This window comes from Sinohyriopsis cumingii, chromosome 11 (assembly GCF_028554795.1).
Source record: "Sinohyriopsis cumingii isolate HCF-2022 chromosome 11, ASM2855479v2, whole genome shotgun sequence".
Classification (NCBI taxonomy): domain Eukaryota; kingdom Metazoa; phylum Mollusca; class Bivalvia; order Unionida; family Unionidae; genus Sinohyriopsis; species Sinohyriopsis cumingii.
The window spans coordinates 94,510,253-94,582,341 of record NC_142971.1 but is presented as its reverse complement, the minus strand read 5'-3'; the positions used below and the strand labels follow the sequence as shown (position 1 = coordinate 94,582,341).

Sequence of the window (72,089 nt, the reverse complement as noted above, 5' to 3'; positions counted from 1 at the left end):
AGATTTATCTCCATCATTAACTTTTACACAATTGTGGCAGAGTTATCTGTATCTAACACCAATGGAATATAAGAGAACGAAATCCAGTTTCCAAACCGGTATGAAAATGATGATTTCGTTCTCTTATCTGTAACATATTTTACCATACGCGAGTTAATATCAAAATATCTCGCAGCCGCGTTCATTGACTGAAATATCATCTCGTCGCCGGTCTCTACATTGACAGATTTAATCGCTCTCTTTGCAACTGTTTTTTCATATTTACCTCTCCCCGTGCAGAGTTCTCGCTTTGTATGATAGCCTGAAGATTAGATAAATTATTATTAAGTTTGATTCCGTTAATATGATCGATCACAAGACCGTCTTTAATCACCCCAAAAGAAACATTCGAATACGAAACGATGACAATAATATATTTTATTCCCAGCATTAAACTGGAGATAACCAGTATTACTAATAACACCAACTGGTCTCTTCAACCTGCAATTTCTGATCATACCATTACGATTTGATTCGTATTTCGTTATTATAGGATGCTTCACAAACTCGTTCATATTTTGTTCCATTTATATAATAATAGTATTTGTTTAAATCATAATTTGTCTGAGAATTTATTTAAATAATCCTCTTCACGTTTTATAATTCTATCACTGTCATTATTTTTTTTATCATAATATCTTTTAAGTTCCCTGTATCTCTTACCACCACAACACGCACATAACTGTGTCTTCCCCCGGACTCCGACACCATATCGCAGACACGGTATTGGTCCTAAACTACCATTACGAACACATTGTGAATGTTGTCCGCAAAATTCGTTTTTACAGGATTTATTACAGCGAGTCAATGAACCGATCATCAACCATTTGTATCGAGACATTATATATACTATTTTTCATTTAAATACTTGTTTGAAATATAATACGAACGAGTTCGATAGATTGTCCCGAATCAAGCCCTGGAGTGCACATAAATTTAATCTCGACAGAATATCTCCCGACCTACCGATGCGAGATCTGGTTGATCCGAAAAATAAAAGCTTGATTAACAAAATTCACGGCGCCAAGAAAGAATTTCACACAGATGGTGCATCTCATGTATGGTCAACGTTCAAGATTATACGCAACGGTGTCATCGACGCTACGATGAATGACGAACGAGCAGCAACTATCATTAACTACATTGATAATCGTAAATATCTTTTCAGAATAAAATTTGTCGTGCTAACAGAAACAGGTAATTGGATTATCCGTGAAAAATATGATCCTGTACACAAGGGTGAAAAAACTGTCGTACTAAGTAAAGTTTCCAAACCAGGTCTATTGACTGGGATTGACAAACCGTATTATGAGCGAGCGTATCATGTGACCGCGGTTATTTATGGAATCTATGTGATAAATGAAAAACCCAACGTTGATAAACTGGCGCCGATGAAATTTTCAAAAATAAACTGTGTGGCTGAACATTTTACAGTTTCGACTCGTGGAAACGGCTTAACGGATAAAAGACGCAAAATAATAAACACGTGGGGAGAAATGGTTAAAGGTACCGGGGCGTCAATCAAAGATGTGGCTGAGTTAGGAAAAAAACTAAAGTTCCCAATTACCGTAGCGACGAAAACAGGAGAAATATTGTTTGAATCAAAATATAAATCAAAAGGTGTTTCGATCGTAATTATTGATCATAACGCACACGCAGGGACTAGCACAGTAACAGTGTTTCCACGAAATCGAACTGTTAAAATTTACCGCGGAGACATGTTTGATTTTATTAACGAAATAAGTAAAGACGATCCTGTGTCAGTATGGTTATTTCAGAGTTCTAACGACGAATCATGTGTGGAAGAAAAAAATAAATTTGATCAGTTTGTACGACCTAATGGCGTTATTTATCGAAAAGATCTTCTCCATGAGAAAATGAAAAATCTTGCACTGCAATATACTGATGATACTGACGAACTATTGAGCAACTGTTTTACTGTTCCGTCAGTAGCGGCTCAATTTGCTAGAAAGAAAACTTCGTGGAAACCAACTAGATTTGATTTTCTCAATGACATAATATCTAGTTGTGTCGAATACGGACACGGTGGATTATGGAATACTAAATACGATCACAGAGATGTTATTTCGGTTGATATGGTCGCGTGTTATCCCGGAAGTTTTCTCGGGTACGGAGATTGTTCTGTGTACTTTGAGCGATTCGGTCATCCGACGCACGAGATGACACGAGTATCAATAAATGGACCATTACCGGATTTTGACCTGACTGGATTCGCTCGTATCGAGTCATTCGAGTTTGCTATGGGTCTTCATCCAATTTGTTATGTTTGGTTTGGAAAACATTTTTCAGATAAAATGTGGGTCCCAATAGTACTGTTACGATATATGCTTGATTGTGCGATGTTAATATCGTTGACGATCAGCGAAGCAATTATATCATATCGGAAACAAACCGAAGTTTGCTTACCACAATAAAAACAGTATTCTGATGATGAAAACCCAGATAAAACAGATTACGAGAATAAATTTACGAAAGATCTTGGCAGAAAAATAATTGGCAAGTTCACTCAAGGAGGATCATACGATCATAAACGACATTGTACAAGATTGATCATGGACGATGCTGAGTTAGATTTTATAATCGCTGATACAACGAAGAAAAACACGTTTATAAGTCGAGAAATAGCTTTTTTGTCAAATGGAACTAAACTAGGCACAATCGCGAGCTACATGGACGGTGAGTCACCTCAGTATACTCATTTAAGATCATCGATGCTCGCATATGTTTCGATAAATCTGTTATCGATGATAAATAAGGTTTCTAAGTTTGCTGTCAGAGTTGCTACGGACTCGTTTTATATCAATAAGGAATATTCAGGATTGTTAGAACAACTACATATCGATACTTGTGCACAGTGGGGTTCGTGGAGAATAAAAAAAGAAAACATACTCGATTATTCCGAATCCGCTGATGTTACAATTAAAGATATTTATTGTAAAAAAATATCAAACATTAAAGCTATCTTCTGCACCATCGGTGTACGATCCAATAACCAGAAATAAAACGGTTTATCTGAACGGACCGGGAGGGTCTGGTAAGACGACTCGAGCAATCGAATTATTTCAGAATTCAGATATGATTGTTTTAACTCCTACACATAGACTCGCGCGAGAGATGAAACAACGAGGAGTACAATCGTGTACTTATCACAGCTTCTTCCGATGGAAGGGTGATGCATGGACTTCTTCAAGGATGGGTGAAAAATATATTCCGAAGATTATCGTTTGGGATGAAATATGTACAGTACCGTTAGAAACATTAAAAACGTTTCTAGGTTATTAACAAGAAATACTGCTGTGATAATGTGTGGCGATCACGGTCAACCACCACCTTTTGCTGGACCATCTCCACATGATTGGCTGAAAGATTTTGTTGACCACTTCGAAGAAGTGACTGATGATCATAGAGTACTTGATCCAGAATTAAGGGAGTTTAAAAAATTAATCAGACTTCGACCAAATTAAATTCATTGTGAAGTAATGCGTGAGGCGATTTCAGAAACACCCATGAACGACTTTTTGCGAGCGTGCAGACCAAACGATTTGATAGTTGCAAGTAGAAAGATAGTCAGAGACACACTTCAGCAGCGGTTGTTTCAGTTACAACGAGAAAAGTTTCCAGCGTTGCCAGTTCCGTTATGTTATCGACCAGCAGACACGCGACGACAAAATATTGATGTTGATATACGAGGACAGACCGAGAAACATAATTTAGTGTTGAATGATATTGTCGCAGTCGATGTCAATGTTGTTGAAGATGCGCTAAAAACAAATAAATCGCCGTGGACGCTAGGATACGCGATGACGATTCATTCATCTCAAGGATTAACTATCTCTGATACAGTTGTTTGGATCGTCGATGATCGTATCGAGTGGTCAGATTTGGTTTATCTCGCAGTATCTAGAGTCAGAAGAATATCTCAACTACGAAGGATTATCCTGGACGAGTCAGTGATCAATGATGATGTTGACGGTGACATAATAAGAAAAAAATTAGCTGGTTATAAACAATGTGATAAAAAAAAATAAACGCGACTTTGATCTTGACATTGAATTTATTAATACGCTGAAACAGCAGCAGAATAATCACTGTGCGAGTTGTAATCGTATAATGTTATGGCGGTATCTGAAAAATGATCCAAGACAATTTACCGTAGATAGGAAAGATAACCATCTTGGCCATACACGCGAAAACACAATGCTCACCTGTCTTGAATGTAATCGACGTAGGGGTGCTAGTTAAGTGATTGCGGTGGTAATTGAGTGTCCTTGGGAATTATTTGTAGTTGTTCACGTACAAATCCACGTTGAGGAGCAGTTGAATCTAGTCTGTAGATTGCTGGTCTACCAGTGGATCTTGTTATATTAGATATCTTGTGTGTCGTAATACTCCAAATAGGATCAGTCGCTCTTTTTTTACCACCTTCAAGTTCACCTCGTTCATATAAATATCATACGGTCACATTACCTAATACTGGCTGTGTTGAAAAATCACGTCGTTGTACAGGTATATTTTTTTTTTGGTAATTGCGTTGATAGGTTTCATGTTGGTCGTTCGAGTATTCTCATTATTTAACGCGGCTATCACACTTGGTAATCTTGCAACCCATTCGCGAGATCTTTTATCTTGAATGAATTCCTTCGCGTATTGATATCCAAATAACCGCTCAGCAAGTGTTCGATTAAATCGTTCAACAATTGCCTGATCACGATGAATTGCAGTGTGTCCTCGTCTGATTTTGACATTGTGTTGTTTCATCAACGATGATACTGGACCAAGAAATTCTTTGCCAGGATCAACCTCTAGCAGCTGTGGCCATCGTAATGGTCCTCGTTGATAAATTCGTTCAAACGCATCGGCTACTTTAGATGATGTTTTCGTTGATAATGGTTCTGCCTCTTTATATCTACTTGCAACGTCAATGACAGTTAACGCGTATTTGTATGTTATTTGACGTCTACGTACTTTAATCGTATCATAAGGTAAAAACAGAATATCTGCTTGATGAACTTCATTAGGAACACTAACATCGAAATACGCGTACTGAATTCGTTTCGGTGATGGTAGGTAAATTCGCCATATTGCTTGTTTGGATAACCAAGCTTTAGCAGTAGAATGTTTGACTTTTGCTGCATCAGCGAGTTTACTAATTGCTGCTTTACCCCTCCAATATTCCCTTGGACTATAATAAATTGATTCCATTTATAATTAATTACCAGCCCCTAATACGAGTTTACCTTTCATCGCAGATTTTACTAACCAATTAGCTAATGATTCTCTGATATTTTTATTTTTTATGGAATCTAGCGAATGAATCAACTTCACATCTGCAATATGCCTATGTTGTAGATCTTTATTTTTATAAGCCACATCATGAACGTGACATACTTTATCAATATCATTTATGGGATACTCATTTGGTTTTGGTTGATCCTGATTGTCAAGCCTGATATCAAGTCGAGTACCAGGACCACACTAATTATATCCTGGTAGATGTTTTTCTCCAGGGTATTTAGCCCATGGGGTTCCTGAGAAATTTGACATTAATTTAGCAATATCACCACCATCTATTCTGGGTAAAAAGAAAACTTTTTTCTGTTATATACTGCACATCTTCCACCATACGCTATTCTCGCATTTTTTGTTTTAACCGTAGATAGATCATTAGTTGGAGTTTTAACTCTACAACGTAAACAATATAGATTCATATTATTTATATATGGATATGATTGATTTCTCAGCGACACGAAAACAAGAGCCAGTTAAACACCATCCTGCATTGCCCAATTCGATCAGAATGATAATAATAGGTCCATCTGGATCGGGTAAGACGCAATTATTACTTAATCTGATAATGAGATGGCTAAAATGGGATAAGTTATATTTAGTAGCACCATCAGTTGATGATCAACGATGTTATGATGTACTTAAAGATTTCAATGAAAACGCAAGATTACTGGACGAAGATAATGATGTTATAGACTTTATAACCGATATTGATGAAGCGCCGAGCGTTGATGTTTTAGACGGATTTATTAATAATTTAGCTGTATACGATGATGTGATGCTGGACAAGCAATCAAATCCTGCCAGAATTTTTTCACGTGGCAGACATAAAAACACTGATGTGATTTATGTTACTCAGCGATACACACAAATACCAAAAGTGATCAGAGATAACTGTAATATTTTAGTTATGTTTAATGGAGTCGATACGCACACGTTGCGAAATATTCATCAAACTTGGTGCAGCGGTGACATGGATATAATTAAATTCAGAAATTTCTTTTCACAAGCACAATCAACCCAGCACGGGTTTATAACAGTAAATTTACATGATCCTAGAACAAGATATCGTATTGGACTTGATAAAATTTTTGGATAAATTGATAGCAGCAGAGGGGGCGGGGACCTCTGGTATGTAAACACAACTCTTGGTCAGGTTAATAGTGACCTTATTTTTTTATTTCGGAAGAAGCTTATATTTTAAGCAAATTAGGTTTCAGACAAGTGGTCTGTTCGCCCCCTCTGCTGCTTAACGTTAAGCTTGACAGTTGTATTTTGAACAGGGTTTGAGTTTCAAAGATTGTCATCGCTTGTTATCCTGGTTATTTAGATAAAAGAGGACTTTTATATTTAAGATATTATTAAAATAACTTTTAATTCCCTTTATTTTGGTGTATGATTAATGTATGTAATTTGGGTTATAGAATAATCACTTGGTCTTGGTTCAAATGTGTCCAGTCCAATAACTACCAGCTCCGCTTGGTCATTCTTACCTCCTGGACTTCAAAAGTAAATTGAAGAAAAAAATAGCCGATAACTTAGCCTACTTTTTAAAAAGTATATTTTATAGCTCATTTAATTGTACGTTCAGAAACTGGTATCGTCTTTTGTGTCAAAACTAGTATTTCCTGATTTAATAACTGCTGAATTAAGTTGTTGTTGTCGTAGTGTTTAACGCCACTTTTCAGATAGGATATGGCGGCCAGTATTAATGGTGGAGGAAGAACCCGGGAAAACTCCAGAAAGAATCACCGACCCACGAGAAGCTACTGGCAAGCTTTCTCACATACCCACATTAGCCGAATCCGAGACTCGAACCCACGCAGACAGAGGTGAGATGGCAGTGATCCGTAACGGAGAGTGCTTTAGACCACTCGGCCACTCGGGGCCCCGCTGAATTGGACATAGAACACAATTAATTTTACTATATGTTCTCTACATTTGTTTCTCAGTACCGACCTTTCCACTGTGTGACACTCAATACAGATCATATGTTAATCTAAAATACCTTCAAAGATGACTTCACGGTGAAGTTCTCGTCAAAGGTTGACCTGCTCTTTTTTGAGATGCTGGACTGTCAACATAGCAGCATGTAAACAGAACACAGATTTCACTTCCGGATCATCACCAAGGCTTTATTACTCACTGTGCACTGTCGCCTAAATACACACAGACCACATCACCCTGAGCTCATATTCTCAAGAATAAACAATTACCTTTAAATCCCTACCAAAAAAGCATAAATAAAACTCTTCTATCACCACTAAAATGAGAGAGGGAAAAATGTTCTAAAAATAGACTAGAACTACATTCGTGGGTACTGAACTGGAAGTATTAATTGTGACTCGATTCCAATTAAGTGTGCTTCGAACTAATTTTTCGAGCAAATGGCAGCAGTCATTTGGATCCGGTGTCTGCCACAGACAGTGCTTAGATTCCATAATTATCACATGTAAAAAAAAAAATCAAACACAGTACATGAATTCACCATAAATGTATGCCAATTTGCTTTCCACTGTGCATGTTGCCAATGTAAAAAGAAAATTAAAAAAATTATATAAAAAAATATTAATAATCCAGTCACTAATTCAGTATTAAGGAATACCTGTACAGCGTAACCCACTACCTTCGACGAAAGAGGATGTAACTCTTCTATTAACTTTAATTCCCTTTATTTTGGTGTACGATCGACGGATGTAATTTAGGTTATAGAGTACACAGTTTGGCCTTACTTCAGATGTGTAGCTATTAAAAAAAAAAAATAATAAACGCTAGCTCCGCGTGGTCACTTGCACTTATGGGACTTCAAAGTATATTGTAAAAAAAAGAAACAATACTTTTTGGGTTAGATGTGTCCTTAAATCATAGATAATTTCCACAAGTATTATGTTAAAAAAAAAATTTTTGTCACAGTACATGAAAGCAGCATAGATGTTTGCCGACATCGACTTCTTTAAGCGTGTTGCGGGTGCAAACAGCTTCACCTTACACGTCACTTTGTCAGACGTAAGTACTATTTGTAAGCGCCCCTAAAGCAAAACTTCTTTTATATAGTACAAATAATGTTTTAAAAAAATAAAAACCTGGTACACCACCGCACCCCACACCCGAAATATGGCGTCCATTTACTTAACATTAAAATTATACTATATTTAAATCATAATAGACTTATTCTGAGTCTAAATATGCAATAACCAATCCCCAAAACTCGATGTATGGTTCATAATATGTCGACTTAGGTTATGATGTCATAATGACGTTATAAAATTTAGACCATCAGTCATTACACTATAGTTATGACATACGATTTTACACGTCTCAAAAATTTACTCCCAGTCATAGCGCCGCGCCATCTTTTATATTTAATTGTATAGATCGACGATTAAGAATAGTCAACTGACGGTCTAACGATAATGGTGGAGAATTCAGAAGCGCCAGCTTCAGGCGTCCACTTCAACTTCTAGTCGTTTAAATACATTATACATTAGGGTAATAACCGATTGCATTCGAATGACCGATGGACATGTCATTTAAATGCAAAATAGACAGTGTGTGTGTGTGACTTGGATTTTTAATGTAACGTTAACAATTTTTCAGTCGTATCGCTACCATGTCTGCAGTGTGACAGTTTATAGTGATGTCCAGCACTGGGGCATCATGTCGCAGATGTAACGCGATGACGTCACGACATCTGTTCATAAAGCGCCCTAAGGCCTGGTGGGCTCTCCTGGATGTTGTAAATGGAGGAAGGAGTGGCTGTAAATCAAGCCAGACTCGAGACGGAAAGGGAGCGGGTTACAATCCTGCACCACACCAGGACAGTAATGACTCTGGCAAGTTGCTCAAACCCAATAATGATAATCGACTGGGGATGGGAACGGAAACCAAAACCCTAGACATGTGTCCAGGGGAAAGGGAGTACGATCATAAGTTTTATGCTTGTGAGGTTCAAGGTCAAGAAAACACTCACAATCTCTAGTGAGATGCAAGTATTGACCTAAGAATAGAAACCGACCTGCTTACCGGGCGGGGAGGGAGTACATCTCAGAACCAGCATGCAGGGACAACTCAACAATATGATGATACGAAACCAAGATCAACCCTGAAAAAATTACTGTACCTAAATCTTCAAAACAAAAGCAAAAATTCTTACCTCTACACACAAAACTTATAACTGGGAGGACAGGGATACATAAACACAAACCATAACCTTTAGAACACGAAAAACAGGGCGACACCTCCAACTCTTTACCAGCGTATGCTAGAACGGAGTCATGGGGTGCCACCATAACGGGTTATAATCCTGTAATCATACTAAACGGGGTCGACTATTACAGTCTACCAAGGGTAAGGCACTTTGCTTAGATAGTTTCGGAACTTAGTACCGTACATGAGTTGATGTCCCATACAAAACCAAATCGTACGCCTCTCCCTCACCGACCTGATACACAGAATGGTGTGAAATGTAAAAAAAAAAAAAAAATAAAAAAAAAAGACTTCAACTCTTTGTGGTTTAAATTTTGACTATGCTACATTACAAAGTCCCACTCACCACAACAAATCTATTTAATCATTGAATTGACAGTATAAATGGTACACCACTGTTCTCTTTGAGGACATTCTATTTATTTTGCGGTACTTCAATTTTGTACTACGCTGTGAATTCTTGGATTTTTAATGAAGAAAAATAATTTCGAAAATTCAATGGAGTTGAATACAGAGAATTTTTCTTTTTATATCCCTGTCCCATCCATATTCATCAATCACATTATTTGTGCTATATTTTATATGCTTGCGTGGTCGAGTGGTAAGTATCTCAGACTCGAGACGGAAAGGGTGCAGATTACAATACTACAGGGTCGGCTACTATGTTGTTGTTTCTTTAAGAGTAAGTAGTGTATTATTTTAATTTGATTTGGAAAGGATAATTATATTTCCAATGATACTTTCATTGCGAATATCCACAAACCACAGCAGAACGGGAACTGCGGACCGCCAAATACAGTAAGATAACTAATCTTTACATATATTATTGCTTGCTATAAGTGGCAAATAAATATAATTCATCTCCCGTGTCTTCACAACTCAATGAAATATATCCTTTATTCACTCGCTTCAAGCAATTATCCTCTCTATATCTGATGACCTCAAGGAAAATATAATTTATTTTATTAATGATAAGAAGGAAACACCCATTTTCTTTTTATAACAGATTGTTTCAAAACCTTGAAATGGACATACAATCAGATCAATGGCAGCAATGGTGATAACGAAGAAAGAATAAATGTTGTCTGCATGAAACACTGTGTTCGTGTTTTTATTTTTTATTTTTTAATGTAGCTTTTACAGAGTCATATCGTTACGATGTCTGCAATGTGGCAGTTTATAGTGATGCCTAGCACTGGGGCATCATGCCGCAGACATGTAGCATGATGTCCCACCCAGTCACATTATCCTGACACCTGGCCGACGCGTTCTAACACTAATCCCTTAATGCTGAGCGTCAAGTGAGACAGCTGCAAGTACCTTTTTTTAATAAGCCTTTGTTATGATTCAGCCGAGGTTCGAACCCGCTACCAACAGAATCCGAAGCAGATGCTCTAATCACTTAGGTCACCGGAACAGTCTTGCTTGAAACAAAACTCAAAAGTTAAAATCTCTCTGAATAACAATTATATGATGTACGTACGTAACCATAAAAGTTAAATTTTTATGATTGATTTACCTGAAATCTGTAATGTTATCTGCCGAGTCTGACACAGGTTTGGGGTTTCAAAGCCCAAAAATTGACACATTGATCTTGATCAGATCCATAGACCCAGAGAAATTCTCTAATGCTTTTCATTTGTGTTTACTAAAGTCTTTGTCTGTGTGTGTTTAACTACGTGTTTAAGTGTTTTGTTTACAGAGACTTTGTTTCAGACAATATGGATAGCCATTACAAGCAATTACATCAAGATACTATAAATAGATTGAATGTCAGTATAAAAGATAAAGATAGAAAATGACTTTCGTGGTATGCCTATAGCATGTTTCCATGTAAAGTAAATAGATTAAGACGACATTAATTGCAATATCTCTTTGATGCCCTAACGAATGAACTTGCCTTCGGACGTCGAAACAAACTTAGAGGAGAGTGAGGTTCCTCAAACAATTATAACGGATATAGACCAGAACAAGAAACGTTTCAGCAATCTAGTAGATCCATGAACATATATTTAATGCAGTTTGTACGAGAACGAATTGATGTTTAAATTCCACACACATTCTAGAATAACAATTTTTAAAAGAAAATATAACTATTTGGAGGGAACAAATGGACCGGCAACGAAATAGTTAACAAAACTGTAGATCTGCAGAAAACTACAGTTAAGAACAAACCACTTTTTTTAGACGCCCATGAATTGTCCAGACCGGGATTATGTACTGTAGTTATAGCCCTACAAGCTCTGGAATAATTAACGAAAAGCACACCCAAGTACCCAACATTTGACAATATTTAAACCCGATGGGTAGGGGGGATGCAGTGAGATGGATGCTTTGGGATTTATAAGAAAATCAACACATCACCATGACTATGACTATATAAATCTACAATCTCGGCTGAAACAATTACAAAAAAAGACTTGAATAAGGAAATCCAAAAAGTCACCAACAATTTTAAAAAAGTGTTTGATTTAAGCACACATTCACTCACTCATATACACCTACACACACATACCAACGACAATATAAAAAAAAATTTGGGGGGGGGACACCAGACAGATGCCCCACCCCACCCCACCCAGTCTCAAAAAAAGAAAAGGTGTTTTATGTGTATATGTATCCCCGAAAGGTGTGTTGTTTTTTCATTTAAAAAAAGGATTTTGAACAAAATTTTAGAATTTTTGTTGGGGTATTTTAAAATTCCCTAGTGTAGTCTATAGGGTTGTTCATCCGAGCTAGGTTTTAAACACCTTACTCATAATTCCTTCCCTAGTTTTGTAGTTGACCCTTGGTAGGGGTCGCCCATGTTCCATGTGTGCTATGTGTATATGCTATAATGTGTGTATGCAATATCGTTTTTGTATGGGGTCAGCATCCTGAAATCAAATTTAAACACCCAGTTGGCCTGTTATATATCCATTGGGTATAACCTCCAATGATGTTTGATTTGAAAATTTTTATTTTTATTTTCAATTTTGAATTTTTGCGAGTAAACGGTGTGATAATTTGTATAAAAAATAAAATTCCAAGTGTTCCATGTGTGTGATCATTGGTGTCGTTTCTCGCACTAGTTAAGAATGAGACCAGCTGTGCTCGAACCAGGGTCTGTACTTTATTTATTTGTTGTACTTCTCCCAGTTTGAGCAAGCCGTCTCAAATTTAATTAAATAATCAAAGTTTGCAAAACCTTTCTTTTTTAATTTTTGTTTTATTTCCCGTAGGGGGAAGTAGAAACTATACAGTGCGGGAGCTGTATAGTTGAGAAGGAAGAAAGACATTTGGAGTATGAGATAACACTATGCCCTATATTCTTAACCCCTGTCTGTATGCTAAGTCGTCTATATGGGGTGTTTTTCCAAGCTCTTCTATGGGCCTGTCCACTTCGCGTAGAGCCTTGTGACGTAGCCCCATGACGTCATTGTCTCGTACTTTCCCCATACAGGTCCCCTGCCCCTCCCCTCTAATTTACAAATTTTAAAGTCAAGTAATCCTAATATAAGTTTATTTAGAGTATGTATTTGGAATTGGGATCTGACTGATCGCTATAGGTTCCAGGCAGGGGGGTGTGGTGTGAGTATGATGGCCATGGACCGCTTGCGGTTATCTACCCTTTGTGGGTGATATTCCAGGGCCCTCCTCTTCTCCCTCTTCTCTTCACCTACAGTACTCAGTTCCTTCCAATCACAATGATTTGGCCACATGCTATCATTGTATATACTATATACTCACTGATCTGGTATAGCGTTTTCTTTTCAAAGTTGCCATCTAGATACAAAATGTTCTGCTTTTTATATTTGTCTTTGTTGCTTATTTCAGCTATAATTTTTAATCTTGCCTTCCTTTTTTCACATTGAATCATTGTGTGAATTTTGCTAAAAATGGCATTCTTACACAGTGGACATTTTGGCGGTATTCTGACCATACGCCGTCTCATTGCTACCTCTCCTGTCAACCACGCATCATGCGTGTATTTGAAGCAGAGGCTTTGCATTTTGAGGGAGCCTAGTTTCACCCAGTGCCCCCATGCTCTATCCCAGTTTACATAGATATGGTCTTGCTCCACCTTACTTTTAATTTTGCTAATTACTACCTCCCTTATCCATTTATAAGTAAGTTTTTCGTTCACATTCCACAATTCTTTATAATCCCTATATTTTTGTAAAAATCTTTAATGCTCCTAAACTTTCTGGGGACTTCTAAGTGTTTTAGTTAATTTGTTGTTTTGGTATATTTTATTATGGTTTCCTTATCTACGACAATTTAACTGCTAACGCCAATACCGTGTCAGAGCTGCATGAAGAGAATGAAAGACGTAAATACCTAAGTCAATATTTTTGGAAGCACGGCTTGATCAACAAAAACGTGTTACTATTGATCTAATACAGATTTGACAATGAAAAAGCCTATTACATTCGCTGAATTTTGCAGCAAATTACATACTGAGGATGAACAGCCAAAACTAATACAAGGAGCGCGTTGATTGAAAAGCGGTTGATAATGTTGTTCTGGGCAGCAGTATTGACGAAACAGACAAGATGATACGTCTCATGAAAGATTTATCAGATTTGAAACCCGGGTTTACAACTGAGTTAGATGTTTTCAAAATCTAATGTTTGATTAAAATACTCTAACATTAAGCGCTAATACAGTTAGGCAAAACCACCACCACCTCGACCCACCCCCGCAGGCAAACATAATAGAGACAGTATAAACTAACTTGAATGCGGAAACTGGTGTAAGTAATATGGCGAAATATATTAAAACCATAACACTAAAAGTAATAGATAGATACATTATGGAGTTTGGGGAAAATATTAAACTAATGACTTTGATGGATGTTGCTTTATGATTGTCTCATTATTCCGATTCAGGAGTATCCACATGGGATAAAATCACATGTGAATTTAAGAGATCAAATTTCAGTTGTCAGGAGATACAAATATCCCAGTGTAGTGTTAATAATGACTACATCGAATAAAAAAATGGAATCAGACGTTATGTGTACAACTACACCAGAGGCATGATTTAATTAAGGAATCGACTATTTCCGACATGCTTTGCTCAATACAAGTTATACATAACGTAGTAGATAGATTGGAGATACTATGTATGGTGATCTCAACATGAGTAAAAATACAATTATTAATGTGAGAGAACCAAAATCAGATGATGATGTGGTAACAAAAAGATACGTAGACAGCAACAACAACACGATCAGAACTGAGATTAATGATCGCTTAATTACCGCAGGTGATACAATGACTAGTTCTCTCAATGTGACTTACAATATAATTACTGGTCTTGGAGAACCAGAATCAAGCGATGATGCTGCAACGAAGAAATACGTCGATGATAGCAACATTCCGATGATAAACTCGTTAATGACAATCAATGATGGAATGACCACATTTGGATCTGAACATTCTATTCAAGTATAAACGTTTTTAAGTTTTCGTAGAAACATAAATAAAACCATTATTGAATATTTTGGGACGCCATCAGTCATCGACATTAAGCTCTCTGACATAAAAACGTACCGACAGTGTAGTATATACGGTAGCATCTGGATCAACATTATGATCACCACTCAATAAATCCATTAAACATCCAGCTGAGGTTACTGGGTTATACAGGTTCTCAGTACTCGGCGTTACAACATTTACGATATCCACCACAATACCACAGCGTTATCCAATTTACGAGTTTACTGGATGTGTGATAGTTATGCTGGATGAAAACGACGAGGGAACATTCGTGGTGGGACCTGAAGAAAAAGGTAGCCCCGTGTTAGATTATTGGTGCCTTGAATTAGTCGCTAAGCTACCACCTACTGAAAATATAATGAGCTCCTCAACCAAGGTTCAACATTAAAGATACAATCAAGTATGTGAGTGGCAAACCAAACTGAAAATATCTTTGACGAGTATACAGTAAAAGTAAAACAATATCACAGACGTGTAGTTGTCGTTTACATAATTATCGCTGATATCGCTGGAACCGGTGTATTGCTATCAACAATAACTATGACATCACCAACAGTTATAACAATTTGTGTTTTAACTGCACCAACAATTACTGGTATTCGTAATATCATCGCCAAAAAGTATCTAAAGTAGCGAAAATAAACTACATAGTATACAATAAAAATGCATAGAGCGACGCTAGCATACTCCAAATTATCTTCGCTGATATCATCAGGCCTTAGCGATGGAATAATATCAGATACTGAGTTCACATAAATGATTAAGATTTACAACGATGCAATGACTTTGTCAGAATCTACGTCAGATTTAGAAAATCGAGATTTAAAATCCTGATTTAAAATGAGGGTTTATAAGTAATGTCGTCATTGCAAGAATTACTGCAACAGATCGACGCTAATACAACTCCGTCAAAAACCACGATGATATCAGCAGGCTCGACCAATCCGGAATTCAGCATCAACTTTCCAACTGCAATTGCAGCAAAAGAAATAGCACTGACACATTTACGAGTATATCATGGTTGGCCAAATACTAGATCAATGTCATTCAGTGGGTTGCAAGCAAATAATTCACTGGTAATTGCGTATAAAAATAAACCCGATGGACTCCCAGACTGGAATGTTGTGAGTATACCTACAGGCAGTTATCAGACTGAACAAATCAATGATGAATTCCAACCCAGAATTAAATCAATTGTGGAAAAAGAATCCAAAATCGATATCACTGTTCACGAACCAACATTATCAGATGTGATAGAAACACACTCTATAGAGTATGCTGTAGATTTATATTCTTCATCAATCAGAACCGTATTAGGATGGCCCGAGGTTCCGCCGGTTTGTCAAGGACCACCAGAACCTCAACGGGTCCAATTCTACACGGACCGGAGAACATTTCTGAAACTTCCAGAATATCGAAAATTAAACCATGGACTCCTGGTGAATCCACTTTTATTACGTCTGATGGTACAAAGCTTCATACAATAGAACTCGGATTTTATTGGAATAAAAACACTAATAAAGGAGAATACTTTAAACTAAATAATGATAAATATTTCAGCAACATCAAGTTAGAATATAAATGGGTGTTCGATCAACTACAAAATCCATTTTCAAGCGCCACGCAGATTTACAGTGATGATATAAAACAACAGATCATCGTAACGATACAACATTTCAACCAGGTTGTATCCGATCGTAAGTTCGTCAATATACTGGTAAATCAAAAGTTATAAATGTTTTTGGTAGCATATTTAATTACAAAAAAGTTATTGCCAACATTTATAATGCCAGAATTTAACGCTGATGAGTTACAAAAATCACTCAACGACGTCACCGATAAATTTTTCCTAAAATTCAAATATTCTCAAACATAAGAATGATCCATACGGTGGAGGTCATCATATTTTGCCAGGTGTTGTTAATATCACGTAAACGATCGCAGTCAGTCTTGTATGTGATGCAAGTGATAGGAATCATCAAGTAGATCTTGACAAATCCAGTCAGGCTCAGCAGGGATATATATATATATATATATATATATATATATATATATATATATATATATATATATATATATATATATATATATATATATATATATATATATATATTTACTTTTACACCTCAAGTACCTCCTAGATATTTGATCGTATAAGAACTCATTAATCCGGTTTATCTGCGACGTCATAATCCGCTCTACTCAAGAATACATTTCAAACTTACTGACCAGACCGGACGCCTTCTTGATTTGCGATATAAAGTTTTGAATATAAATCTGTATGTACGATCATAGATCCTTTTGTGGATCTTCACGCTCGTGACCGAGTCAACGAAAGTAAAAACAAATATGTTTCTGAGTCGAAGTTGGCGTTTTGCAAATTTTATTTCTTGATTTAATCAAAGGGCTATTATATATGTATCAATACGAGTTTTTATATACAACAAAGAGATAATTGAAATTGCCGTCAGAACAATATGACACTATCCAGAAAAAAATAGTTTAATATAATTATTGATGAATATGGTGATGAAGAATTTTTGTTAACGGAGGAACAAACGAGCTGCAGCGAGAATATATTACTATCATTATGTGCGATAGAGACCAGAGTCTGAATTATGCACATTATTGCATTGAATTGTATCAGCTTAATTTTTTATTATCTGCTGCTGAATAAATATTATGAGAATAAAAATAAATATCAACCATGCAATCATTGCATCTGATTCAGATTATCAAACAATTTCATTAAATTGATTGGTATATTACCCATAATTATTCAGATTATCAAAAAATTTCATTAACGATTTTATATTCAATGCATTTAGAATGATTTTATCGTTATAAATATGATTTCACATTGATGGTTAATTTCACAGATTTAACAGATATATCGTCCATAATTTTTAAGATTATCAAATAATTTCATCAAATTGATGGGGTAAATGAGACTCATAATAATAAAAATCTCATCGAAGACAGAAGGAAAAAAATACACAATAATAACAATAATCAGAATAGATATTACACGCAATATTATTGGTGTTACCATTTTCATTTTCACAATCCGTTAATAGTTTCACATTGTTTAGCTGTTACTGACAGTGCTTTCACAATCACTACGTTCACTGGTGACAGCGCTTTCATTTTCACTTTCACCAGTAACAGAGTTACTTACAGACAGAATCCTTATCAATCTTCTTACACGTGTATTAATAATCTTTCTTGTTTCGTATTCGTGATATAATTATGAACTGATGTTTTCAATTGCGCGTGCGAAAGAGACGAATTGTCCAACTTCTATATCTTTGACTGTTGCAAAGGTTGCAACACATAGATTGCTGAATCAGTTTAATAAATCTGTCTTCTTCTGGTAGTGTATGTCTATATTCACATTTTAGCTGTTGTAATAATTCAAGATCACAATAATTTTCTCAGGATCAGAAATTTTTATACCATTTTAATGTAATTTTTTAATTTCAGAAAAATGGCATTACTATTTTCGTAATTCATTATATAATAAATATCTGTTTAAAGAGCAAATATTTACGCAAAACATATTAGCATATTTGCAGCATTATATCAAGCTCTTTACAGCAATATCTTAACTATAGTAGCATATTTACAGCATTATATACAATCTTGATTCTAAGGACGGCACACCATATATCAAACTATTTACAACATCATGTACAATCTTAGATTTATGACGCTACAACTCCCATGTGAAACTCTAGATTGCCAAACGACATTCTAGTAAATCCAGAGGGAACATATATATATATATCCTTAATTCTAAGGACGGCACAACATACAATCTTAACTATAGTAGCATATTTACAGCATTATATGATATCAAGCTATTTACAGCATTATATACAATCTTAATTCTAATGACGGCACAACATTAACTTAATTAACTTACTTCTATGGATGACACAACACAAACGGGGGGCCTTCTCTACGTTCAAAAGACTTCACACCTTCCCCCGCCCCACAAAATCAACCCCGGGAGAGTGCAAAAGGCATCTACCACGTGGTGACATGGAGGGAAGGTGTACTTGTTTGTTGAAATTCGAGCATGCCCCCCCCCCCATCTATTAACATAAAAATTGCGATTTTCGCACACCATCGACAAATTTTGTCAGCCACGGGATTAGAACGACAGACCTCGAGTATTAGATTCCAGTACGTTAGCACGGCACCACGAACCCATTTTTGCAGATATATGTTTCGGAAATTATTATGAAGTTACCTATGCTGGATTCCTACAAATGATCATTATACTGAGTAAATCATAAGTGCTGTAAACTGCAGTGTGGATTTATTTTCATTTCCAAACACACCTTATAAAATAATCGCACATATATTTCTGCCGAGTTATGTCTGTATAAAGCTATTTACCTAGAGATCTAAAAATAACATTGATGTAAACTGTGCGTGACTGATTTACTGTTTTTCTGCCTTGACTTTGACGATGACGAAGTTTAAAGGTGTAAATATCCTTCTACTAATCTGAACTATTACAAATTACGCTATTCAATTGACAGCTAATTACCACATAGGTAGTTATTACTGTATAATAGATGACAAAAACAAAATAAAATAAAGCTGAGGTCATTACGCAGTAACAAGCTGGGTAACTATTTAATTACTCTACCAGAGATATCTTTGCTTGACAGAGTTATCTCCCTTCATCCGGAGCGTTTATATCTATACTGAAATGTTATTTTTTGTTTTTATTTCTTCTAAGACGCCGATTTGTATATTTTGTCCGCGATATGTTGTACCGTAGGCATGCAAATATCAAACTATTTGCCAGCTGCATTCGTTGATTGAAATATTATTGAAACAATGACAGAATAATCATTGTGCGAGCTGCAACAGTAATGTTGTGTCAGTATTCAAATAATAATCCAAGCCAGTTTACCGTAGATAGAATTAATAGTAGTCTTGGTGACACACGCGAAAATGTGATGCTGACCTGTCTTGAATGTAATTGACGTCGAGGCGTTAGTTCACAAATGTGAATGCAGTGGTGATTGTGTGTCGTCAGGAATTACTTGTAATTGTTCACGTACAAATCTACGCTGAGGAGCAGTTGAATCTAATCTGTAGATTGCAGGTCTACCCGTGGATCTTACCACGCTGAAAATTGTATGTGTCGTCACACTCCAAATAGGATCAGTTGCTCTTTTATTACCCCCTTCAAGTTCACCAGGTTCATATAAATATCTTACAGTCACATTACCTAGTACTGGTTGTTTTGAGAAGGAGTCATGTCGTTATATTGGCATATGTTGTTTTTTTTGTGATAGCATTAATGGGTTTGATAGAAACTTTATGAGTAATTTCATTATTTAACGCATCTATTATACTTGGTAGTCTTGCAACAATTTCATGAGATCTAATATCTTTCTGAATTATTCCTTCGCATACTGATATCCAAACAATCTCTCGGCAAGTGTTCGATTAAATCGTTCAACAATTGCCTGATGAATTGCAGTATGTCCTCTTCTGATTTTGACGTTATGTTTTTTCATCAGAGATGATACTGTACCAAGAAATTCCTTGCCATGATCACCCAGTAGCAACTGTGGCCATCGTAGACCACCTTGTGTCCGGATCCTTGTTGATAAATTCGTTTAAACATAGATGCAACTTCAGTTGCTGCTTTAGTTGATAGTGGTCTTGCTTCTTTATATCTACTTGCAACATCAACGATAGTCAACGCGTATTTGTATGTGCGTGATTGACGTCTATCAGTTTTAACAGTATAGTGTGGTAAAAACAAAATATATGCTGGATGAACTTCATTGGGAGTGCTGACATCAAAATGTGCGTACTGAATGTGTTTAGGTGATGGTACATAAATCGGCCATATTGCCCGTCGTGCTAACCATTTTGCAAGAACAGAACGTGTGACATTTGCTCTATCAGCAAGTTTTCTAATCGCTGCTCTACCCTTCCAATATCCTCTTGGGCTATAATAAATCGATTCTATTATAATAATGATAATTGGTTGATTAATTACCGGCCCCTAGCACTAGTTTGCCTTTCGTCGGAGATTTTACTAGGAAGCTGGCAATTTTTTTCTCTGAGAGATTTAATTTTTTTTATGGAATTTAACGAGTGAATCAACTTCACATCTGCAATATGTCGTTGTTGTAAATCTTTATTTTTATACGGCACATCATGAACGTGACATGCTTGATCCATAGCATTTATTGGATACTCTCCAGATTTTAGTTGATCTAGCTCGTCAAGTCGGATATCAAGTCGGGTTCCAGTACCACAGTAATTATATCCAGGAAGAAGTTTTTCTCCTGAATACTTAACCAATGGAGTTCCTGGTAATTTTCCTAGTGAAGCAGCAATATTATAACCAGACACGTTGTGTCCTGACTGTGTCAGGGAGATAAATTTGTATTTGTTTGTACCACATTTCACACAGTTACCTGTAAGGGCACGCTTTTTATTTTTTGTTATTATTGTTGTTAATCCACTTGTGGTGGTGGATGCTCTGCATCTAACACAATATAAATCCATATTATTTATTATATTTTTACAACATGGATATCATTGATTTTTCAGCGACACGAAATCAAGAGCCAGTCAAACATAATCCAGCGCTACCAAATTCTATCAGAGCAATTATCATAGGTCCATCTTGGTCTGGAAAGAGGCAACTATTACTTAATCTGATAATGAGATGGCTCAAGTGGGATAAATTATACTTAATGACACCATCCGTAGATGATAAACGATGCAACTATGTGCTCAAAGATTTTAATGAAAACGCAAAATTGTTGGACCTGGACGGCAATGATATTATTGATTTTATCACCGATATTGATGAAGCCCCATCTGTAGATGACCTCGATGGATTTATTAATAATCTCGTAGTATACGACCATGTGATGCTGGAAAAACAATCAAATCCAGCTCGAGTATTTTCTCGAGGCAGACACAAAAACACAGACGCGATTTATATTACTCAGCGATATACACAAATACCCAAAGTGATCAGAGATAACTGTAATATTTTAGTTGTGTTTAATGGAGTCGATACACGTAATATTTGGTTAAGAAACAGCAGCAGGGAGAGTGACGTCCAACAATGAGTGTTCGGTTGTGTAAACAAACACACATGCAAATTTGAAAACACGAATAACAAAGATAAAGTAGCAAAATGAGCTAACCCAATTAGAGAAAATCTCGGTCTGTTAGAGGCTTCTGTTTGTTTGACGTTATTGAGCTTGTATTTCATTTTTTTCGTGTGAAATTTTATTTTCAAAGAAGACTTGCTCCAAAAGTTTGTCCACCCTCCCTGCTGCTACTGCGCAAAAAAGAAGCCAAAACAAACGATTCCAAGCATCGTCTAGTTTGGGGAACCAGCAAAATTACCCAAACGTGCCTGGCAGATGCAATTTCAAAAGACACAAAAATCGCTGGGTTCCAAGATCCTGATAAATAAAATCCAAAAACGACAGAAACTGTGTCACAAATTCATGTGTGTGTGTGTGTGTGTGTGTGTGTGTTTAAAGCACTTTTAAGACAGAGCAAGACCTTAGCATTATTCTTATTATTATCAAGCGGATATATATAGATATACTTCCTCTTTTAGACTCGACACCGGTTATTGATAAATGCATTAGACAAGCACCGTAATTTAGGCTCCTAGAGTAGAAAATGTAAGTCTTTTTAAAGAACTGTAATATTTTAAGAATCCGATTACATATTTTAACTTTCTTCCCAGTAAAAAAATAATTATAGATCGACTCCGCATAGAAAAGTAATAGTCACATGAGTAGGAATTAGATTAATTACAGGTCTGAGAAAAACCACTCCCATTTTCGATTCAGGCCTCTCTGTAGTGTATAGTCCTACATGTAAGACATAGCACATTTTGATTTTGTTTAGACCTGACGCCCACAACATAAATATCAGCGTCAGGTCTTACAGGTAGGACTAGGTAGTGTATAGACTCTGACGTATGCCAAAATTCGTCACACTATATACAACTACTACAGTACGTCAATGGCATTTGACTTCTGCTCACTATCGTAAATTGTTAAGCTAAATATAAAACAATGTCTATTATTAACCCAAGGGTTTGCGAAATATCTGATCTGATGCACAAACAAAACAGTAGTAACCATACACATCAGCGACCACAGATGTCTACCGAGTAGTATAAATAACCAGTTTCGTGTTTAATCTTCCTTGACACACAACTTCCCATATACATATAGCGCTGTGTTTTCATATTGCAAACTTAATTGGAGCGACGAACAGACAAGGTAAAACGTTTGTTGACATGGTTTTCTCAATTCTATGACATATTGAACATTTTGGATCGTTTCATTTTATGTGCAATTAATTTGTTAATAATATTTAGCTCATTGCTTTCAAACAACAAAACAGCTGAACACAACAATAACAAAAAATCCTTCACTCTGGATAGTGTGTTTGTTTAGTTTTGTCTATTACTATTTATTTAGGTTCTGAATTACTATCTTGTTCAAAGCTCATGGATGGCAGACAAATTGTTTTCTGCCACCTATTATTTTCTTGCTTTACTAGCTGCACTGGAAAACTTTACAGTGATCACTTCAGCGGTAGATGGTGTGCACACATGCTCTGGCTGTTTGTTATGGAGTTTAGTAGCAGCAGAAGGGTTTCTTATTGAACTTGCGATTGCAACATTTCATACTAATTTTCTTTTTGTGTATGCCTATGATAATCCACCATAATTGCTCACGCACTTATCTGTTGTCTGACTGCCAGTGCATGACCCTTGATGCAGGTTTTATCTTTACACTGACATAGTCATGTGATCAGCCAGCGATGATGGAGTTTACTGACTGTGTGATATATATATAATCAGTCATTATAACAACCAGCTCAACAATGGCATATATAATATTGCTTTTTTGGGTGAATCAGATTCTTAATGGTCATGCTGAAAGATGAGTATACCACCTTAAAATAATCCCCGTAAAAATTACCCAGCTCTTGGCTGGCCCCATGTTGGTCTGGTTATAAAAATCAGATTAGTCTCACCAATATTAATTTCAATTCAGACATTAGAATTTCCCAAAAGAAGGAGCATAGTAAATAAAGGACAGGCGTCAACACTGAATGGGTGGAAATTACTCGCATGGATTTTAAGTTTTCTGTATTGCTAAATTTTGGTTCACAGCCATATGGCTACAAATGTGTGAGTAGGTGGGTGGGAGGTGTGGTTATTGGGGTGCTAATGTTTGAATTTCACTTTTGTGACAAACCAAGTAAGAAAAGGATCAATTTCATCTTTCATGATATAATTTACTTAAATTGAAAGAATAATTAGTTTTGACATTAAATTATGTTATCAGTTAAACATGAAAAATAATGTTATATTTCTTTTATATAACATATTTCTCTTATTTGATGATATTGTGCTTTTGTAAAAACATTTTATGATGTTATTGCTCACTTAACCAGATGCTGTCAAAATTTCTGGAGATATCACAGGTGTGGACAGACTTTAGCATTAAGAATGTGTGTATGTGTTTAGTAAGCCTTAAAAAAATGTAGTTATTTATTCATAGGAAAGAACTTACATGGATCAGAGTCACAATTATAGTTTTAATTTGTTCATGCATATTATGCTGAAAAATAATCACACTATGAGCTGCGAAAAACTTTTGAGAAAACCGTCATCGTCTGATATCCAGGATTGTATGTCAACATATTATTGCCATACAAGAAGGAATAATTTTTGAATTTTTTCATATTTTTTTATAAATTCCAAGAGATTTTTGAAATAACAAAGGTACATAATTTATTACTCACGACAATATGCCACTGTACAATGTTTTATGTAGATTTAGCTTTATCTAAGATAATGAAAATACCTCAGTCATCTAGTTGTCTGCCCTAAGTAACCTTGTACACAGGTCTACCTTGTAAAGGAATTTGCTGATTCACTATAGTGTATATTAACTTAACATTGAGTTGATAAGGAATGGTTGCTTCTTAATATTCTTTTTGATGTTTTTGACGGCTCAGAAGCCTTGTATTTATTCCATATAGCACACTATTCATTCCTGCTTAAGTCTTTCTTGATTCGGTTTACTTAGGGATGAAGTTTACTGAGATCCATGAGCATCCTCCATCTACCTTGCACGTTTTGTTTTATGTGGCACAATGGATAAGACATGATTCATTTGTGTTGATAACTATTGACCTTAATTATTTTATTCCAGAAGTTAAGTTGCTGGAATACCAACAGAGATATCAAGACACCCATATTGTTGTTGTTGTTGTTGGGTTTAATGCCATTTTTCAGCACACGATAGGCTATACATGGCGGCCAGTATTAATGGTGGAGGAAGAACCCGGAAAGAATCACCAGCCCACAACGAGAAGCTACTGGCAAGCTTTCTCACATACCCACATCAGCCGAATCCCAGACCACCCATATTGTTATCTACAGGCTAATATCCACGGTTTCAGTTATGCACAAAGGGACTGAGACAAAACATTTGAAAAATAATAAATGGAGAAATAAAGAAATATTATTTTATATTTTTGCACAGTAATTATAAAAATGTTTTCTTTAAAATTGTTTTGTTGGGTATGCATAAGTATTGCTTTGATTAAAATCAGTTTTTCAGCAGTGTAGCACATTTCAAAAGACTCAGTATGTATATAGAATACAGATAAATTTCAGGACATTAATATTTGATTGGAAAATGTGATAGCAATGGCATTCAGTTTTAGGTATTGAAAACAATATTTTTGTGTTGACAATAGCAGTGACCACATTTAAGGATATATAGAATCAATAAATGTGTATTATTGATAGCAAATTACATTTAAACTAACAGGTTTTCATTAATGCACATCCTTGTGTAATATACACCTGGTTTCTTGTCCAGTACATCCAGAGCTCTTCTTATGGATTGTATAGAGACTTCCCTTTTATTCATTTAAGTGCCCAAAAAATAAAAACCCCATCCTGTCCTCAGAATTCCAGAATGCAGATTATTGCTACTACCAGAATCAGTTAAAGTGTAATTTTGCCTAATTATTGATTTACATTACCTAATAAAGAAAGCAGCGCTGACTTGTCTTTTTCTGCTTACTGATTGTGAAGATGTGTATACCTTGTGTAGGCACTAGTATGGGAATGACTGAGTTTGCGATGGTAGTCATTGAGTGAGGATTATCTTAGCAAATTGTGTGTTAAAATTATTGTTCCAGCCATCTATCTACTGCATAACTATAGATAAACAGAGTACATGTATTGAGAATTGTACACTTGGGTACTAAAAACTCATTAGGTTTTTAAAATTTTATTCATTTAAACTTTATCAACATTTTGCTCCAGCTGTAAGCAGAGTGCATGTTTTATGATAGGGTGTTTAATGAGTATAAACTATGCTAGAGGGGATGTTTTGTTCATGTTTCGGTGTTTGATCATCATGAGAACAATCATTAAGACATATTACTGTGAGTCATTTAATCGAATACACCATGAACACTGACCTGCCAACCCTTATGATTTGGCCGTAAGTCTTATGGAAATGACCATTAAAATACGGACTTGCAGAATAAAAGTACAAGTGAAGGAACTGCAATTGTCTGTGGTAAAATCTGTATACTGGCAAGTCTCTGTTTGATTTGGATCTGGGTTTCTTATTAAATGTAGTGGAATTGGTCAGGGAAACTGACTAACTTTATGCAAGTACCTTAGGCACTTTAAACTGCATAAATTTTGTGATGCAAAACATCTGCATGATCAAGATTTGTTTATTGTTTTTAAAGTGGTATCCAACAAGCGACATGTCAGAACAAAATGGACATTGAAACTCATAAAAGGTTTTAATAGTACAGAAAAATAAAAGGGAATGTTCAGAGTCTTAGGGAAAAGTCAGGAAGGGCAACAATTACATTTAAAGAACATAATGTATTGTTTTGAGTATGTCACATGGCAGGAAAGGTGATTGCCATTGCCACAGTGCATATGAATATTTTTTTAAGAATTACATAAGCTGAGAGATATCAGACTTTGTAGAGAACTTGAAGTAAGAAGGAAGCCTATTGATTTTGGGATCAACAGGTTAAAGGTCACAGTCACACTGACTGAACAGAAAAATGTCTTTTGCCTAAAAATTTCAGTTCTCATTTTTGTGCTGTCATTAAAATTTGTGGATGACTTGCATGTTGAATTTAGGTTCATATGGTCAAAGGTCAAGCTCCTGTGACCGACGAAAATGTGTTTATTATCCATAACTTTAGTTGTAGGCAACATACCTTGACCAGTGTTTGTGGATTCCTTGCACTTATTAGGGAATGCTAGAGGTCATCTGATTTTTTTATTTAGAAGGTCTAGGTCATCATGGCAGAATGTAAAATAAATTTTCTTGAATAACATTTGTGGTAGAGTAAGTTCCTTGTCCAGAATTTGTGGATGGTTTGTACTTACGGTAATTAAGAAACTGATTTATTCTGGGCTGTAAAAGGCTAAGGTCATTATAATGGCAAGTTTAAAAAGAAAATAATGCATTTTTCAATAACTTGAGTTCATACCTTGGCCAAAGGCTAAGATTAATGAGACCTGTTGGTCAACCATACTCTATTAGTGCCTGCATGGAGGATTATTAATTACAGGTCAGATGTTTATTATGCCATTCATGGTACTCTAGTTCAGTCTATGACAAAGGTGTTTTGTATGACTCAGGACTGAACAAGGTCCTTTAGGTTAACATCACCATGTCAAATTCATTGCACAGTTCCACTTGTCTAAAAAATTGATTGCATCATTGTTGAAGACAGATACTGCCACACAGGAGAACAGAAAGTGTGCTTGTTAATTATTTAATTTTCAGGCATTCAAAAACTGAATTTATAATGATAATGGTATTGTCATCCTCATAATAACAATTACAGATTTTATTGATCTGATTGCTTATAATTCCTAGGTCCAGAGAGAAGCTTTCAGATGTTACTAATTAATTGGTGCTGGTCAGTATTGGGAGAAGTTTCATAGATACAGTATATATATGTATTAATAGGGAAGGGGGAGGGGGCTGAGTAAGATGATTTCATTTCTTATTTCAGAAAAAGCTTAGAGATATACAAAAATAATTGTTAAAAATTAAGTAGGTCATGATGGTAACAGAACCCAAAACAGCTTGGCAGGCACAGTTTGAGTATGCTAAGCTACCATTGTCACAGTTGATTGTGTCTTTGAGAAGCATATATAAAAAAGTTGTCTATCCATATCTTTTCAGGTGTGTTATCATCATCAGCCATTGTTTGAATCAGTAGCTTGTACAGCAGCAACATGGCTAACATACCTGGTGGACAATTTCAACCAGGCACTGCAGCAGTACCATGCAGTAAAGTAGAAGTCAGTGTATCTTGCAGGTAAAACTGTCTGTTGTAGACATGTCTATCTAAGACTAACTAAATGTACTGGTGATTTCAGATGACTGAGAACATCGCCATATTAGTCAGTCAGAGTCATGTTAACCAATGCAAATGACCATAACTAAAGTCACATGGACCAGACTGTTGGATAAATGGATAGGATTTTTCCTTACCTGTAATACAAAGTTTCCATCAGATTGTCATAGAAACAAACCAGAAAACAAGATGATTTTGTTGATAATGTACAATATCTTAGCATTTGTAAAGTTATAGTGTACATCTTGGAAATGGATAAAGCTGTCAGCAGGTACCCCTGCCAAATGTTAAATATTCTATTCAGATAAATGAAGTACACTTTGAGATTGGGCTGTACTTTCTAGGTATCCAGTTTTTGCACCAAATTACAGTACTATAGATTTGACTGTTTCATGAGAGGGAAAAGTATTTACTACTACATGTGTACAGCCATTGTGGGTATGTGAGGTTTGCCAGTAGCTTCTTGTGGGTCGGTGGTTCTTTCGGGGGTTTCCCTGGGTTCTGCCTCCATCATTTATACCGGCTGCCATGTATAGCCTCTCTTGTACTGAAAACTGGCATTAAACCCTACTTCAACAACAGTAACTACTCCATGCAGTGTATCCCCCAGGGGTGTAAAATTGAGGGTACAAAAAAACTCTAGGCGTCAAAACTGGGGGTCAAATAAAAAATGGGGGGGTCAAAAATGTACTGACAAATTTTCATACGACTTGTACATTTTCAGCTTGAAATAGGATATTGCAACTTGCACAACATACTCTCTCTCTCTTTCTCTAAACATACAAATACACCAACATACACAGTTAACAAACAAATGCATTGTCCATTCAAAGAATAATTTTATTAGTTCATTTTTTTTTAAAAGTCTTACTTTTAACAGTCTCCACAACAATATTTTAGCCCAATACATTACATATAAGCCAATACAAAAAGCCAAATAAATCTTTCTAACCAAATGGGAGTTAATTTACTGCCTTTCATCAAATGTGTACTATCATAGGTTTCATTGTACTTTGTCCTCGAACACATTTATCCAAATATCAGGAAGGATACTGATTCATCTTCTTTCTAATAAATTACACTTTAACTTTAAGATCTTTCCTTTATGGCAGTAAAAGTTAAAAACCAACAAAATCTGCAATGACCCGCTGACTTTGTAATCCAAATAACGCATTTGTCTCTGCAAGTTTACTGATTTCTTTGTTGTGAAATAATGTCTCAGGTTATAATGTGTTCTCCAGATATCTTATGGTGAATGAGGGCCTATTTTTTAAAATTTTAAAATCCTGTCATGAAAGGATTATTCACTTTTGCAGTCTTTGCAATCACGTGATCAGAAGTCACACCGGTAATCATAATGAATATTCCAGTCAAGGGAATAATTTTCTCCATTCTTCATTAAAGATAGATCCACAGTTACTCTTTTGTGTTCTGCTTCTTTCACTTTCTTTGCTAATGCTTTTTAGTGCATGACGTTTTAATCTGGCGATCACTCTCTAGTGCAATGAGCCTTGATGTTAAATATCTAGAACGGCTTGCTGAGCTCGATGGAAATCGTGAGAAGCTCACGAGATTAGGGGAAGCTACTCTGTCATAACATTGCCTATGCTAGTCTGGTTCATTGTTTTATATGTTCCCTGCATTGCCTATACGAATGGAGGAGCACAAGGCAGAGGAAAAACAAAGCGGGCAACCAGTCAGTGCCTGTACACAAAGTATATACGCTGCCATCCATCGTCCAATGCATTGGGTATTAAATAAATCATGATCATATTATGAAAATCCTTTGCGTAAAAAAAGCACACGGTAACAAAATGTGTGCATCAATTTTCTCCAGTGTGTGTCCCTGATGCACAAATGTGCATAAAGGGAAACACTGCCATGTGTAAACAAATTATTTTGAGGATATCTATTTCTTTGTAATAGACATAAAGATTTATATATTTCATGAGTGAAGTGTGCATACTGTATTATATTGTCATAAAGCAGACAAATCCAAAAGCCTTTATAAAAGGTGTAACATAGGTAATTAACCTTAGTTTTAATGATTTTGAGTTTAGCTATTATAGTTTGTGTATTTATTTTGTTATTTCCATTCAGACACACAGTCTGATTTGGTAACAGATGCTTAACCTAAATTTGACAATCACACGAGTTTGGTTTTCAGTCCACACTAATGCATTCTTGATTTCTCCAAAACAGATGTATATTTTGAAAGTTCAGGTTACCAGATAACCAAGTTTAGATATTATATTCCATCAGTAGTTTTGTCTGTAAGCTTGTGTCAGTTGTCATTGAGGTAATTATGTATTTTAACAATTAATTGAGTTTTGAGTAGAAACAGACTGTAAGTTCATTGACTGACAGTTTGTATGATTCATAAAGAAAATTAATTTAAATAGCTGATATCTGAAATCTGCTTCCTTCGATTTTGGAGCTTTTTAGACATTTTTCCCCACTGGCATGCCCTTATTGCTTCAAAATATTTATAAAAGTGCAGTGCATGTATGTTATATTTAAAGTCTGTTATACCATGTAGAAACAGAAAAGTACATGTACGTTATATATATATATATATATATATATATATATATATATATATATATATATATATATATATATATATATATATATATATATATACACATATGTGTGTGTGTGTGTGTGAGAGATATATACACACACATACACCGGTGTGTTGTATTTACAATCTGTTTATATCATGTAGAAACAAAGAACTAGAAAAAATATATGCAGAATTTTTTATTAAATAGCAGACATATTTCCTAATTGGGTAAAGGGTGTAGATGCACTGTGATATCACCATACTAGTCATTACATTTTCTTTCACCTCAGTGGTGTTATTATTTTTCATCACACTAATCAATATCAGAATCCTGCAGTATGAAATAATTCTGTATGGTAATGTGAGAGTGATTGATGGCTATGGAGTTTTCTATACAAGATCTTTTGCAGTATGGAGAAAGAAAGGCAACATCTGAGCTGTGAAGAGTATTGCTTGTACTTGCAAGAACTTGTACAACCGCCATGTATAGAATTTAATTTGACTAATACATGTAATAATAAAACAAAAGCTGTTTATCTTTTGATCACTTATTAGTCATGTCAAACTGGAAATAAAGATCCTGATCTGTCATAGCATAATGCACCTGGAGATCAGGGTCTATCTTGTTCTAATGATTACTCCTAAAAAAACTGCACAGACCCAGATTTGCTGGTGTTTTATGCGATGGCAAATCTGTGTCTGTGCAGTTTGCAGTTTGAGTCGACTTATAAGCGAGTACATATGGTATGTATAGGACACTTTCTTCTGCTACATAAAATACACCTTTTTTTCAACCTGTAATAATTTTGGCTCTGTATCAATAGTTCATTGTGAAAAGTGTCAAAAAAGAGACAAGAATGCTGTGTATCTCAGTTATGGTAAGCTTTAAATAAATACAGTAAGCTGACATTTGTAAATATAAAATCACAGCATAATATGAAAATGAATGAAATGAATTTCAGGTTTTTCTTTTTAAAAAAGTTTAGCCTAAAACAACTTTAATTAATTTCACAATGATAATTTTAGGATTTTTGGTTTGATATGTATGGAAAGATATTTGTGTGCAAATTGTTTTGGCCATGGCCTACCAACATGCCAAGACCACACTAATATTATTTAATACTAATTCAATAATTTTTTTATTGTATTATTGAAATCAAGTAAAGACATGCACAAATAATACTAATTTGGACACCTTTATTGAAATATAAAGAAAAACAATGTTAAAACAAAATTGAATTTATTTAAAATACCTCATTACCTGTACATTCACAATGAATCCCTTAAACTAGTAGTGACATAATTAGAGCTATTATTTTACACAAATTGCAAAGTTTTCAAGGTGGCAGATATATTAGTACTGTACTCTTACTTCTTATGCCTGAAGTATCTATAGTTTTGTAAGTAACCAAGGAAACAAATGCATTTTCTTTTGTGCAGGGTATCTGGAGTTTGATTTCTGATTGTTCAAAATAACTATCTTTTCAAGATGCTGCTCTGCAAATATGTTTTATTTTATTTAATTTAAGCAAAATTGAAAGAAAGATTGTCAGTCTTCTAAAGTTTAAAATTTCATGTGTTTGATTTCCTGCCATCTCTTTATGCCATGATTTCTCATCTCATTTCCTTATGCATTTTGACACAGGCATCTAAGAGACAAAGATGCATTTTCAAAGTCGGATCCAATGTGTGTTCTGTTTATGAGAGACACAAAGTCAAATTCATACTGTGAGGTAAGTATACAGATTGTGAATTTTTTGTTGTTGTTGCAATAAATGAAATTGTTATCAATATATATAAATTTGTGAATATGCATTTGGTAGTGACAGAATATGTATAGTGTTTAATCTCATTGAGCCTTCTTCTTTGGTCTTTGAATTTATAGAACACTTGTATGTGTCTCTGTACTTTCAAATATGGTGTCTACATTTACTGAAAGCTTATATTGGTTTCATTGTATTTTTTATCAAAAGGTCTGTTTTATTCTACACAAACAACACGCAATTAAAAGTGACACAATGTTTTTTTTATTTCTTTGTGAAGAATGCAAAATTTTCCATCATGAAAAAGCAATTGAATGGTAATTACATAAACTTCATGAGATTTTTTAGACTTGTCAGCATGTCACTTTTAGATACAAGCCATCAAAATATCTACACTGTTGCATCGGTTATCTTACTTCAATCCTGCACCCAGTCCCATCCTATGATATGCATCCAAAAATCATCTTAATTTTTAGCTCCTAATGCTCTTGAAGCATCCAGCTGCATTTAGTTGTTGTTGTTTGTTGTTTGGGGTATAGCGCCATTTCTGAGTGCATGATAGGACATGGCAGCCAATATAATTGCTGGCAGAATAACCTGGCAAAATCTCGGTAAGAGTCACTGTCTTACAGAAAACTGCTGGCAAGCTTTCTCACATATCCACATTGGTTGAGTCCAAGACTCAAACTCATGTGAACAGAGCTGAGATGGCAGTGATTGGTAAAGGCGAGTACTTTTGACCTCTCTGCCACCTGGAGCCCCCAACTACATTTGGTCACAGGTTTCTTAATTGGTAAGGTTGAAGTTCATGTTATAAGCAACTTTCTGTGTTACCATAAGATATGACCTTCACAGATACACACATTCATGTATGTTTCCAAAATTAAACCTTCATTGTCATTTACACATCTGCATGAAAGATCACACTAGATCTAATCACCCTGTTTTAATTGGTTTTGACAGTTTAGGTTACTATGAGAAGCAACGGACATTGGTGAATACATGTACATATGGATGGAGAAGATCAAAAATTGGATAGAAATATGAAATTGACATTTGTGACTTTGATGATGGATCACAACTAATTATTTTTTAGTTGTATTTTTTAATAGTAATCTCAGTATTGTGGATGAGTCTTTTATTGCACGGAAAGGAACTTTAGTTGAGTTGCGTTGTGGTTGTAGTATAATATAATAATGAAGAGGCCACCTTGTTCAATGATGCTGTCTCTTTGACCTTTTTTCTTCTTTGTTTTGCATCTTTCACAGTAGTTTATTGCACATTAAATTACGTACATTTAATTACATTTAATTACATTGAATTACATTCATTTGATTACATACATTTAATTACATAGATATAATTACATACATTTAATTGCGTACATATAATTATATACATTTAATTACATACATTTAATTGCATACATATAATTACATACATTTAATTGCATACATTTAATTGCATACATATAATTACATACATATAATTACATACATTGAATTACATACATTTAATTGCGTACATATAATTACATACATATAATTACATACATTGAATTACATACATTGTATTACATAGATATAATTACATACATATAATTACATACATTTAATTACATACATTTAATTGCATACATATAATTACATACATTGAATTACATTGAATTACATTTAATTACATACATTTAATTACATGCATTTAATTATATGCATTTAATTACATGCATTTAATTATATACATTTAATTACATGCATTTAATTACAAACATTTAATTACATACATTTAATTACATACATTTAATGACATGCATTTAATTACATTAAATTGTGTATATTAAATTACAAACATTTAATTACATACATTTAATTACATTATGCACTGTACAGTTCTTCCAGATAGCCCTTTAATAAATGACATGTTTGTTGACAGGTTGGAAGAACAGAGAAAATACAGGACTCCTTAAATCCAGATTTTGTCCACAAATTTATATTGGACTACTATTTTGAAGAATCTCAGAAGCTTAAATTTGAAATGTAAGTTTCCTGAACCAAATCTTTTGTATTTTTCATGTCAGAAATTGTTGTCATCCTTACTTTGAGAAGTGGGCAGTATATAGAATTCAGTGCTTGCATGTATGCATCAATCTTTTGGGTCTATGCTGTAATGTTTTTTTTCAGTATACCTGTTGAGATCAGGCTTGCAGTGGGTGAGTATTTGACTAAGTTCTAACTAAAATAGTAACCACTTTTCCCACAATGTAATGAAGCGGTGGTTATTCATATACTGCAAATAGTTGTACCTATGGAATGCACTTGAAGATATTTCTAGAACTTTTGTATTTGCAAAGAAAAACATACATAATTTTTGGAAATCTTTATCAGTGTTATTCAGCTTATCTACAGATATTGTGATGAGACAAGCTACATGGTAGAAACATAAATGATTGTTTAAGTACTGCAATGAAGTTTTCTTTTCTTGTTTGGTCATAGATGAGAAGGTTGTATGGAATGGTCGTTGGTCTGTTAGCACAAGTTTGTTATCTCTACTCCACCTAAACTATTTGGACATTTGCATGAGACTTCGTTGAGACACACACACATGCGCACAACACACACTGCATGGTTGTATAAACATAGGTTTTAACTAAATGACTTCTTTTGATGTCTAGTTGATCCTAAATGAAAATGGCACTGATCTGGCATCCAGTATGGCCATCATTGCAGCCATCTTTAAAATTGTATTATTGATACTCCTGAATGAAAAATAATATTGACATGAGGTTTTCACTGGAAGACTTCTTAAGATGTCTGGTTGGTTCGTATGAAACGGTTGCTGATCAGATGTCTAATATGGCTGCCACAGTTTCTGTCTTTAAAATCTTTTATCTTGATAGTCCTCCTGAATGGATAGTCACATCAACATAGGATTTTCTTATGATGTCTATTTGGTCTTTAATGAAAGTAGTGCTGCTCATGTACCAAATATGGCTGCTACACCTTCCGTCTTCAAAATCATGTTATCACTAATCCTCCTAAATGGATGGTCATATTAGCATGGTGTTTTACAGAAAGACTTTCTTATGTCTCATTGGTCCTTATTTAAAATGGCGCTACTTGGTTATCCAATATGGCCACCACAGCCATCTTGAAAATCTTATCATTATTTTACCTGCAGTCAAAGGCACTAAGTTTGTATACATGTTATTAATTGTTGCTAGCAGTTTATTAAATACTTTTTATGATGATAATTGGAGAATCAGTGTTACCCATGACTGAATATAAAAACTTAATTTGGAATTTGGATGTTTCAAGAAATTATATTTTGAGATTCTTTTGGGGTCACAAAATGAAGGTTTTTTGAATGTAACAATAGCCATCTATGGTGATCAGTTGCCTTTGGTGATTTTGGCAATCATGATTTTTAACTTAGATTTAGGTTGGAATTGTTTCATGCACATGATATGGATTGCAGTTACCTACTTTTGGGCTCCAGTCAGAGACATTTATTTTGGACATTGACAAATGTTGTTGGCAGTTTATTTGAACATTTTATGATGAATGTATTAGAGACAGTGTTACCAGTAATTTTCCAGTTGAAGTAATTATGCAAAGGGAAGCATGCAACTTTCATATTTTTTGGTGTGTGACCATTTTCTGTTTATTGTTTCCTAGATTACTATGACACACAAGTATGTATTGCACATATTGTGATCACTTTGAGACGTATAAGTTGTGGTACATGAATGCTTTCCTGAAATCATTTACATTATTCTAGCCTGGAACAGTCGATTTCAAAATACACTTTAATGACCTGGTAAAGTAATTCATCAAAAAGAATATTTTGAACTGAATCAGAAACAAGCAAGATACTTTAAGTGCTTGAATAGAACATGGTCAGCAAACATGAATTGGTTTGAAATTTTTTCACAGGTTAGTATAGAAAGCTCTAGCATTTCTTTAATACACTGAAAAGGATGAGAGTATCAGACTATTTATGGATAGGATCCCAGTCTATCACATCGTTACCTCTCAGGTTAATGCAGTTATCCATTTTCAAGTTTATTAAGTTTAGAAAACATACTACAGAAGGCTTTCAAGATGATTGTGTCACTATTCTAAAGGATCATGCAGTCACACACATTTTATATTTCCATTCAAGATCACATTACAGTGTCACATGTGCCATAGAATGTGGGTCATATTGACTGACAGCATGCTGTGCAATTAACAATTTTAAAAATTTGTTTAATAGTTAAACTTCACTGTTTCTGAAACTTTGGTTCAGCGATAGTAACATAGTAACTGCTGAGGAAGTCAGAACTATAATCATTACCATTATGAGCTATAATCATTACCTGCATTAACTTCAGTTGTTGCCAGCATGAACTACAGTCATAACCAGTATGAACTACAGTCATTGCCAGTATGAACTACAGTCACTACCAGCATGAACTGCAATCATTACCAGCATGAAAATGTAATCAGTCTTAGTAGTTGATGTAAAATAGTCATTGCTTTTGAAGTCAGAACTACAATAATTACCAGCATGAACTACAATGATTGCCATTGCCGTCATAACTACAATCATTACCAGCATGAACTACAATCATTACCAGCATGAACTACAATGATTGCCATTGCCATCATAACTACAATCATTACCAGCATGAACTACAATCATTACCAGCATGAACTACAATGATTGCCATTGCCATCATAACTACAATCATTACCAGCATGAACTACAATTATTACCAGCATAAACTACAATGATTGCCAGCATGAACTACAAATAATTACCAGTATGAACTACAATCATTACCAGCATGAACTGCAATCATTACCAACATGAACTATGATATTACCAGCATGAAAATGTAATCAGTCTAATTAATTGATGTAAAATAGTCATTGCTTTTGAAGTCAGAACTACAATAATTACCAGCATGAACTGCAATGATTGCCATCATGAACTACAATCATTACCAACATGAACTATGATATTACCAGCATGAAAATGTAATCAGTCTAATTAGTTGATGTAAAATAGTCATTGCTTTTGAAATCAGAACTACAATAATTACCAGCATGAACTACAATGATTGCCATCATGAACTACAATCATTACCAACATGAACTATGATCATTACCAGCATGAAAATGTAATCAGTCTAATTAGTTATGTAAATTTAGTGTGTATTAAATGCAGCCCAAAAAGTTTTTTTAAATAGGAAAACTTGCTTTAGTTTTAAAGAAACCTTTTTACTCTAATGTTCAATACATTTTTTTCAGCTATGATGTTGACTCACCTACAGTGAGATTAACCAGTCATGTAAGTACCTTATGCAAGTATTGAAATGCTTTCTGATTAAGAATTTCAGATATTTTACAAACCAGTCTAGCCAGTAAAATGGGCTTCCATGTAATGTTTAAAGACCTGTCTTGATATTTTACAAACCAGTCTTGCCAGTAACATGGGCTTCCAAGTAGTATCTAAGGTCCTGCCTTGATATTTTACAAACCAGTCTAGCCAGTAAAATGGGCTTTCAGGTAGTAGCTAAGGTCCTGCCTTGATCTTTTACAAACCAGTCTAGCCAGTAACATGGGCTTCCAAGTAGTATCTAAGGTCCTGCCTTGATCTTTTACAAACCAGTCTAGCCAGTAAAATGGGCTTTCAGGTAGTATCTAAGGTCCTGCCTTGATCTTTTACAAACCAGTCTAGCCAGTAAAATGGGCTTTCAGGTAGTATCTAAGGTCCTGCCTTGATCTTTTACAAACCAGTCCAGCCAGTAAAATGGGCTTCCAAGTAGTATCTAAGGTCCTGCCTTGATCTTTTACAAACCAGTCTAGCCAGTAAAATGGGCTTCCAAGTAGTATCTAAGGTCCTGCCTTGGTATTTTACAAACCAGTCTAGCCAGTAAAATGGGCTTTCAGGTAGTATCTAAGGTCCTGCCTTGATCTTTTACAAACCAGTCTAGCCAGTAAAATGGGCTTTCAGGTAGTATCTAAGGTCCTGCCTTGATCTTTTACAAACCAGTCTAGCCAGTAAAATGGGCTTTCAGGTAGTATCTAAGGTCCTGCCTTGATCTTTTACAAACCAGTCTAGCCAGTAAAATGGGCTTTCAGGTAGTATCTAAGGTCCTGCCTTGATCTTTTACAAACCAGTCCAGCCAGTAAAATGGGCTTCCATGTAATGTTTAAACTCATGCCTTGATATTTTACAAACCGGTTTAACCAATAAAATTGTCTTCCAAGTAGTATCTAAAATCGTGCCTTGATATTTTACAAACCGGTCTAGCCAGTAACATGGGCTTCCAAGTAGTATCTAAGGTCCTGCCTTGATATTTTACAAACCAGTCTAGCCAGTAAAATGGGCTTCCAGGTAGTATCTAAGGTCCTGCCTTGGTATTTTACAAACCAGTCTAGCCAGTAACATGGGCTTCCAAGTAGTATCTAAGGTCCTGCCTTGATAAAAAAAAAAGTCTTGCCTTGATATTTTGCAAACTGCCTTGTTACATTTGGGATCTCTGTTGTATTCATTATTTGTATCTTTTCATTTATATTGTTATCCATATGTCAATACTTTGCAACAGAATAAATCATGAGCCTTTTGTCATACATTTTGTATTGTTTATCACATTGTCTACAATGAGAATGATCTTATATTCTTTTAGTTCTGTTATTTCTTCTTTTTAGTAGACAAAAGTTTTCTTTTTTAATAATTTTTTTTATATATTTGTGTCTACCTTTGCTTGTAACCAGCAAATTCAATGTTCTCACAATATTTAATAAGGAACAAAGCCTTGTAGACACTGTCAATTATGAGGGTTCTTTACTTTGTCTCTATTTCCACTGTAGTTATAACACTTGAGTGGATAAGTTTAGAGTTGACATTTGAATTTACTGTAATCATTATAATTCCAGATATTTTGGTGCAGTTAGCTATACAAATTCTGTGAAGGCTATAAATGCACTTTTAACTTCTTTTTAAATTTCTTTTATCCCTTTCTGGTATAAACCAAGATTTGTTACTCTCGGGCCATCATCAGATGTATATGTTTATATATTCCTTGTTAGTGTACAGTTAATTTTTATTACGTTTTGAATTAGATATCTGAATGTAGTCATCATTTAGGCAGCTACAATGGTATTCCAAGTATCTCTGCAGTGGGGGATCAAAGGGATTTTCTCCCCATGAATGCAGATAGTAGCACAAACAGAAAACATAGTCAAACAAATATATTGTCATGTATTTTGGTTTGCCTCTGTTATTGTTTCAGATATGTTTTCCTTACCAGGAAAGATTTTTTGTCACAATAGCAGCTATGAATAAATATATTGTATAAACTTAAGAAACAAATAATAAGTTTGGTTTCTAAGTGTGAATCAGGCATGTATCTAAATGTATGAATGGTTTATTGATTACAAGTGTGAATCAGGCATGTATCTAAATGTATGAATGGTTTATTGATTACAAGTGTGAATCAGGCATGTATCTAAATGTATGAATGGTTTTTTGATTACAAGTGTGAATCAGGCATGTATCTAAATGTATGAATGGTTTATTGATTACAAGTGTGAATCAGGCATGTATCTAAATGTATGAATGGTTTATTGATTACAAGTGTGAATCAGGCATGTATCTAAATATATGAATGGTTTATTGATTACAAGTGTGAATCAGGCATGTATCTAAATGTATGAATGGTTTATTGATTACAAGTGTGAATCAGGCATGTATCTAAATGTATGAATGGTTTATTGATTACAAGTGTGAATCAGGCATGTATCTAAATGTATGAATGGTTTATTGATTACAAGTGTGAATCAGGCATGTATCTAAATATATGAATGGTTTATTGATTACAAGTGTGAATCAGGCATATATCTAAATGTATGAATGGTTTATTGATTACAAGTGTGAATCAGGCATGTATCTAAATGTATGAATGCTTTATTGATTACAAGTGTGAATCAGGCATGTATCTAAATGTATGAATGCTTTATTGATTACAAGTGTGAATCAGGCATGTATCTAAATGTATGAATGCTTTATTGATTACAAGTGTGAATCAGGCATGTATCTAAATGTATGAATGGTTTATTGATTACAAGTGTGAATCAGGCATGTATCTAAATATATGAATGGTTTATTGATTACAAGTGTGAATCAGGCATGTATCTAAATGTATGAATGGTTTATTGATTACAGGTGTGAATCAGGCATGTATCTAAATATATGAATGGTTTATTGATTACAAGTGTGAATCAGGCATGTATCTAAATATATGAATGGTTTATTGATTACAAGTGTGAATCAGGCATGTATCTAAATGTATGAATGGTTTATTGATTACAAGTGTGAATCAGGCATGTATCTAAATGTATGAATGGTTTATTGATTACAAGTGTGAATCAGGCATGTATCTAAATATATGAATGCTTTATTGATTACAAGTGTGAATCAGGCATGTATCTAAATATATGAATGCTTTATTGATTACAAGTGTGAATCAGGCATGTATCTAAATGTATGAATGGTTTATTGATTACAAGTGTGAATCAGGCACGTATCTAAATGTATGAATGGTTTATTGATTACAAGTGTGAATCAGGCACGTATCTAAATGTATGAATGGTTTATTGATTACAAGTGTGAATCAGGCACGTATCTAAATGTATGGATGGTTTATTGATTACAAGTGTGAATCAGGCACGTATCTAAATGTATGGATGGTTTATTGATTACAAGTGTGAATCAGGCATGTATCTAAATGTATGGATGGTGCATGTATCTAAATGTATGAATGGTTTATTGATTACAAGTGTGAATCAGGCATGTATCTAAATGTATGAATGGTTTATTGATTACAAGTGTGAATCAGGCATGTATCTAAATGTATGAATGGTTTATTGATTACAAGTGTGAATCAGGCATGTATCTAAATATATGAATGGTTTATTGATTACAAGTGTGAATCAGGCATGTATCTAAATGTATGAATGGTTTATTGATTACAAGTGTGAATCAGGCATGTATCTAAATATATGAATGGTTTATTGATTACAAGTGTGAATCAGGCATGTATCTAAATATATGAATGGTTTATTGATTACAAGTGTGAATCAGGCATGTATCTAAATGTATGAATGGTTTATTGATTACAAGTGTGAATCAGGCATGTATCTAAATATATGAATGGTTTATTGATTACAAGTGTGAATCAGGCATGTATCTAAATATATGAATGCTTTATTGATTACAAGTGTGAATCAGGCATGTATCTAAATATATGAATGGTTTATTGATTACAAGTGTGAATCAGGCATGTATCTAAATATATGAATGGTTTATTGATTACAAGTGTGAATCAGGCATGTATCTAAATGTATGAATGGTTTATTAATTACAAGTGTGAATCAGGCATGTATCTAAATGTATGAATGGTTTATTGATTACAAGTGTGAATCAGGCATGTATCTAAATGTATGAATGGTTTATTGATTACAAGTGTGAATCAGGCATGTATCTAAATGTATGCATGGTTTATTGATTACAAGTGTGAATCAGGCATGTATCTAAATGTATGGATGGTTTATTGATTACAAGTGTGAATCAGGCATGTATCTAAATGTATGGATGGTTTATTGATTACAAGTGTGAATCAGGCATGTATCTAAATGTATGAATGGTTTATTGATTACAAGTGTGAATCAGGCATGTATCTAAATGTATGAATGGTTTATTGATTACAAGTGTGAATCAGGCATGTATCTAAATGTATGAATGGTTTATTGATTACAAGTGTGAATCAGGCATGTATCTAAATGTATGAATGGTTTATTGATTACAAGTGTGAATCAGGCATGTATCTAAATGTATGAATGGTTTATTGATTACAAGTGTGAATCAGGCATGTATCTAAATGTATGAATGGTTTATTGATTACAAGTGTGAATCAGGCATGTATCTAAATGTATGAATGGTTTATTGATTACAAGTGTGAATCAGGCATGTATCTAAATGTATGAATGGTTTATTGATTACAAGTGTGAATCAGGCATGTATCTAAATGTATGAATGGTTTATTGATTACAAGTGTGAATCAGGCATGTATCTAAATGTATGAATGGTTTATTGATTACAAGTGTGAATCAGGCATGTATCTAAATGTATGAATGGTTTATTGATTACAAGTGTGAATCAGGCATGTATCTAAATGTATGAATGGTTTATTGATTACAAGTGTGAATCAGGCATGTATCTAAATGTATGAATGGTTTATTGATTACAAGTGTGAATCAGGCATGTATCTAAATGTATGAATGGTTTATTGATTACAAGTGTGAATCAGGCATGTATCTAAATGTATGAATGGTTTATTGATTACAAGTGTGAATCAGGCATGTATCTAAATGTATGAATGGTTTATTGATTACAAGTGTGAATCAGGCATGTATCTAAATGTATGAATGGTTTATTGATTACAAGTGTGAATCAGGCATGTATCTAAATGTATGAATGGTTTATTGATTACAAGTGTGAATCAGGCATGTATCTAAATGTATGAATGGTTTATTGATTATAAGTGTGAATCAGGCATGTATCTAAATATATGAATGGTTTATTGATTACAAGTGTGAATCAGGCATGTATCTAAATGTATGAATGGTTTATTGATTACAAGTGTGAATCAGGCATGTATCTAAATGTATGAATGGTTTATTGATTACAAGTGTGAATCAGGCATGTATCTAAATGTATGAATGGTTTATTGATTACAAGTGTGAATCAGGCATGTATCTAAATGTATGAATGGTTTATTGATTACAAGTGTGAATCAGGCATGTATCTAAATGTATGAATGGTTTTTTGATTACAAGTGTGAATCAGGCATGTATCTAAATGTATGAATGGTTTATTGATTACAAGTGTGAATCAGGCATGTATCTAAATGTATGAATGGTTTATTGATTACAAGTGTGAATCAGGCATGTATCTAAATGTATGAATGGTTTATTGATTACAAGTGTGAATCAGGCATGTATCTAAATATATGAATGGTTATTAATTTGTATTGTTTTCAGTGATATTTCTTGGTAAGAAGTAACATTATTAATATATATGTTTGATGTTATTTTTTAATCTATCTAATACTTATAATTCTAATATTCATTTTTATAACTTTAATTTTTATTGCTATTAATTCAATTATATCAGCATGATGATGATGATGGTGAGTTTTGTTATTACCAAACATTTCATCTAATTACACAAGTTATGAAAGTAAAATGTATTGGGCTATTTTAGCACAAAGGTTAAAAGTTTCTTTTCAAAATCATTCTTTAAATGTCACTTTTCCTCAAGATTTTGGAATTTCTTTTTCAATTTCTGCCGATTAATATGAAAGCATTTTCTCAAAATGTTTTTGCTGTTAAACCAGTTTTATTTTAGAACTATGATGCTGCTGATCTGCTACTACTACTACTAGCTATAATTTTTGACCAATTTTCCACCATTTGTTCTTGTGCTGTCAGGAGTTTTCATATAGAGTGGTGTCTGGGTGAAAAAAATGGATTGTTCAGAAAACAAATTCATTAAAATGATGGACGGATACAGGGTTTTTGTTCTTTGCCTTTGTCAGTTTGAATATTGCATTTTGGTTTTATATCAGATTACATTTATTGAAAGTACTTGACTGCACCAATATTGTGAACCCCAGTTAATCTGGACATCTTTTTTCTCATCCATTTCATAAGCATCAGTTCCACATTCAAAATAAAAATGAAATTTTTTGTGTCTTGTTCATTTAGGTATGTAGTAAACATCTTATACATGTTTACATATTTTTAGGATTTTCTTGGGAGGATGGAGTGTACACTAGGAGAGCTAGTAGGCTGTGGTGGAGGGAAATTGGAACGTCCACTCCAGTAAGTAATTTTTTTATTTTAGCACGATTAGATGCAGAAGAGCTGGAATGCACAGTGATGCGGCCGTTGGCTGTTTCCAAGCTAATATTGGATATATTTCTTCTTGTAGAAGAAGAGACATCATATTTACACGAGTAGGCAGTCACTAGTGAAATTATGACTTTTACATCAGAAGATAAAATTGTTTCCATACTGAGTCCGGAAATGAAACTTTTAATGTTACCTACATACAACTGAACTGAAGTTCTGCAGATTTACCACATCATTCACCTCATCTCCACCCCCAACACTAATAATCTCAACTGTAAGAGACTTATCATAGAAATGGCAGCAAAATTAGGGAATGGTAGTTTTTGCCAAATCTGTATTTCTGGAAGCAAAGTATTGCAATCACTGTCACATCATTTATGTGTTGTCCTTATGATTGTCTGTCTGAACAGTAATCCACACACTCAATTAAAGTTTATATTTCATGTTTTCACATGTGAAAAATATTACACAAATATTGTCCTTAAATAAATATGAAGTCTTACGAAACAGTAAACCTCACAATTAATGATCGTAAACTGAGTGTGACAGGTCTTCTGGTTGATAAAATATAATATTCACAAAAAAACAAAGGTTTGTAATCGTGTTATTACATGATTTGATGCACGGTTTTGAAATGCAACTAGTTTCAATATAGTGAAAAGGCCATTTTAACTATATGTCACCATAAACATATATGTTGTGATGTCATAATGGTGCTGTATCATGTATTATTGCAAATCACATGACATTATATTAACCAATGAAAAAGCATCTCATGGGAATTGTGTAATAAAAGGATATCCTTTTAGCATATGAAAATGTGAGAATGAAACAGTGAGAGAAATGTTTACTACTTTCTTCTTTTTATAATTTAATTGATTAAAAGTAGTCTAAGTAATACACAATGCATCATGTACCAGTGTTAGCTGAGCATGAGACTTGAACTCACGCAGACAGAGGTGAGACAGCAGTGATCTGTAATGGTGAGCACTTTATACCATTCGGCCATTCGGGGCCCCCATGCTAGGTGCTCTGCATTAAGAGGTTAGTGCTAGTACTGGTTGGCCTTGTGTCAGGGTAATGTGACTGGGTTGGACAACATGCTACATGTCTGCAACATGATGCCCCAGTGCTAGGCATCACTATAAACTGCCACACTGCAGTCATTGTAGCAGTATGACTGAAAAATTGTTAAAGCTACGTTATAAATCCAAATCACACACAGTTGTCCCTCCCTTTTTTTCCATAAGGCTACATTGAATGCATTTGCCACAGTCTTGTGGGGAGCATGCTTTCAATGATTTCTTAAGTATAATATTAATTCTTGTACTCTTTTTTTTTTGTTGTTCAGTGAGCAATTTAAAATATTTTGGACATTATATTTTGTGGTTTTGATAAATTTTTGTCAGTTAAATTATTATTTATGTCTGCAATTCCATTTCCATATGCAATATTCTTGCCAAAGACACATGAAGTTTGAATAAGCGGGTGAAATTCCATGCATTTGTAGCCCAATTTTGAGCAAATATTGCTCTGTTGAGGTTTATAGTCTGATTTCTTGTAAAAGTTTGCAAGTATATTTCAAATTTCAGTGTGTAAGCAATTATATTTTGTATTTCAGCCTGTATAAAGTAAGAAGAAAGGACTTATATCTCAATATCTTTCACTAAATTTTCACAGTAATTTGTTTTTGAGGTTACTGTCTTTTGTAATAACATTCATACAGATCTGACAGAGTCAAACTAACAACAATTTCATGAAGTTTAGTGAGTATATTTGTTTTGTTTTGATATTATTTAACTGGCTGTTTCACAAGACTGTTGCAAACGTTTTAAATTTTGACTAGTATGCACTCACTTCTCCCAATTTTCCCACCACTTTTGGGCGGGGTGGGGTGGAAGAGAAAAGTCACTTCACCCAAAATGTGACTCTAGTGTTAACCATCTTTTGGCAAAAATATCTGTCACTATACCTCTGATGACATGCACTACTTGTATTTTTGTTGAAAGACAGCTGATTCAAGATTTTCATGTCACTTCTTTAGCCTGGCTAATTCCCAGAATGAACTTGTTGTAGCCAGTGTTCGTTTTTCAATACTAGTGAGGCTGATTGCCCATAAACCTTCATGAACCTTTAATACAAACTTGGACATGTGTATAAATCAGACTTCAGTTATAAACAAGAAAAACAATTCAGCTGTACATGTAGGCTTTATTCTTCATTCAGAAGGATAATACATATAGAAAGTATTTTGTTTCCTTTTTTTTCAATGTGACAATATAAAGTATTGTAGTTCTTTGCAATTTCCAGATTCCTTTATTGAAGTATATGTAATAATGCTAACTTGTTCCCCAAAAAGCCAGTAGAAATACAATTTTGAAAGTTTTTCTTTTCTCCACTCTCAAAATAGTGCAAGAAGTAAAAAAGGAAAATTTAATTTGATCCTTGAATTATTTTACCTTGGCATGATAGAGTAATGGAGTGAAACATGCTATTAATTTTTCCTGAAAATGATTAACGCAATCCTGCTATTGGTAAATGCAAGGAATATATCTTGTTGTAATCTTCATTGCTTTTTTCTTGTGTTTATGTGTATGTCTGTGTCCTTGTTTGTCTTTATGTGTATGTCTGTATGCTTGTTTGTGTTTTTGTGTATGTCTATGTGCTTGTTTGTATTTATGTATATATCTGTGTGCTTGTTTGTTCAAGTCCTCCATATTGATTCAAGAATGCAGTGTAGCTAAAAATTCAGATTTTAATCTCTCTCTCTATTGCAGGGGACTGGTTGGTGGTGCAGGAAGTATAATAGGTCAGTAGAATCAACATTGGATCTTCAAAATATTCAGATGGTGATTTGAGTAAATGAAAACTTTGTTATTCAGATGGTGATTTGAGAGAATTAAAACATAGTTATTCAGATGGTGATTTGAGTGAATTTAAACATTGTTATTCAGATGATGATTTGAGTGAATGAAAACATTGTTATTCAGATGGTGATTTGAGTGAATTAAAACATTGTTATTCAAATGATGGTTTGAGAGAAATGATACCTAGTTATTCATATGGTGATTTGAGTGAATGATAACCTAGTCATTCAGATGGTGATTTGAGTGAATGAAAACATTATTATTCAGATAGTGATTTGAGTGAATTTAAACATTGTTATTCAGATGGTGATTTGAGTGAATTAAAACATTGTAATTCAAATGATGGTTTGAGAGAAATAATACCCAGTTATTCAGATGGTGATTTGAGTGAATGATAACCTAGTCATTCAGATGGTGATATAAGTGAATGAAAACATTGTTATTCAGATGGTGATATAAGTGAATTAAAACATTGTTATTCAGATGGTGATTTGAGTGAATTTAAACATTGTTATTCAGAATTGTTTTTCAGATAGTGATTTGAGTGAAATTAAACATTGTTATTCAGATGGTGATTTGAGTGAATTTAAAGATTGTCATTCAGATGGTGATTTGAGTGAATTAAAACATTGTTATTCAAGTGGTGGTTTGAGAGAAATAATACCTAGTTATTCAGATGGTGATTTGAGTGAATGATAACCTAGTCATTCAGATAGTGATTTGAGTGAATTGAAACATTGTTATTCAGATGGTGATTTGAGTGAATTTAAACATTGTTATTCAGATGATGATTTGAGTGAATGATAACCTAGTCATTCAGATAGTGATTTGAGTGAATTGAAACATTGTTATTCAGATGGTGATTTAAGTGAATGAAAAACAAAGTTATTCAGATGGTGATTTGAGTGAATGAAAACAAAGTTATTCAGATGGTGATTTTTGAGTGAATTTAAACATTGTTATTCAGATTTTGATTTGAGTGAATTTAAACATTGTTATTGAGATGGTGATTTGAGTGAACGAAAACAAAGTTATTCAGATGGTGATTTGAGTGAATTAAAACATTGTTATTCAAATGGTGGTTTGAGAGAAATAATACCTAGTTATTCAGATAGTGATTTGAGTGAATTGAAACATTGTTATTCAGATGGTGATTTGAGTGTATGAAAACATTGTTATTCAGATAGTGATTTGAGTGAATTTAAACATTGTTATTGAGATGGTGATTTGAGTGAAGGAAAACATTGTTATTCAGATGGTGATTTGAGTGAATTAAGACATTGTTATTCAGATGGTGATTTGAGTGAATGAAAACATTGTTATTCATTTGGTGATTTGAGTGAATTGAAACATTGTTATTCAGATGGTGATTTGAGTGAATTTAAACATAGTTATTCAGGTACATTTAGACATATGGTGTGTGCCAAGATATGTAAAAGCTAAATAACCAGAACAATATGGAAAAACTGGAAAACCTGTAACTTCTTCTTTTCAAAGCATTGCATTCAGTAGGGAAAATATATAACTTTGTCATTAACATCATTCCTGGCACCAAAATCAAAGTCCATTTAAAGAGGCGAATTCTTCGTATACATGCCTACAGATTCCTTAGTGACTTATATAATCCTGAAACATTGCTGGTCTTTGTTATGGAATCATTGTCATGATGTTATTTTCCATGAATACATAAACTTTATTTCAAGTTAATTAAAAATTAAATAGTGTAGAATTTTATTTCAAGACTTGGGGGAGTAAACATAGTATTTGCAACTACGTGGAATCAGCATAGACCAATATGGTAGGAGTATAGATTTGTGTAGTTTGTACTTGTATGTATCCAGTTTGTACTTATATGTATACATGTTGTACTTGTATGTATACATTTTGTACTTGTATATGTACAGTTTCTACTTGTATGTATACAGTTTGTACTTATATGTATACAGTTTGTACTTATATGTATACAGTTTGTACTTGTATGTGTACAGTTTGTACTTGTATGTATACAGTTTTTATTTGTATGTATACAGTTTGTATTTATATGTAAACAGTTTTGTACTTGCATGTATACAGTTTTATTTTATTTTAGTGTTGAATTAGTCTTTTCTTTCTTTTTCAGTGAGAGCTGAAGAAGTTAGCAGTAGTAAAGTGAGAATAAGTTTTATGCTTTAATCATGCAGTGATCATGAAACATTAGCTCACTTATTTGTATATATGTCCATTAGAATGTTTTATGTGTGTTGGTTGAATGAAACTTAATTAGGATAGTAGAGAGCAGATCAGTTAGCTATATAGGATTTCCAGCTTTTATTCTCATGAGAATTAATTACTAGGTGTTTATGTTTGTGTGCCTGCTACATACGAGTGCATATAACACCGATTGAGGAACATCATTTTTTGGTGATGTGTGTTTAGTCCTGAGGGAATATGGGCTTGTTTTGCAGACAAGGCGATGGGTGCCATTTACCCATGGACCTGGGTTAGAATCTCCATAGAGTACGAATTAAAATTCTCTAAACTTTATGATAGTATTATTTGTGATAAAATATATACATGTGTGTGTGAATAATGTCCATATAATCAGTTTTTTTCTTTCTTTCCATGCTTTAACAGTGAATATTGTGATACTATCCATCTATCTGTTAGCACATCTCCTTCAAATTGGATTGAAATTTAAAAGAAACAAATTAGTTGTATTGCCCAGAGTTATCTATCTGCAAGAGGGCTGTTATCCTAGAAACAAACTAGTTGTATTGCCCAGGTTATCTGTCTGCAAGACGGCTGTTATCCTAGGCTCTTGTCCGTGGGATCTTTTGGAAGGAGTAAGAGATTTGATGTTATAAAGTTAAATCATAATGGGATCCTTTGGAAAGGGTAAGAGGTATTTGATGCTAAAAAATTAAATCATAATAGGAAAAGTTGGGAAGGGTAAGAGGTATTCGATGTTAAAAAATTTGAATTAGAAGGGGATCCTTTGAAAAGAGTAAGAGGTTTGATGTTAAAATTTAAATTATAATGACATTTTCAAATATATATTTTTGTAACTCTAGATATGCAGTTATAGGAGGAAGATGCATCATATATGTAACTGATCTGGCATCATGTCCCCTTGGTTGCTGTTTAGGGTGGGGTGAGGAAAGTGTGCTAGAAGCTGGTATATATGGTAAAATGTATGGTGATTTATGATGTTGAGCTGTTGCAGTTGCTGAAGTTTTGATTTCAAAGCGCTGATAGGATTTGAATTTCTTTTCAGGAAATAGTAACACTTCATTTTAGAGCTAACAACCTTGATAAAAAAGATTTCTTTGGAAAATCGGATCCCTTTCTGGTATTTTACAGAGCAAATGAAGATAATAGGTAGGAACACTTTTGATTCAGACTTTTTTTACTTATTGATGTCAGTAAAATGAGTATAATTAATTTCATCTAATAACTTATTGATGTCAGTAAAATGGGTATCATTAATTTCATTTAATAACTTATTGATGTCGGTAAAATGGGTATCATTAATTTCATTTAATAACTTATTGATGTCGGTAAAATGGGTATCATTAATTTCATTTAATAACTTGCACTTATGATCATGAATGTTTAGAAACCCAAATCATTTGATTTCCTTTTTAACATTGCCTAGAAGGAGTCATTGTTATTTGGGTTGATAAATGAATAGCCCTTTTGTTTTATGGCATTTGATATATATGATACATAAAAACTGGACACTTCCCATGGGAGAAATAGAAGCACAACAGCTCAATTCACAATCGTAGAATTTTACAACCTTTTTATTTCATATTTTGTTAGCATTTGAGAATTGTAATCCCTCTTTTGCATTACCTGAAAGGCCCCTCACTTGGTTTTATTGACATAACATCACACAATGCAGGCTAGAGATTGATAGCAGCAAATTCATGTTGGTTTTTTTTTGTAGCTAGTAAGTCACTTATAAAAGGAAACAATATAATTGTTTGGACATTAAAACCATTTAACTGCACTAACTTGCAATTTGAAAGATATAGTTATTTCTAATTGTTTTTTAAGATTATATTGTTAGTATTTATTTTCTGATTCTCTGATGTTTAGATGAAGTTTTTGAGATCTACTCTTGAGCATTAAGTTATTTTCTGCAACTTATTTTGTTGATCTGATATTACTGGCTGTCATGGAGAAAGCTGTTACTCAGTGATGGACAATCTGCATGCATTTGTTATCAGTTTACATGAGTTCAACACTCACTGGGCTGATAAGTAATTGATATAGATAGGGATTACTAATTAACTGTGGGTGTTTGCAGTAATTTGATGTAGTGAATCACCATAAAAGAAAGTTGACTTGTCCACATAACACAAAATTGAATTCATTAAAAATGATCTTTTCAAAATCAGGAATTTTTATGGGAGACTGTCTTCCATTATGCACACATGTTCACTAACAGTTAGCAAAGTCAGAAAATAATAAAAGTGACAGAAATAATTTTGGTTTAATTTTTGCTCATAATATTGCAGCTTTACAGTAGTTCACAAGACTGAAGTCATCAAAAATACTTTGAGTCCGACATGGGCCCCATTTACCGTTCCTGTAAGAACATTGTGTAGTGGAGATTATAATCGGTAAGTCATACAAGGACAGAAAATTAAATTATCCTTAGAACTCTATTAGATAAAATAATTAATTAAAAACTAAGGAATGTCTCTTCTAAACAATTCTAGATAAATGTATTTAGAACTTTTGATTTAGTAAAGTGCATCTATTATGATCTCTGGCCAGTAAAGGATAAATTTTCCATTAGTTGTTCTTTTTGAAAAGATGAAATAATTCCTGACTCTCTAGTTTAAACAAAATATTTTGTAATAGAGGATAATGTTTTCAGCTGAAATAAATACCAAAAGAAATATAAGACATTTACACAGATAATAAAGACGTTTTTGGATTTGGATAATTTATCGCTGAGACAACTACCTCTATTGTTGATGGTAAATCATATAGCAACAAGACTTTTCATTAGTTGCAGTTATGACACTCTTTGGACACTTAATGTCTCATGATTCAGTATATAACATTAATAGCAAGACAATTTTTGGGGGGATATACTATGAAATTGCCATTTCCCTGTGTCTGTCTTATTTCAGTACCATTAAAGTGGAATGCTATGACTGGGACAGTGATGGAACGTGAGTAAATATTAAACCAGTTAAGAGTTATCTTTCCACTCAGTTTTCTCTGTAGCTTCATGAGTGGAGTGCAGTTAAGGGGGCTTAATACACAGTCATATTGCTGGAATTTCAGTTTGTTACTGATCATAAGAACATACTTGGGGCAAGAGACTTTGTTCTGTCAGTTAATCAGGTCTGGAGAGAAGAAGTTGGAATTCCAGTAAAATTCTTTCTCTTTGTCATGGTGGAAGTGCTACTGCTGCCTGAGCAAGAAATGGTGTGTGTTTGTATATATACCTTAACAATAAAAAATAAAAAAAATGAACCTTTTGAAGAAATATGATGTTTTTCATTTATTTTTGTTTTTAATCATCTAAGGCCATCATCAAAGAGATGATTATTATTATTATTATTATTATTATTATTATTTTATATGCACAGTGTCATTGCAGATGGATAAGGAGACATGATTGTTAATTGGCTACATTGTTACTAATGTTTTGGTACAGTGATCTTTTTCTGTCTTCCAGTCATGATATTATTGGAGAATTCCTGACTAATTTAAGAGACCTCTCCAAGGGAACAAGTGGAAATAGATATGATGTAAGTAATTACTTTGTGCATAATACATTCCTTACATAGAGGATCTTACAGAATTCTCAAAAAACAAATAATTTTTCATGCTATTTGTAAATTCCTTAGAAATGTGCACAGCCATAGATTCTTTTTATTGCATGACAAAACATCCAGATTTATTTAGTAAAACGTGTGTAAAATGTGTACTGAAATGACATATATATTCTGATACATGTGTAAAATGTGTGTTGAAATGATATATATATTCTGGTACCTCATATGTTATGACATAATGACATCATTTGTTGTTATATGCATGTAATATGAAGAAGCTATATATGATATGGTTTTATTATTATTAAATAACACAGTAGTCATTTAATGGAGTAAATGATTCTTTTGATGCATGAAACTGTGATAATAAAATTGTATGTGAAGCGTTATTAGTTCATTATTTATGTTTATTTCTCATTAAACAAAATTTGGAATAGTATTTAATGATTACAAATCCAGATTGAAATCTCTTTGGGAGGATTCTAACAACAATATGGTTTGAGAAAGCACTAATACTAACTTGCATATTTGTATTTGATAAACTCTTATGCATCCTTCTCCATACAGTTAGTAGACTGTGAATGGTTCTCATGCTGTGGTTGTTGGTGACTAACACCTTCAGTGTGAGATTTTAGATGCAACATTGTACTAAAACCCATTGTGGAAGAATACATTCAGTCACAAATTTAGATTTTAATTTCATTTCCTCAGGTCATTAATCCACAGAAAAAAGGAAAAAAGAAAGGCTACAAGAATTCTGGAGAGGTATGTCAATTGCATCATTGTACCAACGCTATTTTTGTTACTGAGGAACTCTTACATTAATCATAAACTGTGTCCTATTGATTGTATTTTTCAATTGACAAATGGGGTGCCCATAAAATACGGGTATACTCTTTGACTTTTGAACACTCCATGACTATTCTAAAACAATCATGAAGATGCTTTTTGTCGTTTATCTGTGGTGATGCTTTTTATTGTCGTTTTACTTACAGAGATGCTTTGTATTGTTGTTTTACTTAGTACAGAGATGGTTTGTGTTGTCATTTTACTTAGGGAGATGCTGTTACATTTGTTGTGGTCCACAAACTTACAAAATATATCTGCTGCAGAAATTTAGTGAATTCACAACATTTGATAGTCCATTGGTAAAAGATAAAAGATGTATCATAAACTTTATAAGAAGAGAGGACAGTATTGACATTTAAGATTGGAAATATGTATAAGAATTAATGTAAATATGGTGGAACTGAGAAAATTGAGCCTGGACAAAGTGGGTCTTCTCTCCATATACATTTTCTATGGTCCTGAAATTCTAATTATTTTCTTCCCAATAGTATATTCCCTATACATTGATCACAGCAAATTCTGAACTTTAGTAAAGATGTGGGACATGATGCTACATGTCTGCCACATGAGGCTCCATTGGTAGACATCATTATTAACTGCCTTTCTTATTGATGGGGGGGCCCCGAGTGGTCTAAAGTGCTGTCCGTTATGGATCACTACCATCTCATCTCTGTCTGTGTGGGTTCGAGTCTTGGATTCAGCTAACATGGGTATGTGAGAAGGCTTGCCTGTAGCTTCTTGTGGGTTGGTGGGTCTTTCCAGGGTTTTCCCGGGTTCTTCCTCCACCATTAATACTGGCCGCCACATAAAGCCTATCGTGTTCTAAAAATGGCATTAAACCCTACAACAACAACAACAACTTATTGATAGGAACATGCTTGTTTAGATTCCTGTTTTCAGGTTTCCTTTCAGTCCATCCCCAGGTCAAAAAGTTTTGTTTCCAAATAGGATTGTACTTCCTTCCTTAGGTATTTTCCCTATGACAGGTTTCCTCACCTGTTGTGAAACTTCTTTGCCATGGATTTATTTATTATCCATTTCATATTTTCAGTATGGATACCATATTTGTTGTATAAAGTGTATTTAACCCTCTGATAGGTATACAAGTCTGGACTGGCATTTCATTGGATCAAATTAGTTTGAGTTGTTTTTTATCTTGCCATGTAGTTATATAAAAAACAATTATTATTTCTTGAAAAAAGAAAATATGCATGTATGTATATATGTACTTTTGTTAGTATTTGTTTTCTTTGCCCATGTTCATGTTATGTGTTGTATATTTTGTTTTGTTATACTTTTTTGTGTGAGCCTTCTACCTCTCTAAGTGTCTTGATAGTATAGCCTCTCATTGACCTCACCTCCTAATGAAAGGCACATCTCCTGTCATTTGTTACATCAATATGTGTTACATATATAGTGGTATACTTACATTAGTAATTGCGAATCTTACTACTTTTGTTTATGCTCGTTTAAAGAATAAAAAATTCTATGGATGGGCTTATCTGCATTTCATAGGGGGTGAAACATTTATAGCTTGTGCAGGTTTGGGTGGGCCTCAACATACACACCACCATCCCTTAGTGGGAGCTATATACTCAATCTCTTCCTCACCAGTGGCTCTCCTTTGTTCCTCAACAGCTTATGCAGACTGAGTCCGTATTTATTTTCAAACAAACATGTTCTTATTATTTATTCATCATTATATTTTAAGTAAGCTTGTCAGCCTCTTTTAGGGCATGGAATTTTCCTAGCTTGTAATGGTGCAAGGTGCAAGGGGTGGGCTGTTGTCCACACAACCATCTTCTAGTGTGAGTGATATACCCAACCCCTAATATTCCATTGACTGTGTTATTCCTCCATGATTCTAGACAAAGTTTCACTTGAACGGATTCTTTTATGCATTTTTATATGCATACTTTAATATATTGTTCCAACTCTGTTGTCTTAAAATAAGTAAACAAAATGAGCAAAAACCAAAACGTTTTGTAAAAGTGTAAATATTTCCCTAAATTACAAAGTGAACACGTTAAAATTACTTATAGTATGGTGAGTGAAATCCTTAAGTCCAGTATGTTCTATTAATTCCAACAGTACAGAAAAATCACTATGATATCCCAAAATGTCTTTAAATGAATTCACAGTAATTCCATAACAGATATAAATATCCAAATAGTCTATAAATGAATTCACAATATTTCTGTGACAGCTATTATTCCAATTACATAATAATATCTTTAATGCATACAGACCAAACTAAAGGTTTAAAAGGGAAGTTGTGCTCCCCACATTACTTTATGCATACGAAACATGGACAGTGTGCCAATTCCACACCAGGAAGCTGAACTACTTTCACACCACAAGTGTCAGGAAAATCCTCAACATCAAGTGGCAGGACAAGGTTCCATACACTGAGATACTTGCCCAAGCAGGTCTCCCCAGCATCCACACCATCCTGATGCAGTCCTAGCTGGGTTAGGTGGGACATGTTGTATGCATACCAGTCCACCGGCTGTCTAATAGACTCTTCTATGGCAAGCTACAGCAAGGACAGCAATCCCATGATCAGAAGAAGCACTTCAAATACAGTCTGAAAGCTGCATTTAAAACATTTAACATAAACCCTGATTCCTGGGAGCAAACGGCAAGTGATCGAGTGCTTGGCATTCCTCTGTGCACAAAGGCTCCAAGTTGTGTGAATCTAGCAGGACAGCAGCTGTAGTGCTGAAAAGGCAAGCCATAAAAGCGCATGCCATCACCCCTCATTGGAGATGTCCCACTCATCCCTTGTCTCTTATGCAAACAAACATTCTGTGGTAGGATTGGCCTCATCAGCCATCTGCACACACACAGAACAGAACCAGCCCCTCCAACCCTCAGATGACTAGAGTGGTCCTCGTCGACTCAAGAGACAAATATTATTCCAATTACTCTGAAATATTTTAAGCACAGTAATTGAAACAAATGATTAAATTAAATAATTCAATTTCTCTCAGTATAATGGAATAACAAGACTAGTGGTACTAATAATGCCTAATTATGTGAACAAATTCTGTTAGTAAAATGCAGTGGATAATTCATCACACATAAATTTTTGAATAATCTGATCTTGGAAACATCAGCTGTTTTACACTGATCATCAGAACTAGTGTCCTTGTTGGATCACATGATGTTTACTTGTACCATTAATACGACTCAACCTTGGAATTTTATGAACGAATCTGTGCACTTGATACATGATTTGTCTTTAATGTGCAAGGTATGATCAGAGGATATTAGTATTAAAAATTAGTATGAACTAAATAACTCTTACAGAACTATTATTACAAAAATAATATATAGATATATATATAGTGGTCCCACCACAATGAATGGCCCACCTGACCAGTGGCCACCCGCTTTTTACAGCCATAATCCCTTGGCATAAAAATGTTTGTGTTCAAAAGTAACCCTTAAGAAAGGCCACCAGCCAGCATATTAGTGCAAAAATGTAAAATTTATCCATCACAGGCAGCCACATTTTATTTTAATATGTGTCCAGAACCAATATTTAACTCATACGGTATGACAAGTAATCTGATTTACTTTACCTGTTTCCCAGTGTCAGGTTTTCATTACTGTAAATTTTATGTCGGAAAGACTCAAATAAACAACATCATAACAGATAAGTAGAATATTCTGTGGCAGTGGGAATATGGAGTAAATGGAAAGAAAATGTTTTTAAATGCCAAGCAATGTATGTACCAAGATTTAAATGACGTTTTTGAATGGTTTTGCAACGTGCATGCCAGCAAAACCCCACATGCATTTCAAGCTGACAAATAAGAACTATTAATGTATGTTAACTTGAAATCAGTCTGTTCTTAAGACAAGGAGAACCTTTTAATTATGAATGCCACTTTTAAATGAAGATACTTAATGTTTTGAAGTTATATGTTGCTTTCTACTACATACACATACATATACATGTACATACACATACTAATCACAAATAGAGTCCCCTCTGGAATTTCCGGGTGCAGAAGGGGTAGCTGCATAAAAGGGGGACCACTATATATATATATATATATATATATATATATATATATATATATATATATATATATATACAGCATACACACACATAACAATATTTTTATGTATTTATTTAGTTGTGTATTTACTTATTAAAATATTTATTTGATAGATGTTACTTTATCGTGCATTCATACATGCAAAAACAAAAGAGCATGTTGAAGACCACCAAGACACCATTTACTGTTGTATTCTAATGACATCTTTTGTTTTCAGTGTACTATATTGAGCTGTAAAATAGAAACCCAGCCAAGTTTTCTTGACTATATACAGGGCGGGTGAGTTTTGATAATGGTTACAAAATACATCAATTCTTTATAATTGTCTAGATCGGAGTGGTCCAACATCTTCAACATCGTGGGCCACATGGACCTAAAACAAAAATTTTTTGGCCATTCATAATGTATATTATAGTAATTATATTATAATTATAGAACTGACATTTTGTATGAGTATTGGCTACAAATAAAATGATGTCCATGGGCCACATTTCCCCCACGAACCTGTAGTTGGACCACTCTGGTCTAGAAATATAGATTTAATCACATTAAAATGTATGGATATATTGCATCCCATCATTAAAATGTATGGATATATTGCATCCCATCATTAAAATATATGGATATATTGCATCCCATTATTAAAATATAAAGATATATTGCATCCCATCATTAAAATATATGGATATATTGCATCCCATCATTAAAATATATGGATATATTGCATCCCATCATTAAAATGTATGGATATATTGCATCCCATCAATAAAATGTATGGATATATTGCATCCCATCATTAAAATATAAAGATACATTGCATCCCATCATTAAAATATTGGATATATTGCATCACATCATAAAAATATAATGATATATTGCATCCCATCATTAAAATGTATGGATATATTGCATCCCATCATTAAAATGTATGGATATATTGCATCCCATCATTAAAATATATGGATATATTGCATCCCATCATCAAAATTTATGGATATATTGCATCCCATCATTAAAATTTATGGATATATTGCATCATATCACTTGCATGACATTGTTAAAATATGTGTATATATTACAAAATAATAATAATGATAATATGAGGACTTTGTATAGCGCCTAATCATTAGAAGCTCTGAGCACTTTACAACATTAGACAACACCTATAACTTAAAAACAAACATATAACGATATGATTACAAAAAACAAACACCATGAAATTAGAAAACATAAAAAATACATTACTTACAGCATTTTTAAAATGTGTGCATATATTCCATCGCATCATGAAAATGTATGAATATATTGCATCTCAGCATTAAAATGTATCAATATATTGCATTAGATCACTTACATAGCATTGTTAAAATGTATGAAAATATACCATCACATCACTTGCATTGCATTGTTAAAATGTATGAAAACATCCATCACATCACTTGCATAGCATTGTTAAAATGTATGAAAATATCCATCACATCACTTGCATAGCATTGTTAAAATGTATGAAAATATTCCATCACATCACTTGCATAGCATTGTTAAAATGTATGAAAATATTCCATAACATCACTGCATAGCACTGTTAAAATGTATGAAAATATTCCATCACATCACTTGCATAGCATTGTTAAAATGTATGAAAATATTCCATCACGTCACTTGCATAGCATTGTTAAAATGTATGAAAATATTCCATCACGTCACTTGCATAGCATTGTTAAAATGTATGAAAATATTCCATCACGTCACTTGCATAGCATTGTTAAAATGTATGAAAATATCCATCACGTCACTTGCATAGCATTGTTAAAATGTATGAAAATATTCCATCACATCACTTGCATAGCATTGTTAAAATGTATGAAAATATTCCATCACATCACTTGCATAGCATTGTTAAAATGTATGAAAATATTCCATCACATCACTGCATAGCACTGTTAAAATGTATGAAAATATTCCATCATGTCACTTGCATAGCATTGTTAAAATGTATGAAAATATTCCATCACGTCACTTGCATAGCATTGTTAAAATGTATGAAAATATTCCATCACATCACTGCATAGCACTGTTAAAATGTATGAAAATATTCCATCACGTCACTTGCATAGCATTGTTAAAATGTATGAAAATATTCATCACATCACTTGCATAGCATTGTTAAAATGTATGAAAATATTCCATCACGTCACTTGCATAGCACTGTTAAAATGTATGAAAATATTCCATCACATCACTTGCATAGCATTGTTAAAATGTATGAAAATATTCCATCATGTCATTTGCATAGCACTGTTAAAATGTATGAAAATATTCCATCACATCACATTGTTAAAATGTGTGCATATATTGCATCACTGCATTACAATGTATGAAAATATTGCATCACATCACTTACATCACATTGTTAAAATGTGTGCATATATTGCATAAGATTTAACTTATTAACCACTATTATTTGTTGGAAAAAATAAGCCAAGTTAGAGCAAATTGTCAATGATTTGGGATATTTTTATGGTTTATTTGACAGTAACATGCATCAGTAGTGTTTAATAATCCGGAAGCAAGTTACAAATGATAATCACACCAAGATAGTAACAGTTTCTAAAAAGCTTTTAATTTTTCTAGCAGCACCGAGATTAACTTCACAGTAGCCATTGATTTCACGGCCTCTAATGGTGACCCAAATCTGCCGACATCACTACATTACAGTCATCCTCATCAGTTGAATCAGTATGCTACTGCAATACAGGCTATAGGGGAGATAATCCAGGACTATGACACGTAAGTTGTCATGCTATGAATTCTTTTATTTTTATGGATACAAATTATTATGTCTCTTTTTTTTAAAAGTAGTTAACAGGTTTTTGTGTGTTTTAAATTTGGTTATGCCACAAAAGAAATGGCATTGTCAAAGGCTCGTGTATTTGATTTCATAGTATCCTCAGTTTTTAAAATCCAAGCAAATTGGTATTCCAGAACTCAAAATTCACAGTTGGAAGAATATCACTAGTTTTTATCAAGCATTCTTGTGGCTATGCAATACAAATTAATCAATTTAATTCACTCATATTTTCTTCAAGTTATAATGTTGTCATTCATTTTTGAGAATTTAGCAGATATGGCATATTTGATAAATAACATTATCACACATTATTCTTTATGAAACAATCATGTGACATAGAGTTTTGAGTGAATATCTTGTTGTAGATTCATTTTCTTCATGCTTATGGTGATTTTGATTTTTTGTGTGTAAAAAGTGATTACGCTAACAGTTGTGTTCTTTTCAGTCACTAACTGGAAAAATATCTTGTTCAGATTTTTAGCAAATTAACACCATCCATAATATTTACTGGAAAAAATATTAATTATCTGGAGATTAAAGAACAGAAAATATGTTAATTGTATAAGTTGGAATCTAAAGGCTGGAAATAATCAGGGCTGATTAAGCTTACACTACAGCTGATACTGTTTAAAATGTGCTAACATTATAGATCCCTTTGATAAAAATATCAAGCCTTTAATTTTCTAGTTACACTGTTGATATAACAGGAAAGGAATTTGGAGTGGAATGTCAGCATGTGGGCTTTATCAAAGAAGACCAGTAAACATTACTTACTCAACAAACAAGAAAGTATTTAGTGGACTTTAGAAGTTACGTATAATTCAGACAGCAAATGCGCTTCTGAAAATCTTATAATGCTTCACAGTCTTACAAAGGAATACGTATACTTAACACAATGACATAAGCTGGCAAATAACTAAAACATTATGTGTGGTTTGGTTAGGTGGGCTGATCTAAAATTTTACTGAAAATTGGATTTTGCCTAAATATGTTCCAGGCAATTCATTTGGAAACCATGTTGGCATACATGACAGTTGTCAAAGATGTGCTTAAAGGATCATAAATAGACTTACATTTGCCCCCATTCATTTGTGACAGATACAACCATTTTGTAAAATAAAAAGAATGAATAATATCAAAGTCATAACAAGAATCATTGTGATTTCTGTATTTCTTTAGTGATACATACCCAATCAGTCACACAACTCCAAGCCCTCCCCACAATTACATTTCTGTAGAGTGTGCACCTTGCCCCAGGAGTAATTTGATGACTTTATTGTGCAAATCACTTTATACAAGGGGAAATCATTCCATTTCAAAGAAGCAGAAATCCTTTTAGCACTGTTATTTTACTTTCAAAAAATGGTGTTATTTATAAGATTTACTTATTAAGTTAAAAAATCAGGTTTTCTTGGTATAGTATTGACATTTCATTAACATAATAATAAGTATTTAACCATGAAAGTGATATATACACACACACCTACTAGATGTACATCCTATAAATTTGTATATTTACAGAGACAAACTGTTCCCTGTACTGGGATTTGGTGCCATGCTTCCTGATGGAACTGTGTCACATGAATTTCCATGTGTATGTATTATTTCTGTAGTATTTAGCTGCATATTTTCCAAAAATGATCAGTATAGGGTCTTAGACATTTTACTACTGTGGGGCATAAACTGTAACCCTTTTTCTTAGCTTTCAGACTTTCTGTCTATAACTTAATCAATACATATTGGTTTACAATTCTTTTCTGGATAAAGACGTGATAAATTGAAATTACATTCTCTAAACATAGCACAAAAATTAAAGTAGAGTTCCATTTATGGCCCCTTTCGACCTTAACATTAGGACTGGAAATACTGATTAATGTTTCTATCATTTACATCAACTCAAGAAATGCCAGATGGATTAAAATTCAGCACTTGTAATTATATTATTAAACTTTAGATTTTGATTTTTAATCAATTTATGACAATATTAACAGGCTTATTCAAAGAAGAAATAATTAGTCATACATGGAAACATAGTGTATACAATTTTAAAACAAATGAAATTTAGATCTTTAAAAAAATTAGGAATGTCTCAGTGTATCTTATTAACACAACTTAAAAGTAAGTTCAAATAAACCTTGTTTCTTTTTCACAAGAACTCAAAGGTACATACATAAATGCCACTGTTAGAATAAGAATTCCCTATGCTTTACTGATCTTGTTAGTACTGACATTTACCTATTGCCAGAAAATCTTAATTTATTCATTAGATATATAATGTGCATGGCATAACATAATAGGACTAACTCCGTTTTCATGAAGTCAGATGTTTAGAGCAAAAAGTAGTCATATTTCCCATGTCTGGCTGGAGTTGACCTAAAAAAATAAACTGTCTAAATTTCTTGGTTTGAATCATCTTGATTTCTTTCCACTTTGTTTGCCCTTTTATCTTTTAATTTTTTCCACTCTTTGTTTGCCATTTTATCTTTTAAATTGTTGAATGCAATTGTTTAGAAAGAATATAAGAGGAAAGTTCAATATGTAATTTCTTTTAATTTTGTAAGGAATGTGTTATTTCCTATATATCCAACATCATCTGTATCCATTTTAAACATTAATCAGTGCAGTTAGCAAATAGTTATGAATTTTAATTGTCATGAATAAATTGTTGCCATTAATTTTGCAGAAATACATAGGTAATTAAATAGACCTTAGATTGAGATGATTAAATACTACATCTTCTATATACATATGTGGCCATTGTACTTTAAGAATTTCAGTCCTACCAACCCATACTGCCAAGGAATTCAAGGAGTCATGGAGGCATATTACAACTCTCTTAGACAAGTACGGCTGTATGGACCCACCAACTTCTCACCTGTAATCAATCATGTAGCCAAGTATGTTTACAAAGATCATTGATGCTACTTCATTGTAAAACATATTCCTTGTTAATTGTCATTTTAAAACCATACATAATATTCAAGAATAGGAAACAAACAGACAATTGCTTACTTTATTTACAATAATGTCCACGTTATGCACAGTTCCTTTCATTACTAAAAGAAAAATGTTGGATGAGTAGATGATGTAGTTACTCCAGTTTTAGGATCATATCAGGCTTTTATAACAGAAATTTCATTGTCACAGTATTCTGACAAAACATTTTGATTTTTTTAATGGATTTGAAACCCTAATGCCTGCTGAATGTTCTGTCAAAAAGCATTTCTACAAGTCAAGCAGTGAGAAAGATATTTTTAGAAAATCTCGATTTGAGGAAGATGTTTATTGAAACTGGGTTAAGGAAATATATCTATACCTGTCATAAGCAGCCCCCCCTCCCACCTCCCCAGGTGTAAAAAATGCTTCCCTGTTTTGACTAGTAACTGCATTACAAATGTTTATTTTTATTATAATTTGGTTTGATGGACCTCAGAAAGTGACTTATCAAGGCAGTTATTTGTTTCTTATAAATGACCTTTAAGGCATTTTTACTGTACTTATATGTCAGTTTAATTCTGTCAAAAAGGAGTCAGACTTGAGCATGCATGCTAGCATATGTGTTTGTTCATAAGTGATTGTATCATTTCAGATTTGCCTCCGCCATTCGAGATGGTTCACATTACTTTGTGCTATTGATTATCACAGACGGAGTCATCACCGATATGCCTCATACCATTAGAGCCATTGTAGATGTATGTACCTATTTATAAAAATCATGTATAATTGCCATCCAACCATTCCAAAGCAGCCACTTCTAGGAAGTGAGGAAAGTAGTCTCCATGGGCTGGTGTTTACTTAAAAAAGGCTCATTTCTACAGTAATTTGATTTGAAGGTCCTTTGAAGTTATTGTTCTTTTAGAGCATGTTCACATAATACAGCTGACCTTTAAAATAGATTTGAATAATTATTTTAATATTGGAAAGTACCTGGAAATATTTCAAATATTTAAAAGTGTAAACATTTATTAAAAAGTCAGGGAATTATGTGATGCCACCTGTTTATGTAATTTCATGCAAGTCTCCTACACTGTTCAAAGTAAAGTATTTTATTCTTGGTTCATAATTTGTGAGCATCATTAGTTTGAGAATTTTGATGCATCCCCCATCTGGACAATAGGTGGAGATACTTGCATGTTTGGACCGAAACATAATGGAGAAAAATGCTGTGATTTCCAGGCATGATGTGGTTCTTATTTACCAGAGTATTGCATGAATCATTGATCTTGTTTCTATGAGTTTAACACTAAGATTAGTACTGTACATAGTTGACAAATAGTGTTGGCACATGAATAGTAGCGTTTGAAATAATAATTATTTGCAATAATTTTTTTTAAAATTTGAGTTTTTAGAAAATGTTTGCATAGCGGTTATATTTAGCTCAATAACATGAAGTAAATAAAAGTATCTTTTTACAGGCTTCATCTCTCCCGATGTCTATCATCATAGTAGGTGTGGGGAATGATAGTTTTGAAGGTGAGTGAATACTTTCATTTTTGTAATTGTATTTCAAACTTTTCATTAAAGCATCCATTTGATATTATTTCTGTTGTTTCCCAGTCTAAAAACCCCACTGATTTGGTATCCATCGTTGCCCCATTGAAACTCCTCTTTTTCTACTGTTACGCAGATCATTTTAAAATGTGTGATGTAAATTACGTCTTTATTATCCCCATGCCAATGAAATGGAAAGGATGTAGTATTTTGCATGTTTTAATGTGTATCTATTAGCACATTCTTTGTTTGTTGTTCTGGCTAATATATCAGTCCATATCTTCTGCATTCTTGAGACTTTACATGTGAATGCAACTTCATTATCATCATATACTTTTCAAAACCTAGTTCATTTGGATCTATTATTATAAGGAAATTCACATTTCTGGTCATAAAATTGATAATGGAGATATGCACACCTATATATTCCATGCTCAAGTCCAACACCCACACATGTGGCTTCATATTTTAGACTCATAAATGCTGAACCATAATTAAGTCACCATGAGGATACTGTTTCATAGTCTTGCAAGTAAATGGAAAATTGCAGTGAGTTTCATGTTCATTTTCTTCATACTGTTTTTACATACATCACCCCTTATATTTCAGTTTTTTATCTATATTTAAGTTGTTCACATGGATTTTTTTTAGTTCACAATACCTAATTAAAAGTAGGTCACTGTGATCCACTTTTTTAATAATTAACTTTATTAATGAAGTCCAGTGCAGAATATACTACACATTCTACTCCTTAAAGCTTGGTATCTGGATTCATGTTTACAAGTCATCACTATTAATTTGTTCACTGTTACCTCCTTTTATACTCTGCTTGGGGGTCCCTGAGTGACCTAAAGTATGAGAAATGGCAGGTACGGTTGGTCATGCGGCTTCACTGACTTGACAGTGAACAAGTTCTCTCAAGATTTTAAAGCACATAAAAAATTCTTCCATGAGAAATAATTACACAGCTATAACAATCAGGCTTTACTCTAAAAATTTTCCACACATAATAGCTGTATACCAAAAATGTAAAATGGTTAAAATTGCTGTTAAACGTAACATACACTACATTGCTTAACATTTAACAGGCAGGCCTATGCACGTGGAGTTGAATAGGTAACAGGTGTTCTATTTATAGCGCACTGCACTGGGTAACTTTGCTCTATGAGGTAAAGAGTTAAAAGGGGCAAGAATAAGTCAAGGTCACTTTAGTCAAAAAATGTTATGTATGATAATGTTTAAATGACAACTAAATCCTTTGTATGAATGAGCTGTTTAATTGTTGATTTCATTCTGGTTTCAAAATGTTGTGGTAAATATTATTTCAACAATATGCTACGTAACGAAAATTACATAAGCTATCAGGTGCTATGCATCTCTATATACATGTGCTTATTCTAATAAATTAGGCCCATTTATTTAAAGCCTTCCAAGAAAAATCATAGATATTGAACTTGATCCCCTTCCTCAAGATTTATGTTTATATCTATCTTTTAAAACTAAATTATTATATATTTGAAAGTTATATTTGCTTAAAAGAATTTTTTATGAACTACTTGAACAAATGCTGAACATTTTAAAAATAATAAATGCTTCACTTAAACTTCTCTTTAACGGTAAATTAAATCCTGTGATCTTACAGTGAGGGTTACAGTTGTATTTTTGCTAAATTATGTGTTTATTGTACAGGTGTCTAAGGTTTGTCATGTAAAGCAAAAGCACTTTTTAAATTGGTTTAATTTTAGTATTATTAATTTTTTACAAAGATCTTTAATTAAATTTATATTGCTGATAACTGGATCAGTTATTCATAACTACTGATTGATTGATTGATTGATTTATTTGACAGCAATGGAAGTGTTGGATGCTGACAACCAAAGGCTGAGCTCAGGAGGAAAATTTGCTGAAAGGGACATTGTACAGGTAAGCATACAAAGTCACTGCATACATAATGTGTAGTTTTCATGTTGAACTATAAACAGTTGCTGCTTCATAGCATGGTTAGTACCTACATTTAACAAGATAATTTTAATAAAAAGTTATTTATTGAAAATATAAATTGCATGACGAGTGTTGATATTTATTCTGCTTAATGTGTGGAAGAGACTTTAAATAAAGTACAAACTCCCAACAACAGTCACTAATTATTATGATAAAAATGTTCTGATTGGAAGTTGATCTCATTTATAAAGGGATATTTGTTTCCTTTCACTAAATAAATAGGAATAACCAAATATAGTTGTTTGATTATGTTATGATCTTGTTTTGGGAATAGCCTGAAAAAATAGGATTTTAGATGACCAGTCCAGCATTTGTCAAATTTGGTCTTTTGATTTTTAGTTTGATTTTGAGTGTCAGGCTTGTGCTTTGTTCATCTGAAATCAATACATATGTGAGAAAAACTACTTCATTATTTCCTTTATCTATTTAGTATTTGATGTCTTTGTTTTTGGCTTTGACTTGCCAGCCTAATTTCTTTCTGCATTTTGACTTATTAAAATATATAAAAAGTAACATGAACAAATCATTTAACTTTTTCTAAGTTATATGATGATGCATATCAATTACCTTCAGTGAAAATACACAAAAACTGTATTGGATTATTTTCTTGCAGTTTGTCCCATTAAGAAACTTTCTAAGTGGAGGAAGAATGGGCAGTGCACAGGCCTCTCTTGCTAAGGAGGTTCTTGCAGAGGTACCAACCCAGTTTCTTTCCTACATGCAGAAACATGGAGTCAAGCCAAAGCCTCCAAGAAATAACAATCAGCATCCTCCCTCGAGGCCCTCAATCCAGGGACAAGCTACAGGGGGTGTGCCACCTCGTCCACCTGCACCCCAACAGCAGTGGCCTGGAGCACCTCAGCAGCAACAATATGGAGGTGCACCATCTCCAGGTCAAGTCACAGGGGGCATGCCAAGTCAGCCACCTCCACCCCAACAGCAGTGGCCTGGAGCACCTCAGCGTCAACAATATGGAGGAGTACCACCCCCAGGACAAGCTGCAGGGGGCATGCCAGGTCAGCCACCTCCACCCCAACAGCAGTGGGCTGGAACACCTCAACATCAACAATATGGAGGAGCACCACCCCCAGGACAAGCTGCAGGGGGCATGCCAGGTCAGCCACCTCCACCCCAACAGCAGTGGCCTGGAGCACCTCAGCATCAACAATATGGAGGAGCACCACCCCCAGGACAAGCTGCAGGGGGCATGCCAGGTCAGCCACCTCCACCCCAACAGCAGTGGGCTGGAGCACCTCAACATCAACAATATGGAGGAGCACCACCCCCAGGACAAGCTGCAGGGGGCATGCCAGGTCAGCCACCTCCACCCCAACAGCAGTGGGCTGGAGCACCACCCCCACCCCAACAACAGTTTGGTGGTGCACCTCCTTCCTATCAGCCTCAGTGGGGTGGGGCACCACAACAGGGAATAGCACCCCATCAGCCATCCAGGGCAAGTGCCCCACCACCACCATAACTTGCACATGCTTGCTACCTTTTGTAGTCATCTGAGTAATTTTGATCCAACAATCTAGGATAAAACTTTAATGTAAATGTGTTTCAGGTATTAACTGTGTTTTTAGCACTTCTGTGCCATAATGGACAATATTAGTTCCAATTAAATCGTATTTTATAACAAGGTATTCATTGAAAAGAGGTGTTTTAATGGAAATTATGTATCTTTGTGACCTAATATGCTTGTGTATTTGTTGCTTCTTAAATTAGGCAGAATTAAAGTTTGCATCATGGAGAGACCACTGGATTTGACAACTAGAATTGAAGAGACATATTGTCCCATTCAGAGTGTTTTGTATTTGACATTGTAGTCAGAAGAGCCATAAAATGCCAAGAAAAAAAAATTCAGTGCATTTTTATTTGCCCACTTTAAAGGTGGAACATATTGTGTTATATCATCCATCTGTATGTTGCTTATTTTCTGTACATCCATCTGCATGTTACCGTATATACTCGCGTATAAGCCGAATAATTTAGGAAAAAATAAAAGCCTGGATGAAGGGGGGTCAGCTTATCCAAGAGCCAATATCTAAACTTGAAAGTTTTTAGACTTTTTTGTTGGCTACTGTAATGGCTGTAAATCTTGGGACATGAAACAGACTTTTTCTGTGTCATAAGACATAGGCATGTAAAAAAAATAACTTTCAGTGACCTGACATTTATTAAACTGTTATAAAGTACTATGATTTATTTTGTTATTATTTTGCACGTGCATTTTTTCTGATTTCTCCAACACAAAATTAAATAAAGGTAAATACCTACTTAATAATTTGTGGTCCGGTTGAGTTTACACAGGAGATCAGGCTTAACTATAATGTAGAGTACTTACACAATGCGAAGCGTGCATATCATCACTTAAATCCTTATTTATTCCAATAAATATTAGATGCAGATTTTGCTTTATTCATTGTTTTGGCCAAATTGCATTCTTCCAGATAACATTTCAGCTAGTCCTTAATAGCTGTTTCATTTACGTTGAATCACATGCGCACAAGTTACTCATTTTCAATGATATAAGTGATCCTACAAATTGAGGTAATATTTAAAAAAAAGGTACACACGTTTGATTGTACAAGGCACATAACCATCATAATTTACATGTTCAGGAAGAGTGGTAATAATAAAGGCTAAAATTCTCATACAGATCAACTAAGATCAACATCAATCAATTTTAGTTTCATGTTTTGGCTGAACAAACATCATAACTTTTCACACAATGGAAGCTTGATGTTTCGGTGTCTCATATGTTGATAGTCAGCGGATTTGTCTTTAATTTTGCAACAGCAGTACAGGCAAGTTAATCATTAAAACCCTGAAACTGGCTTGTGTTAAGAGGGAATTTTGACCAGCAACTATACCAATACATTGATGTGAAATTGCCTTTTATTCCATACTGTTTAAACTTAACATTCTGTTTAGTGAAGAAGCGAATTCTTTCTAGTAAAGTAATTTTTTTGTCATAACAGTAATTCAGAGTGTGATACAACAGAACATGAAGGACTTTTCTTGTTTAGAAGAAATGAAAATTTAAGACATAATGTAATAGTCAGGGGAGTTCTCTGCAAAAATTGGAAGATATGAAATGGGAGTTTTTTTCCCTCCTGGCATGAAAGTTAACAGGTACGGTGTAAGGTCGCTTACATCAAAGCAAACTACAACTTAGCTTTTGCGGTATTAGCATAATTTTCAAAGCATTATTTCTGAAACTTCGTTATTGTATTTTTAAAATATTAAAGTGTAGCGCAATGGTACCCATGATTTGACTCCAAGGTATGTGCTTAATTCAGTGTGCAATCAAATCTACAATATACATGTGGTGGCGCCATTATATAAATACGTTCAGTAGCCTAATTTCAAGCATTGAATTGAACCGTATTGTTGTTCGTTGTGTAGTCGTACTGGGATTACATTTTAATGAGTTATGTATTTACAATTTCAAAGCAAAGTAACAACATAGTTACCGGTGCACTGATATAAAATGTCCAATGCAATAATGCATAAACAAAAAATAATTGAGTCAAAAGGCAGTGTTACAGCAACTCACATTTGCTACATTCTTGTCATCGTCCGATCAGATCATACACAAATCTAAATTAGGCAGAAACAAAAAGAAAACAGAAAATTAAATAAATTATTTAAGATAAGTATACATGTAATTTTTTTAAAATGTATGTTTGTCTAAATAAACTTATTTAGAACTTACCTCATGCATCTTGAAATGTCTCGGAGTTGTGGGTCGGCTTATACACGGGTTATGCACATTTAGGTGTTTATACCTGTTCAGTTTGGGGGGTCAGCTTATGTGTGAATGGGCTTATACACAAGTATATATGGTACCTTTTTTGCACAATAACTATGGCTTTACAGCATCATTTTTGTCAAATATTTTGGATGTCTTACACTTGGGGTAATGAAGAAGCCTATCTAGTTTATGGCCAAAGTCCAAAGGTCAAGATCACTGTGACTTAAAGAAGGAGAATGGTTTATGCATAATAGTCCCGTATCACAGACCTGGGCCATGCTTTGTTGATGTGTGACTGAGAGGAGAGAAATAGTTTGTACACAATAACTTTTGTTCTGTATCACAGACCTACACTAAACTTTGTGAATGGGTCGCACCTAGATAAAGGAAGAAGCCTATAAATTAGTCCTGAAAAGGGCAAAGGTCAACAACACTGGCTGAAAACTGCAAAATTAATGTCTTCACAAAAGTCTCAGTTCTCGTCCATATTCATTTACCAGTGTGACTTACACATTTGGTATAATGAAGCCTATTGATTCAAAGGTCAAAAGGACAGGGTCATGAGGCACTCACTGAAAGGACAAAAACAGTGTTGCTGCATACTTTAAGTTCTAGACCCCACATACCTTAATCAA

General features: G+C 33.9%; 1 protein-coding gene across 4 annotated transcripts; it reads left to right on the top strand.

Moving 5' to 3' along the window:
- The first annotated feature begins 22,663 nt into the window (after positions 1-22,663).
- On the top strand, positions 22,664-69,892 carry LOC149789033 (copine-8-like). 4 transcript variants are annotated; one of them, XM_089975207.1, is made up of 21 exons: positions 22,664-22,729; positions 28,322-28,457; positions 32,708-32,795; positions 34,758-34,861; positions 38,120-38,159; positions 44,682-44,758; positions 47,566-47,597; positions 49,775-49,803; positions 50,909-51,012; positions 52,158-52,262; positions 52,782-52,823; positions 53,336-53,408; positions 54,147-54,200; positions 58,572-58,633; positions 60,992-61,144; positions 62,727-62,799; positions 63,975-64,102; positions 64,795-64,897; positions 65,621-65,678; positions 67,546-67,619; positions 68,311-69,892. In XM_089975207.1, the coding sequence occupies exons 2-21, from the start codon at positions 28,375-28,377 to the stop codon at positions 69,172-69,174; spliced, it is 2,346 nt and encodes a 781-aa protein (XP_089831333.1). In that variant the 5' UTR covers positions 22,664-22,729; positions 28,322-28,374; the 3' UTR covers positions 69,175-69,892. The 4 variants fall into 4 exon arrangements, with proteins under 4 accessions (XP_089831333.1, XP_089831330.1, XP_089831332.1 ...); XM_089975204.1 differs by having other exon boundaries at positions 60,989-61,144; XM_089975206.1 differs by lacking the exon at positions 22,664-22,729 and adding an exon at positions 22,928-23,000 and having other exon boundaries at positions 60,989-61,144.
- The last annotated feature ends 2,197 nt before the right edge of the window (positions 69,893-72,089 follow it).

What these genes read in the sequence shown, in the direction of transcription:
- LOC149789033 (XM_089975204.1), top strand. Translation starts at nt 28,375, where the DNA reads ATGGCTAACATACCTGGTGGACAATTTCAACCAGGCACTGCAGCAGTA. An exon ending in CAGAAGCTTAAATTTGAAAT is followed by an intron (nt 34,862 to 38,119) that starts GTAAGTTTCCTG and finishes CATTTTTTTCAG; the next exon opens with CTATGATGTTGACTCACCTA. An exon ending in CTGAAAGGGACATTGTACAG is followed by an intron (nt 67,620 to 68,310) that starts GTAAGCATACAA and finishes ATTTTCTTGCAG; the next exon opens with TTTGTCCCATTAAGAAACTT.